The sequence below is a fragment of the Camellia sinensis genome, chromosome 15, assembly GCF_055761805.1.
Source record: "Camellia sinensis isolate YWXY chromosome 15, ASM5576180v1, whole genome shotgun sequence".
Classification (NCBI taxonomy): Eukaryota; Viridiplantae; Streptophyta; class Magnoliopsida; order Ericales; family Theaceae; genus Camellia; species Camellia sinensis.
In genome coordinates, this window is record NC_138975.1 from 30510125 (window position 1) to 30582213 (window position 72089).

Sequence of the window (72089 nt, forward strand, 5' to 3'; positions counted from 1 at the left end):
CAAGCCACCAGTAAAAGTCCTCTTCATTGAGGCTGAAAGAACTAAAATACAATCATCTGATAATTGGTTGACAATTAATTTTCTGTAAGGACTGATTGATCTTTGCTGACACGCTCGCAATTACAATAATAACCTTCGAAAGCCAAAAAAGCCAACAGAGTAATAATCAAAATAGTTTTTTGAAAAAACTCATCAAAAAGGAGGTAAGTATTCATATAAAAGAGTTTCACAATGTTTGTAAAGTACCATCAATTATTTTCTATATCATTTTTTTAACAAAAATTAAAGGGCCCAGTAGTTAGATTAACAATAAGATATTATTGGAGTTGTTCTTATTTTGTCATTTAAATAATACATTATTTGATAATTACTCTTTCTTGTTAATGCCTAATGCTTATATGCTTATAAGTTTGATTTTTACTTTTCTACGAGCATTTTTGTGTATAATTTATAATGTAATTTTTTTTTTCTGTATTGAAAAGTTTTATAATGCTTATGTAAAAGTTTGATTTTTTTTTTTGTATTTATAATACTTTTGTGCTTATAAATTTGGTTTTTTTTTTTTTTTTTTTTTTTTTGTATTTGAGAATTATTTTATGTATTGAAATTTTTTTTGAAATAATTTAGTTTTTTTAATTTGTTTATTATTTATTATTTGATTTTACCTTGAGTGTAATTTGGAAAAAATAATAGGGATGTAATGACAGTAAAATAAATTTTTTAATAATTAAATAGAGTATACTTAAAAATTAAGAGTACTTAATGATTTTTTGAGTGTAAATAGAATCCCCTAAATCATAATCTCGACCTCTATAAATCATGTGCGGGCTTAATGGGCTATGGGTCCATATTCATCCCTAATTCGATATACATATGGATGTATAGTCACAACTAGTAAGTATTTGATAATTTTGTTTGTAGTTTATTTGGAATTTGTAGGTGGGACTTACTAAAAATATTATGAAAACCCATATCATCCGATATGAAAATTCAATACAAAAAATATGTTTTGTATTACATTATTCTCTAGTAAAAATATCTCCATGACCATAATTTCGTAAAATGAATATGAAGTGAGGACTTCAAATTAGGAGTGAATATGAGTTCAATAATTTCTTAACCCGCTTGTACTTGCTTATTATTTACAAGATTTGGGATTGTATTTTAGACCCTCAGAGTTGAGATGGATAATTTTTTTAGGCTCATTTATAATTGTGGGTTGATTTTTTTTATTAAAAAAAAATGCTTCAAGCTCAGCCCACAAATTTCATCTATATTACATATATTTATATTTTATACTATTTAGCTTTATTGTTAAAAATAAAAAATAAATAAGTTTGTTGGTTCATTGACAATTTGATGCAAGGAATTCCAAGTCATGCACGAGCTTGGTAATGTTCTCATTAATAAATTCAGTTTTATTATAGTTGGTCTTAACGATTAAGACCTAGTATTAAAGAAATCAAATAAAATTGTTTGGTTTCGTTTTGAGAGTTTATCTTTTAAAAACTTGGAAAAATCATTAAAAAAATTCTGAAGTTTGATTCTTATAACAAAATTAATGTTAAGTTTTTTTTTTTAATTTTATCAATTTAAACCTTAATATTTCGATTTGTTATTAATTCAAACCATGAGCTTATTTCCATTAAGTAAAATAAATGAAAAAAAAATGATATTTTAGTATTTAATGTAAATGTACATAAAAAATGTCTAAAATATTATTTTTCCATTAAATTTAATGATTAAAATATTTTTTTTCATTAGTTTTACTTACCAAAAATAAACATATTGCCGTTTAAGCATATTTATTGAGTCCAATAACCTCTTAACCCGCTTGTACTTGCTTATTATTTACAAGATTTGGGATTGTATTTTAGGGATCGTTTGTCAATAATTTTTTGATTTTTTGACTTTTTTAACTTAAGACTTTTTTGATTGTTTGGTTTTCTTGTTTGACTTGTTGGCTTTGGAATGACAAACTTTTTTGTTGGTTTTTCTACTTTTTTAACTTTTTTTTTTTTCTCCTTTTGTGATTATTTAGCCCAATGAAAAAACCAAACCGGGGCTTCGACCCTCAGAGTTGAGATGGATAATTTTTTTAGGCTCATTTATAATTGTGGTTTGATTTTTTTTTTTTATTAAAAAAAATGCTTCAAGCTCAGCCCACAAATTTCATATATATTACACATATTTATATTTTATACTATTTAGCTTTATTGTTAAAAAAAAATAATAAATAAGTTTTTTGGTTCATTGGCAATTTGATGCAAGGAATTCCAAGTCATGCACGAGCTTGGTAATGTTCTTATTAATAAATTCAGTTTTATTATAGATGGTCTTAACGATTAAGACCTTGTATTAAAGAAATCAAATAAAATTGTTTGGTTTCGTTTTGAGAGTTTATCTTTTAAAAACTTGGAAAAATCATTAAAAAAATTCTGAAGTTTGATTCTTATAACAAAATTAATCTTAAGTTTTTTTTTTTAATTTTATCAATTTAAACTCTAATATTTCGATTTGTTATTGATCCAAATCATGAGCTTATTTCCATTAAGTAAAATAAATGAAAAAAAAATGATATTTTAGTATTTAATGTAAATGTACATAAAATGTTGTAAATATTATTTTTCCATTAAATTTAATGATTAAAATATTTTTTTTCATTAGTTTTACTTAACAAAAATAAACATATTACGATTTAAATTGATAAAATTAAATATTTAGGGTTTATTTTGTTAAAAGGGTTAAATCCTAAGTTTTTTTTTTATATATATATTTATTTTAGCTATCCCTAAAAAAATTTAAAACAAATTAAAAATTAATCTAGTAAAAATAGGATAAATCAAAAACACTTATCATTTTTATATAATTTTATATTTTTTAGGACAAAAATAATTCTTAAAAATTTTAAAATATTTTTTTAGATTATTATAAAATTTATCGAATATATCATTTATAAAAAAAATTTAAATTAATCGAACATGCGTAACCTAATGATCAAGACTTAACTATTTTAAAATAAATTATCAAAATTATTATAATTATTTATTTAAAAAAAATAAATATAACTTTATTTTAAAGTTATAAATATTTAATTAATTTAATTTTTTTATAAATAATCTACCCAATGAATTCTATGAATGATTTCGATTCGCGTAAGCTCGGGATAAAGGCCCACAAGCCCCATGGGCTCTCATGGCAACGTGCTATTCCTACAACGCATAGCACGCTCCTCAATCCCATGTGGCATGAACTTATATGAGGGTTGGTTTGGGAAGTGGATTGATTTTTTGAATTTTTGATTTTTTTAATTATTTTAACTTGGGCTAAAAAGTTTGGTTTGAGAAAGATTTTTTGGCTTTTTTATTTTTTTTTGTGAGAGAAGAGTGTAGTGATTATGGGTTGGATGTGATGTTTTGTTTTTTATTGCTAAAATAGTCTATTTTATCTTTTGTGGTTAAAACAGCCAAATTAACCCTTCCCAAACGGTGTTGTGAAAGTGAGAAGCAGTTGTTGGATATACTTTATTATTTATTTTTCTTTAGAGTATGGGACCGAATTAATTTATTAAAATATCTAATTTGATTTGATATTAATTATAATATATTTTTAATATATTATAGATAATTTTTAGAGGCCCAATAAATATTTTAATATTCAATTTAGCAGCAACTTGGGCTTCGATAAAAGTTTAAGAATCACACTATGTTGTTAAATATATATTTCCGAGCGTGCAGTACAGTAGAAGACTTGCAAATTCAATTCGATGAAATCAAGAATTTGGTTGAGTGATAGTGCTGTTGTTTGGTTTTGTATGGCAGTGCTTACAAGAATTTAACTCGGTGGATTTGTTTCGGCAATCACGGTGTTTGATTTAGGCCTATTATTTTGAGTCTTCTATAATTTTGTTTCGAAAATTTTTATTCATCTATTTGGTGAGGTTTTACCTCTTATTTATTTGTGATTATTTAGAATTCACTTAAAGGTGATTTTGTGAGACCATTCGTGTCTCGTTTGTAATCGTTTAAAAACTATTTAGTTGATAGTGGAATTGAATTTTGATCCTGTAAACGTATCTCACATTGAGGGAACCACGTAAAATTCTTGTGTCGCTATTGATTTAATTTTTTCGCATTAATTTTTATTCCTGTAAGAGGGGCTAATTTGAGCCCATTAAATTAATTAGGCCCAATAGTCCAAGATTAATGGGCCCGAATTTATCACCATCAAACGGGCTAAATGGCTCTAAGCCTCGAAAGGGTTCGGATCCATGAACCTAGAGACTTACTTGGGCCCGGACTCGAAAGGGTATTAAGCAAGCCTAGAGATCCGAGGCACTCGGACTCGAAAGGGTTCGGATCCACGAACCTAGAGGTCCGAAATACTTGGCTTCGAACGGATTCAAACGCAATCTAGAAGTCGCTCCGTTAATGAGTCCCAGAACACTTGCAGGCTCGGAGCTTTCTGGGATCTACGCACCAGAACCATGGGCGTAATGGAGTTCGAATAAAGGACCCGATCCCGAGGACGGTGAGTGGAGATAAATTCACTCTTCGGTTAAACTAGCCTATACCCGGGTCGAGGTGGCACGACCTCGGGGGGTCCATGAGACTCGGCAATATCTTTTTGCGGCAGGACGTCCTCTGGGACTACCCCTAACCCTTTGGGATGATTGGGGATCATTGGTTAGGTGTGGCTAAGAAGAAGGGTTCGCCGAGGGAGTAATCTCCTCTTCGGGGTTTTCTCATCCTCGGAGAAGTCACCTCTTCGGAGAGGTCACCTCCTCGGACAAGGTGGTTAGAGAGAATATTCCCCATGTGCCTTGCACATGGGCTCCATCCTACATCATGAGGTGCCTATAAATAGCACCCACCCATAGCTTTACAAGGGATGGATTTTGGAGATTTTTGAACTCTTGGGAAAGAACTAATTTCCCTTCTCCACTATCAACCTTGAGAGTGAAAGTGGGAGATCCATGGGAGAGCCTTGCCATTATTCTATTCTCTAGCCATTTTGCCTTCTTCTTCACCCAATCTCTTATCTCCATCATCTCCTTTGTTGTTGTGTTCCTAAGTTGAGATTATTGAAGAATCTAAGCCTCTCATCATATTCTAGAGAATTCGATCTTCGAATTTTCCAACTCCTTTCTTAAACCCTCTCCTACAATTCCCATTGATTAATTTACTTGTGGAAAATCATCTATTTTCCCTAACAACTGGTATCAGAGCTTACAGTTTATTTGGGTTTATTTATTTGTGTAAATCAATGGAGGGGAATGTAAGTCGTATGTTTAATTTCAATAGAAGCAATAGCATAACTTAGAAAACTAAAATGGAGGACTTATTATTTTGTAAAGATTTGTATGGACTCATTGAAGGTGATAGTGGCAAACATGAGGGTATGAAAGGTGATGAATGGAAGAGGCTTAATCGAAAAGTCGTTGGTGTTATCCGTCAATGGATTAATGACAGTGTGTTTCATCATGTTGCTATTGAAACTTCGGCACATGATTTATGAAAAAAAATAGAAGATCTTTATGATATAAAATCAGCCACAAATAAAGCATTTTTGTTTCGAAAGTTGGTTAATTTAAAATATAAAGATGGCAGTCCTATTCCGGAATATTTAAATGAAATAAAGAGTATTGTTAACCAACTTGTTTTTATGAAAATTGTTTTTGATAATGAATTACAGGTTTTGATGTTACTTAGTTCTTTGCCCGAAAGTTGGGAGACTTTGGTTATGACAGTTAGTAATTTGGCGCTCAATGGAATTGTCACAATAAGCCAAGTCACTAGTAGCATGTTGAATGAAGAAATTAGAAGAAAATCAGCGGATTCCTCTCATTTGAAAGCATTTGTTGTGAGAGGCCGAAGAAAACAAGGGGAATGAGTAAGACTTCTCATGGTTGTGATCAAAGCCATGACAAATCAAAATATGTTTTTTTTTTCAAAAAAAGACATTGAATGCTATTATTGCCATGAGAAAGGGAACATGAAGCGAGAATGCCGAAAGCTCAAAAACAAGAAGAAAATGCGTGACAAAAGTGTGGATAAAAAGTAAGAAGACACAACGGCAGTTACTAGCAATAGTGATCTCGTGGTCGTTTGTGAAAATGATTGTATCAATTTTGTAGGTCAAGAGAGCAATTGGGTGATTGATTATAGCACTTCTTTTCATGTGACTTCTCGAATTGATTTTTTCACTACCTACACTAAAGGAGATTATGGGTGTATTCGAATGGATAATGAAGGTTTGTCCAAGATTGTTGGCATGGGTGATGTTTGCTTGGAAACAAATTTGGCCTGCAAATTGTTGCTTAAAGATGTGAGGCATGTTCCCGACATTCGCCTCAATTTAATATCTACCGAGAAACTAGATGATGATGGTTACAACATCAAATTTGGTAATGGAATGTGGAAGCTCACAAAGGGTTCTTTAGTGGCGGCTAAGTGCAAGAAAACTCACACACTTTATTCGATGTAAGAAAAAATTTGTAAAGGTGTTGTCAATGTACTTGAAGACGATACATCTATCGAATTGTGGCACAAACGGCTTCGGTACATGAATGAAAAGGGGCTGTAAGTTTTGTTAAAAAAAAGAGTTTTTACCCAATTTGAAAAGTACACATCTTAAAACTTGTATTCATTGTTTAGCGGGTAAACAATATAGAGTTTCTTTTAATAAAAATGTTATTTCTAGAAAAGAAAATAGTTTGGAGTTAATTCATTCGGATCTTTGTGGTCCTTTAAAAGTTAGGACACATAGTGGTACACTTTATTTTGTTACTTTCATTGATGATTATTCAAGGAAAGTTTGGACTTTTATACTGAAAACTAAAGATTAAGTGCTTGATGTATTTAAGCATTTTCAGGCCATGGCTGAAAGAGAAACAGGGCATAAATTAAAAAGTGTCCGGACAAACAATGGTGGTGAATACATTAGGCCATTTGATGAGTGTTGTTGCAGCCAAGGTATTCGGCATCAAAAGACAGTTAAGAAGACTCCTCAACAAAATGGCGTTGCTGAGAGGATAAACCGCACCATTGTGGAAAGAACAAAGTATCTGCTTTCACATGCTAAATTGCCAGGATCCTTTTGGGGTGAGGTAATGAGGATAGCGGTTGACGTGATCAATTTGTCTCCTTCCTATCCTTTGAATGGTGATGTTTCCGAAAGAGTTTGAACCGGCAAAGATGTGTCATATGAGCACTTGAGAGTGTTTGGTTGCCGAGCCTTTGTTCACATTTCAAAAGATGAGAGGTCCAAGCTTGATAGTAAGTCAAGACAATGCATTTTTCTTGGCTATGTGCGTAATGAATTTGTTTATAGATTATGGGATTCGATCGACAAGAAAGTCATTTGAAGTCGCGATGTTGTGTTTCTTGAAGACCAAACAATTGAAGACTTTGGCAAAAGTGATCAACCAAAGCCAAAAATTAGTGATCTCATTGACAATGATCCATCTCCTTCGTCTTCGGTGGATAATGAAAATGGGAGAGATATGCAGCCACCTCTTGAAAATATAGATGATGATGCTACTCAAAATGAAGTTAAGCCTAAAATTGAGGAAGGACATCCAACTCAAGACCCGCCACCACAACTTGAGTTGAGGAAATCTACAAGGGACCGAAAACCTTCAAGAAAGTATCATCCCAATGAATTTGTGTTGATTTTTAATCAAGGGGAGCCTGAGAGCTACCAAGAGGCAATTGAGCATGCAAAGAAAGATGATTAGAAAAAGGCCATGGAAGAGAAGAAGAATTCCTTACTTGAAAATCACACTTACGATTTGGTGAAATTGCCTAAGGAAAAGAAAATTTTGAAAAAATATGTGGGTCTTCAAATTGAAGAATGATGGCAAGAATCTGAGGTACAAGGCACGTCTTGTTGTGAAAGGCTTTGGGCAAAAAAAAAGGTATTGACTTTGATGAGATTTTCTCGCGTTGTAAAGATGTCTTTTATTCAGATTGTACTTGACATGGTTGCAAGTATGAACTTTGAAGTTGAGCAACTTGATGTGAAGATTGCATTTCTTCATGGTGACCTTGAAAAATAAATTTACATGGAGCAACCAGAAGGTTTTGTAGAGAAAGGGAAAGAGAAATTTGTTTGCAAATTGAACAAAGTTTGTATGGCCTCAAGCAAGTCCTGCGGCAATGGTACAAAAAATTTGACTCTTTCATGATGAATAATGATTTTTCTAAAACTAATTCAGACCATTATGTGTTTGTGAAAAAAAATTCGGATGGTAAATTTATTATTCTTTTGCTTTATGTTGATGACATGTTAATTGTGGGTCAAGACTCTACCATGATTAACAAGTTGAAGTTAGAGTTGAGTAAGTCTTTTACTATGAAAAATTTGGAATCGGGAAAACAAATACTTGGTATGAAAATTGTTCGTGATTACAAAAAGGAGTTGATATAGTTGTCTCAAGAAAGTTATATTGAAAAAGTTCTTGAGAGGTTCAACGTGGATAAACCAAAGTCGGTTGGTTGTCCACTTGCGGGTTACTTCAAGTTTAGTTCGAATCAATATCCTACAAGTGAAAAAGATAAGGAAGAGATGTTGAAAATTCCTTATGCTTCAGTGGTTGATTCTTTGATGTACGCCATGGTTTGTACAAGGCCGGATGTTGCTTACGCCGTTGGTGTGGTGAGTCATTTTCTCTCTAATCCGGGTAAAGAACATTGGGCGGCGGTGAAGTGGATTCTAAGATATCTTTGAGGGACTTCGAAGGTGTGTTTGTGTTTTGGGGATGGTAAACCGATGCTTGATGTCGAGGGACAAACATTTGAAGTGTCAAACTTTGACGGGTATGGTTGATGTCTCCATCTAAGTCGGTAGGAGGAGAATTGTTAAGTATACTTCCTTATTGGAGTATGAGACCCAATTGATTTATTAAAATATTTAATTTAATTTGGTGTTAGTTATAATATATTTTTAGTATATTATACCTAACTTTTAGAAGTTCAATGAATATTTTAATATTCAATTTAGTAACAACTAGGGTTTTGATAAAAGTTCAAGAATCTCACTATATTTTTAGATACTCCCTCCGTCCCAAAATATTAGTCCCTTATTCCATTTTTCATTGTCCCAAAATATTAGTCCCTCTTTATAAATCAAGTACAAAAATAATGTAAATTTCTTATTTTGCCCTTCTTTTAAACTAATAAACAATTTAAAAAGTACAATTATGACATTGATATTCCCAAAAAATGTACTATCAAAAGGGTAATTTTGGAAAACTAATTTTTTTCAAATGCAATAAGTGTACTACCAAAAAAAGTTGAATTCCCTAAAAGGGACCAATATTTTGGGACGGAGGGAGTATATATTTCCGAGCGTGCAGCGGCGGTGGAAGACTTGTAAATTCAATTTGGTGGAATCAAGAATTTGGTTGAGTGATAATGCTGCTGTTTGGTTTTGTGTGGTAGTGCTTGGAAGAATTTACCTCCGTGGATTTGTTTCGGCAGTCACTTCGTGTTTGATTTAGGTCTATTATTTTGAATCGAAAATTTTTATTTATCTATTTGGTGATGTTTTGTCTCTTATTTATTTGTAATTATTTGAAATTTACTTAAGGATAATTTTGTGAGATCATTCGTGTCTCGTTTGTAATCATTTAAAAACTTTTCTGTTGATAGTAGAATTAGATTTCGATCCCGTAAACATACCTTATATTGAAGAAACCAAGTAAAATTCTTGTGTCGCTATTGATTTAATTTTTCTACATTAACTTTTATTCCTATTAATTGATTTATTTGTGAAAAATCATCTATTTTGTCAACTAGCAGTCAATTAAGGACTTTTACATAACCATATATGAAGCCAAGTGTAAATATTAAAATTTTGGACATCAAATGATTTGAGTTATATACGAAGTTAGAGAATTAAGGTCAATTATTTTTTAATACGATTGTGAATAAAACACAATTAGATATATAATATGGATATTAAATAAATTAAGTTAGTGCTGAATTTACATAACACAAAGTTAATAAAAAAAATTTGTATAATAAAAAATTAATTACACATTTTAATATTATTTTTATTAAAGGATGCGAAGACATTTTTCAAATCCTTTACATAACTCCATCCAGCTAATTAAAAAAAAATGTAAAATAAGATTTTAAAATTAATATAATTTTTTTGTTTTGCTTTGATTGAAGATATTGTATTTCTTCTACTGTTTTAAAGTTAATCTAGGAAAAAAAATATATTAAAATTAGAGAAATGAAATTGAGTTGAAATTAAATATATTTATAAATAATTAGTTTTATTAAATTTAACTTATAGGAATAAAATTGGGATAACTTATGCTAACCTCCCTTCCTTAAGATTTAACAAAATTATAGAAATCTCCCTCAAGGTCTCTAAAATGATAAAAAAAACCTCCCAACTAGTTCATCTTTAAATTTCAGATATCCCCTTCCATTTAATTGATCGTTAACATGTCTAACGGATTTTGTTGAGGTCATCAAATAATTTTAGTTTATTTTTTGGTTTTCTCTTATATGTGTAGAGATAAATATTTTCAATATCTATGATTAAAAGACAATATAGTTTGAAACTATTGTTTATCATTTTTTATGTGTTACCATTGTATTACTTTAATAAATCCCATCACACACATGTTATCAATATAATGATAACATAACATGTAATGAAAACAATATCGATCGTAACAGTGTTATTATACATATTGCCGGTAGAAAAAGGGTTTTTTTCTTTTTTTAATTTTTTTTATTATATATAAACATAGCTATCTGCTAGGTTAAGTTCAATATTTTTTTATTGAATTAATGAGGTGACGATAATTTATTGGTATTGTGTAATTTGTGTTTAATTATAAATTACTAATATAGAGGGATGAAATAGTAATTTTCAATTTCTTTAACACCTACCTACCTGATAAACTTGACAAGGGAGGTTCTTGTCATTTTAAAAACATGAAGGAAGGTCTTTGTAATTTCATCAAATGGGAAGGAAATTGTTGGTTTAATTTAATCAAAAGTTCAATTTCTCATAATATTTTTAACTAAAAGTGAATTTTTTTTTACGGGACACATAAGTCATAAATAAGACAGATTGAAAATAACATGACATGATAAAAAAATATAAATAAATAAATTAAATTAATATTAAAATAATTTTAATATATACTCTTAAAAATGGATAATCACCAATAAATCCTATTGAGTTGATTTATTTACTCACAGGTCCTAGGCGAATTTTTTTCTTTTTTTTTTTTTACTTTTTTGCTCATTGTTTTGATAATAAGAGTGGTTTATGTTTGTAGAATGATTATTTGACATTGGTAACCATTATAAATTTATCAAAATAATAAATGATTGTGATATTTTGATTTATGAGTTTTGATTTATTTTAATTTATTTGTGCTAGTTTATATAGAAATATGATATGAAAAGTATAAGCGGTTGATTTTTTTTTATTTTTTTTTCAAAAAATTACAAATTAAGAGTAGAATTTTTTAATAAATAAGTCTAATTCACAAAACTTACTAATACCTACCCATTTAAAAATAATACCGCATAAATACAACCCAACACACGACAAGATCAATCTACCTTAATCAACGCTCCAAAGACTCATGAGCCCAAGTTTCAATTGATTTTTGTTTTTCCTTTTGATTTGAAGTTCCATTGAGTTGAATGATGTGTTCTAATGTGAATTGATTGATTTCGCAGGACACAAAGAAAGAAAAAGGGAACTAAAATAGAGTTGATTTTTTAGTGTGTGTTTGGGTTCAACTTTTCACCGTGGGAACCTTGGACTTCCCAGCTGACGTCGTCTCCTAACTTTAATTTATCCCATTCAAACTGGACCGGCGTCCCTCAAACTTACCCTTGTACACATTTGATCACACTTTCATCTGCCACTTTCAGGGACAGAATTAGGCGAATATTAGTCTCTATTTCTGTAAAAAAATATTATTTGGTGCAAAATTTTAAAAATATATATTACTTAAAATAATTTTTAATATAAAAAATATATATATCTCATTTTTCTTCTATCCTATATTCTCTTTTTATTTTGCAAAAATTCATCCTATTAAAAATTACTTTAATGATATTTAATTTTTTTTTTCTATATATATAGTTTATGGCTTCGTTTAGAAAATAGGTTAACTTTTTGGTTTTTTTTAACTATTGTCTGGGGTTAAAAAGTTTAGTTTGGGAAGGATTTTTAATTTTTTGGACTTTTTTATGACAAAAAGAATATAATGATTATGAGTTAGATGTGATATTTTATCTTATTAGATTAATTTTTTTTTTTTTTTTTTGTAGCTATTTTAGTCAAAAAAATTCTCAAACCCAACTTCCTAAATATAGGCTATATATCATATTATATATATATATATATATATATATATGTATTTGTATATCTGATGAAATTATTTTCCTGTGAACTTTTTCTGATAATATAATCTTAATTCCATCTCTGACCACATTTTATAAATATGAGCCGACATACTAGTGTAAGAAATATGACCACGATTTATAAATATGAGCCGACTAGTGTAACAATAATGGAAAATGTTTGGTAGCTTAAAATTTTGTGGTTTAAATGGTTTAAATCTGTCAAAACGACGTCGTTTTACACTCATTTACACTCAAAACGACATCGTTTTGAGTGATTTGAGCCATTTGAGCCACGAAATTTTGAGCTACTTAGCATTGTTGAACAATAATTTTTTTTTAGATGGTGACGGATTAGAAAGAATAACACAAAATCAGAACTCTTCCGAAAGGCGGCTCTGAACTCTGATCTGAAACCTCTTCCATCCACACAAGCCGAGAGCCGCAACTCCTAGCCATTCGAGCCACTTCGGATAGACATGGGAAACTCTAAACTAGTCTAAGAATTTTAAACCTTGACTAATCAATAATGTTAGGTATTATGAAAGAAATATTATGGAAAGTTTTTATGAAGATTTTTCATCTTTAAATTAATTTATAATGTTTATAGTGTTTTATTATAAATTATGCAATCACCTTTGGATTAGTTTCATGAAATTTTTCATGATGTTTATTTATGATGTGTAGCACTATTGGTAATTAATATATGAGTAATACTAGTGATTATGAAATGTATCATGAAATTTTTTTATCTTTTGATTAGTCTGTGATATTTTATTGCATGTATAATCCAAAGGTGAAGAATCTTTCATGATCATCTTCATGATATTTTTTTCACGATCCCTAACATTTATACGGTCGAATAAGTTCATATATATTTTAATAGAGAAAATTTAGGGATCATGAAATTTTTTTCATGAAAATGATCATGAAAGATTTATGATCATTGGATTACCTTGATTAGTGTGTGGTGTTTCATTCTAAGTGTAATCTAAGGGTCAAAAACTTTCATGATTATTTTTATGAAATAATTTTCATAATACCTAACATTACTGATTTTAATAATACTGTTATAAAAAAAATTGAATTATATTTTACACAACCGTTTTAAATAGGTGTAGAGTTCATAAAAAATAAGGTTCCTTTCATGTAAAAAGATTGTGTCTAGTTTTGTGTTCTTAAATTTTTTCTTATTATATATTATAGTTTTTTTCTAATTCCATAATTAAATTATGTTCGATTATAATTTTTTTATGAAAAGTTCTATACCATATACACTATATCATAAAAATATGTAATTTTATCATAAAATTTCATAATATCAATTACAAAATGCATAACTTCTTCATAAATTGACAAAACAAAATGTCCAAATTTTTTTGATTGATATTGTAAAGTTTATGGCTTGATTATGACAATTTTTGTTACACTAATTTATGACGAGATTACGCATTTTGTAATTAATGTTATAAAATTTTATGATAAAATTATACATTTTGTGATATGGTACATATGGTACAACATTTCCCTTTTTCTATATATAGGGAGCTTGTAACTTTCAACCTTGGCATCCACCATTACCAATACTTGACAACATATATATACATATCTAGAGAGAGAGAGAGAGATATGGATAGGTTGATGAGCATGGTGGTGGTTGGTGTTGTTGCAGCAGTTATGGTGCAAAGTGGTGCAGCACAAACAGTATATGTGGTTGGAGACAGCTTAAATTGGACTGTGCCTTTAAATGATACACAGGCATACAGTTCATGGGCTTCTAACAAGAACTTCACGGTCGGTGACATTTTGAGTAAGTCTCTTTTAACCTTATCTCTCTTTTTTCTCTTTCTTTTCATTTGCATCTCTTCTTCTTCAGTAATATTCTACAAAACACAAAACACTTCAAGATAGGTGTCGTATCATGTTCAACACGTGTCGGACACTTCATGACACAAAAACTTGCGTTTTCCTGTCTAACACATCAATTTTTTAATAATAATAGTTATTATTTCTTACACAGCACTTCATGGACAATTTGTGTCCTGTTTCTAGACATTCCTCATTACACCTTTGTTAAAGGAAACAAATTATAATTTTATAGCATAGATTTGAGATTAGAGTAAAACATGAATAAAAATACCCACATACAAGATAGCTCTCATATTTCTGTCCTCTAAAGGCATGCTCATGTACATAAAAATAATTTTTTTTTTATTATTTTTATAATCATTATATCTATATTCAATTTTTTTTTTTTTAATATTATGTTGCGTGTCTGTACTTGTATCCATATTGGTTTTTCTTAGGCAATACTCTATTTACTCAAAAAACGTATCTAAGAATGAAATGTGTAGACTAAATTTATTTTGTTGTAGCATACACTAGAGGTGCATGGAGGCCTGGCCGGGTTTAGTTCGTGCTATATACTTAAACGCAAGCCTAATCCATTTATTAAATGAACTCACAATACTAGCTCACCTTTGCTCTATAAGCCAAAATAATTTTTCAGAGTCTAGAAAAAATAAGATTGTGTGGCCTAGTAGGCCGATGCCGACCCACCTCTAGCCTACCCTGCACTACATTTGAATGAATGCTATACACTTATTTCATCACTTTTTGAGGTGCTCTTTTGCTTTTGCAAACAGAGGGAAAACAATTTTCTCTGAATTCTCAGTTAATTGTGTTGTTTGATTTTTGCAGCTTTCAACTTCCCAACTAACCAACATAATGTGTTACAAGTATCCAATGACTCATACAACTCCTGCAATTCAGCTAACCCTATTGGCAACACAATCACCGCCGGTCCAGCGAACATCACTCTCTCCTTCTCCGGCGAAAACTACTATATCTGCACGGTCGGCACCCACTGTCAGTTGGGGCAGAAATTAGCCGTCACCGTCTCCGCCACTGCAGGCACCACCACAGCTACCCCACCGCCACCACCACCGCCTCCTACTTCTTCTTCGTCTGTGCCGGTGTTTGATAGTTTCTTTCTCACCGTGTTGTGTGTTGTTGCCATGGCTTTCTTTCTTTAGATAGATAATCATTAAGTCTATGATCCCAGAAAAATTAATGAAAGTAGTGCCCAGAATATTAGATTAAGGGTGTATATTTAAAGTTATTGTTGTAGGACCATAGTATAAATAAATTTTGACCTTTGATTATTACTTATGAGCGATTTTATGTATTTTTTTCTAGGTTTGTAGAACTTCTGATAAATAATATCTGAGTGAAGATTGTAATTCAGTTTTGTATTGGATGTCTTTATACTGGTTAATAAAAATATAGATTTCGGCCTTTACATAAAACTTGTGATTTTATGGGGTGGGTCAGAAGTTAAGAAGAAGGTTCATTTAGTTAAGGGTTGTTTGTGGTGTCTTAAAAAAGTGTATTTTTTGTCTTTTTGAACTAAAAAATTGAGAAAGAAAATATAAATGTTTGAGTTAACTTTTTGACTTTTTATAGAAAAATGTGTAATAAAAAATTATAAAAATTGGTTTGTAAGAGAAAATTAGAATTGAGAGTTGTGCAGCCGTAATTGTTGACTTTTGGTGAATAGTGTTAACTTTTTAACTTTTTGAGTAACTTTTTGACTTTTTCTAGACTTGCCAAACTTGGCCTTAATTGGAAGGAGGTGTGTAAGAGTAAAAATCAAAGAGGATTGGGGGTGGAGATTTAGCTGAAGTGAATGCTTGTTTACTACTCAAATGGTGGTGAAGATATGGGAGAGAAAACAAGGCTATTGTTAGGGAAAATATATAATTCTCCACAAATAAATTAATCAATGGGAATAAAAATTAAAGCGGAAAAATTAAATAAAAAACAACACAAGAATTTTAACGTAGTTTCCTCAATGTGAGGTACGTCCACGAGATCGAAATCTAATTCCACTACCAACCAAAAGGTTTTCAAAAGTTAGATATAATACATAAAATATATTATACCTAAACCAAACCAAATTAAAATTTTTTTAACAAACCAATTGGGTCTCAAACTCCAATAAGGAAATATACCCCAACAATTCTCCCCCTATCGACTTAGGCGGAGACATCAACCATACTCGCCAAAATTCGACACTTCAAATGTTTGTCCCTCAACAAAGCCTTTGTCAACATATCTGAAATATTATCATCTGTGTGAACATTTTCGAGTTGCAACAATTTCGAATCTAATACATCACGAATCCAATGGTATCTCACATCAATGTGTTTCAATCTCGAATGAAAAGTAGAATTTTTACTTAAGTAAATGGCATTTTGACTATCACAATAAAGCACATACCTTTCTTGCTTCAAATCCAACTCTTGCAAAAATTTCTTCAACCATAACTTTTCTTTGCAAGGTTTCGTAATAGCAATAAATTCAGCTTCGGTAGTTGAGAGAGTAACACATTTTTGTAATTTAGATTGCCATGCCATAGCTCCCCCTACAAAAGTCATCAAATATCCTGAAGTAGATTTCCTAGAATCAACATCACCGGCCATGTCAGAATCTGTGAATCCATCAAGTATCGGCTTACTATCTCCAAAACACAAACACACCTTCGAAGTCCCTCGAAGATATCTTAGAATCCATTTTACCGCTGCCCAATGTTCTTTACTCGGATTAGAGAGAAACCAACTCACCACGCTAACGGCGTGATTATACAAACCATGGCGTACATCAAAGAACCAACTGCTGAAGCATAAAGAATTTTCATCTTTTCTTTGTCTTTTTCACTTGTAGGACATTGATTCGAACTAAACTTAAAGTGACCCACAAGTGGACAACCAACCGGTTTTGCTTTATCCATGTTGAACCTTTCAAAAACTTTCTCAATATAGCTTTCTTAAGACAACCAAATCAGCCCCTCTTTGCGATCACGAACAATTTTCATACCAAGTATTTGTTTTGCCAGTCCCAAATCTTTCATAGCAAAAGACTTGCTAAACTCCAATTTCAAACTGTTAATCATAGTAGAATCTTGACTCACAATTAACATATCATCAACATAAAGCAAAAGAATAATAAATTTGTAATCCGAAAATTTTTTCACAAACACATAATAGTCCGAAGTGGTTTTAGAAAAACCATTATTCATCATGAAAGAGCCAAATTTTTTGTATCATTGCGGCGGAGTTTGCTTGAGACCATACAAACTTTTCTTCAATTTGCAAACAAATTTCTCTTTCCATTTCTCTACAAAACCTTCCGGTTGCTCCATGTAAATTTCTTCTTCAAGATCACAATGAAGAAATGCGATCTTCACATCAAGTTGCTCAACTTCAAGGTTCGTACTTGCAGCCATGCCAAGTACAACCCGAATAGAAAACATCTTCACAACCGGCGAGAAAATCCCATCGAAGTCAATACCTTTCTTTTGCCCAAAGCCTTTCACAACAAGACGTGCTTTGTACCTCAGATTCTTACTATCATTCTTCAATTTGAAAACCCACTTATTTTTCAGAATTTTCCTCCCCTTAGGAAACTTCACTAAATCATAAGTGCGATTTTCAAGTAAAGAATTCATCTCCTCTTCTATGGCATTTTTCCAATTATCTTTCTTTGTATGCTTAATTGCTTCTTGGTAGCTCTTGAGCTCCCCTTGATCAGAAATCAACACAAATTCATTGGGAGGATACTTTTTCAAATGTTGTCGGTCCCTTGTAGATTTCCTCAACTTAAGTTATGGTGGTGGTTATTGAGTTGGATGCTCTTTCTCAATTTCTGGCTCAAGTTCATTAGGATTAGTATCATCTTCTGCATCTTCAATAGGTGGCTGCACATCTCCCCCATTTCCATCATCAATTGAAGATGAATGAGATGGATTCATGTCAATGAGATCACTATTTTTTGGCTCCGGTTGATCACCTTTGTCAAAATCTTCAATTGATTGGTCTTTAAGAAATACGATATCACGGCTTCGAATAACTTTCTTGTCGACCGGATCCCATAATCTATACCTAAATTCATCATGCCCATAGCCAAGAAAAATACATTGTCCTGACTTACTATCAAGCTTGGACCTCTCATCCTTTGGAATGTGAACAAAAGCTCGACAACCAAACACTCTCAAGTGCTCATAAGACACATCTTTGCCGCTCCAAACTCTTTCTGGAACATCACCATTCAAAGGATAGAAGGAGACAAATTAATCACGTCAACCGCTGTCCTCGTTGCATCACCCCAAAAGGATCTTGGCAATTTAGCTTGTGAAAGCAAACACCTTGTTCTTTCCACAATGGTGCGGTTCATCCTCTCGGTAACGCCATTTTGTTGAGGAGTCTTCTTAACTGTCTTTTGGTGCCAAATACCTTAGCTGCGACAATACTCATCAAATGACCCAATGTATTCACCACCATTGTCTGATCGGATGCACTTCAATTTCTGCCATGTTTCTCTTTTAACCATGGCCTGAAAATGCTTAAATACTTCTAGAACTTGATATTTAGTTTTTAGTATAAAAGCCCAAACTTTCCTTGAATAATCATCAATGAAAGTAACAAACTAAAGTGTACCACTATATATTCTAACTTTCAAAGGACCACAAACATCCGAATGAATCAACTCAAAAACATTTTCTTTTCTAGAGGCAACATTTTTATGAAAAGAAACTCTATGTTGTTTACCCGCCAAACATTGAACACAAGTTTTGAGATGTGTACCTTTCAAACTGGGTAGAAGCTCTTTCTTGAACAAAACTTGTAGCCCCTTTTCACTCATATGCCCAAGCCGCTTGTGCCACAATTCGGTAGAAGTATCATCTTCAAGTACATTGACAACACCTTTATAAATTTTTCCTTACATTGAATAAAGTGTATGAGTCTTATTGCATTTAGCTACCACTAAAGAACCCTTTGTGAGTTTCCATATTCCATCACCAAATTTGTTGTTGAAGCCTTCATCATCTTACTTATCGGTAGAGATCAAATTGAGGCAAATGTCAGGAACATGCCTCACATCTTTAAGCAACAACTTATAGCACAAATATGTTTCCAATCAAACATCACCCATGCCAATAATCTTGGACAAACCTTCATTACCCATTCGAACAGAACCATAATCTCCTTTGATGTAGGTAGTTAAGAAATCAACTCGATAAGTTACATGAAAAGAAGCACCGGAATCAATCACCCAATTGCTCTCTTGGCCCACAAAATTGATACAATCATCTTCACAAACGACCATGAGATCACCATTGGTAGTAACCGCCGTTGTGTCTTCTTGCTTCTTATCCACACTTTTGTCACGTCTTTTCTCCTTGTTCTTAAGTTTACGGCATTCTCACTTCATATGCCCTTTCTAATGGCAATAATAGCACTCAATGTCTTTCTTTAAAAAAGAATCATCTCTTGATTTGTCACGGCTTTGATCATGATCATGAGGAGTCTTACTCCTCTCCCTTGTTTTGCTTCAACCTCTCACAACAAATGTTTCCGAATGAGAGGAACCCACTGATTTTTTTCTAATTTCTTTATTCAACAAGCTACTAAGTGACTTAGTTCATTGTGACAACTCCATCAGGTACCGAATTACTAACCGCCACAACCAAAGTCTCCCAACTTTTGAGCAAAGAACTACGTAGCATCAAAACCTATAACTCATCATCGAAAATAATTTTCATAGAAGCAAGTTGGTTAACAATACTCTTTATTTCATTCACATGTTTCAGATTAGGGCTGCCCTCTTTATATTTTAAATTAACCAACTTACGAAACAAAAAATCTTTATTTGTGGCTGATTTCTTATCATAAAGGCCTTCTAATTTTTTCCATAAATCATGCGCTGAAGTTTCAGTAGCAACATGATAAAACACACTGTCATCAATCCATTGACAGATACACCAGCAACTTTTTGATTAAGCCTCTTTCACTCATCATCTTGCATACCCTTGGGTTTGCCACAATCACCCTCACTGGGTCCATACAAACCTTTACAACATAATAGGTCCTCCATTTTAGTTTTTCAAGTTACCTAATTGCTTCCATTGAAGTAAGACATACGACCCACATTTCCTTCCATTAATTTACACAAATAAATAGACCTAAATAAACCGTAAGCTCTGATACCTGTTGTGAGGGAAAATATATGATTCACCACAAGTAAATCAATTTATGGGAATAAAAACTAATGCGAAAAAATTAAATCAAAAGCAACACAAGAATTTTAACGTGGTTCCCTCAATGTGAGGTGCGTCCATAGGATCGAAATTCGATTCCACTAGCAATCAAAAGGTTTCCAAAAGTTAGATATAATATATAAATTATATTATACCTAAACCAAACCAAATTAAAATTATTTTAACAATTGAAGATATACCCAAACAGCTATGTGGAAAAAAGTGGTGAGCAACAAGCATGGATTAAAAGGTGGCAGTTGGATACCATCACAACAGTTTGGATCTTTAATCTGGAAGGACATTCTTAATATTCACTACTAGAAAACAAGGCTTTTGAGTCAGCAGAGTGTCGTCGCAAATAGCACATTTGCCGACGCAAAAACTTTTTGCGACGGCGTTTCGACGGCAACTCAAGGGTCGAAAATGGTGTGGTCGCAAAAGGTTTTTGAGTCGGCAATCTGCCGACGCAAAAAGTTTTAATTTTTTGAGACGGTAGATCGCCGACTCAAAAAGTGGTTCAATGTTTTAAAAAATTTGACCCATAATTTTCTTATTGAGGCTCCCAAGTTTCGAACCCACTTCATTTGGAAGATTTGACCGGCAGATTTGACCCAAAGTCACCGCACTAAGTCCACTTCACCACTCTACCTCTTTCAGATATTAATTGAGATATTTATTATTTATAGTATATACACTCAATATTAATATAAAAGTATATGTATAAATAAATATATTTATTAAATATAATCAAGTAAATATATATATCTTGGCTATAAATTTTTATTTTTTTTGCTACGGCATCAGTTACCGACACAAAAACGTCTATTTTTTTTGCGTCGGCACAAATTTGCCGACGCAAAAGGTCTATCTTTTGAGTCGGTAAATTCAACCGACTCAAGTAATGCTATCAAATATTAATTTTTTGTGTCGACCAACGGTGCCGACGCTAAAGGTTTGGTATTTGCGTCGGTAACTCTATGCCGTCTCAAAAAGACTACCTTTTGCGACGGTAAAATTTGCCGACTCAAAAAACCGACTCAAAAGGTCCTTTCTTTAGTAGTGATTGTTGCTCATAATCAAAATTTGTTGGAGTTTTATAAAGGAAATTTTAAAATCTTAGTAAGAGATAAAAAAAGAAATAATTTCTGGTCAGATAATTGGTTGAACAACTCAAGCTTAAGGCTGGCTTTTCCCAGATTAGACAATTTGTCAAGCAAAAAAGGTGATACACTATATCAGATGTACTTGAAAAAAGACAACTCAGGTGTATGGCAAATGGCTTATAAGGGAAATTTGTTTGCTTGGGAAAAAGAGGAAGAGCATAGGCTGCTAGACATGCTAGTGATAGCCCTATCACTTCGTCTGGACAAAGAAGACTCTTGCAGTTGGTCTGCACATTCTGCTGGGAAATTCACAACAGATTCAATATAGTCTTGGTGGGAAGCAACTCATGGGCCACCACTTAAAGTTTCTAATGATCTATGGAAAAATAAAACCCCTCCAAAAGTGCGGTTCTTTGGTTAGCATGGAAATGTAGGGTTAAAATATTAATTTTCTTGCAAAGGATTGTAGTGCCAAGTGCAAGTACAAGTACTTTGTGTTTATTTTGCAAAAATAATGTGGAGACTACAGAGCATGTCCTATTATTCTGTCTGTTGGTTTGGAAGCTTTGGTCTGAGATTGTAAGCTGGTGGGATCTGGAGTAGGCAATACCAAATTCAATAGAGGGATTATTTCAATGGTGGGCAGGTGGAAAGTATAAAAGTTGGGTTCATGAACTGTGGAAGATTATCCTAGAGGCTGTGTTATGGTCTGTTTGGAAGTTAAGGAAGCCTATTCAAAGGGGCATCACCAAATTTTGCCAATTTAAGTGAGAGGGTAAAGGTCCCGATTGCTATATGGGTAAAGTTACATATGGAAGGGATTGATTACTCAATGCATGATTTAGTATCCAATCTGAAACTGATCAAGTGTGTATTGTAATTCAGTGGTGCTTTGGCTTTTTGGGATGTTGTTGCTGTCTTGTTGGTAGCTCACCAACTTCTGAGGTTTAGTGCTTGCAAATGATAAGTTTTGCTTCCCGATGTCAACCTAGTTGAGATGAGGTTGCTTTACTGTGATGCTTATGCACTTTGCTCCCCCCTCCCCCTTTATTGATGTATCTCATTACTTTGTAATTGTATTTTCATCAATAAAGTCTCTCTTTTAGCTATAATAAAAAAATAAAAAAAAAATAAAAAAACCTTGTGATTTTAGTAATTTTGAGAAGGATTCTCACTTGTTCAAATCTAGATTGTGTTGTCTGGATTCATTGGAGTTATTATGGGTCATATTTTAATGATTTGATTTATTTATTTTGTAAGTCTTTGTGTGTGTATCATTTATTAAAAAAAATAAATTCATCTGATAATTATAGCTAAATAATTCGATTATATTTAAGTTTTTTTTTTAAAAAAAATAAATGACTAGTATAATTTTGAAATTAGATCATTTATGTTTTAAAGAAAACATGATAAAATCATATTTGAGAAGTGCTAAAAAAAATTAATTTTTTTACTTATTACGAAAAGACATGCAAAAAGTATAGAAGTAATGTAATCCAAATAAGCCAATAAACTGACTTCTTTGACACTTTCAAAAGAGACCGAAATCAATTTATTTTTTAAATGGATAATCAACACATGAAACAACGAAATAAATAAATAAATTATCAAAATGAACTTGTGATACACCCCATAAATCCTGATAACACTATCTAGTCCAGAATATGGACGAAAGACAAGCCACATTAGACAAGGTTTGGGATTCTCTCTGATCATCAAAAGCAGTTATTTTGTAATATTTTTTGATTAAATTATTCATGCAAAATATTATATCATCGAATCACATTTGTCCCAAGCAAAAACAAATATATATTTTTTAAATCATAATAACCATTCTTTTTAAAAATATATACATATAATTCAATCATGTCACTAAAATTATCTGATCAATAAGATTTTTTAGATAGATATAATTCATTTGACAGATCTTATAAAATGAATGGTTTAAATCATCAAAATGAATCATGTGATTTGCGAACCAAAATCCAACAAGACCCTTCAGTCAAAATTTCCAACTAAAGAAAATCTCAATTTATTATTGTTATTATTATTATTATTTTTTGGTGCGGTTTGTGCCTAGGTCAATATTAGTATGCTTAAACACGACTTCACAAGTGCTCTTACATAATTTTTATACACATTCTTTCACATTTTTACTAATACTAATAAAATAAGGCCTTTTTTTGCCACCAGTATTTTGACTATACTGACATATTTTTTGTACTAAAAATTTAAAAACTTCAATACAAAAGTCCATGGAGAGAATAATATGATACTGATATTATGAAAATTATGTGGTGATGGCTAATGTTGGGCTAATCCCACGTCAATTGGGGAGGGACCCTCACTTCTACCTTATAAGCGCACTGATTCCCTCCATCTATCAATAAGCTTTTTCCCTCGAGGAGGAACAAAACCGTGAGGTTTCGACCAAAGCAGAAAATATATTGACGGGCGTTGGCCTGTAGGGCGTCCTTTCTGACTTGCTTTGAACCTTACTTTTTAATTCCTGGCCTTTAAGAAGAAAGTAAGAAGCATTGCATCTTCTCATATCAATTCCTCTTTCACATTTCGCACTAAATGCACTAAATCAAGTAAAAAGAGCAGGTCAAACCCCAAGAGCGGTTCCTTACTAAGCAAGGAAACTTATTTGTCACGGCATCACTCGACTAAGAATCCGAGTCCAACCCCAATCCATACTTAGTAGAGTGTTTACAAAGGTACCCCTAATGTGCTTGAAGAGCAGCCTCCTTCCAAAGAAGGAACGGGGCCCCGTCAATATATTGTCCGCTTTGGTTGGAACCTCACGGTTTTGTTCCTTCTTGAGAGAAAAGACCTATTGACAGGTAGAGGAGACTAGTGTGCTTATAAGGTGGAAGTGGGAGTCCTTCCCTGGTCTATGTGGAATTAACCCAACATAACCACCCAGCAGACTAGGCCACAACAGTGGAAGAGTTTACCGGACGACCCTCCTTCTAGCATCAAATTTCGCAACGCCTGTCCTCTCGTACCTCGTCAATATATTGTTTGCTTTGTCAGAACCTCATGGTTTTGTTCCTCCTCGAGGAAAAAGGCCTATTGACAAGTAGAGGGGCTATTACGCTTATAAGGTGGAAGTAGGAGTCCCTCCCTAATCGATGTAGAATTGACCCAATAGCTAACAACCTCAATGTCTATTTTGTAATACCCTTTTATAATTAGGGTTATGTTATGTGACCAAAAGAATATATAAGAATAGAAATTTATAGCGTAGATATAACTTGAAGGGACATGTGATGAATTTAAACTACACATTTTTAAAATAATAAACACTTTTTAAAACTTTTTTTTGGGTGGGGAGGGGGGCCGTAAATATCTATATAATAGTAAATTAAGAGCAAATTACATCAATAATTTCAGTAATTTATCTCTTGTATCATTTTGGTTATTGAAATTTTAATTAGCACAATTTTGATTCTTAATTTTACAATTTTTATTAATTTGGTTCAATTAATAAAGCCGATTAAAGTTTTTGAAAAAAAAATGATCACTGAGTTTGTTGGAATTAACTTACTGAGTTGAACAATTTTATAATTTTGCCTATAAAACATAATACATATTATTTATGTGCACATTTTTCACCAAAAAATACTAATAATTGTAATTAATTAGATTAAGGGGTGTTTTGAAAAGATGGTTAAAAGTTACTTTTTGACTTTTTTTAAACTTTTTTTGTGAAAGAGGGAAGTGGCTTTTAACCCACTTCCCAAAATAGCTCTCAGGCCTCGTTTGGGAATATACTATTTTAGTAACTTTTTGATTTTTTACAAAAAGATATGCAGAAAAGTAAAGAAAGTAATCTAACAACTTATAATAACTTTTTAACTTTTTAACTATATGTATAGTTGACAAACGAGGCCTAAATTGAGGCAAAATCATAAATTTATAGCCAAAATTTAATCAATTAAAATTATATAGATCAAAATGATGAAAAAATTAAAATACAAAGACCACTGATATAATTTACTCAATAATTAGTAGACATTTTGGTGAATTCTTTATTAGTAGGCTTGGGACTTAGGAGTTTGCTCCTCTCTAGGTCACAAGTTCAAAATCTCTTAGGTGCTATCAATCTTTGTGTTGGGTCAGTCTATACAGACCTTTGCTCTGACTTTAAATGGGTCCTCCACTAGTGGACGGTGGAATTGTTCTCCAAAAATTAGTCGAAGTGCGCACAAGCTGATCTGGACACCCTAAGTTATCAAAAAAAAAAAAAAAAAGAGGATCACATTGGATCACATTGAGGGCGGTGATCTTTGCAAGGCGATCCGGCTATTCATGTTATTCGTTATGGAACATACTTATCATAAACTTTTGACCACATTTTGCAAGATGCTTCTGTGAAGGGGCGTCAATTTTTTCAATTTCAAATATCTCAAACGGCCTGTCTTGACAACAGAGTCACACATGGTCTGGCTCTCATGGCATGCCACACTGCTGGGTTATCTGTTTGGATCGAAGAAGTTCCTTCTTCTCTTTTGTCAATTGGCACTGTAATTTGTTCTGGTTTGGCAATACATTCTTAAAAAAAAAAAACAAATCACTAAAAAAATTTATTAATATATATTTTCTTTATTGGTAGAAAATTAAGCCTAAGTTTGTTTGATGACAATAGGGAGGCTTGACTAAAATTTTTCAGTCCCATTTTTTCTTGCTTCTCGTGTGGTGTCGTGTGAACCGTCCGACAGTTTAACAAATTTTCAACCCACCACCATCACAAATTTCATAACAATCATCATCACGCAACACTTTGTTTCAAACAAAGAAAATGATGAACTCAACAAACAAAGAAAATGATGACGATAAAATGATGTTGTTGGGTCGTCAGCAGGACTAAATACAAATAAAATATACAGTTTGTCGGTTTGAGTTTAAAATTAAAAGTATTGTGCAATTTTTTAAACTCCACACTTTAAATGATGTTTTTTTTTTTATTATTATTATTTTTTAACTTCAAAGGTTGATAGTGGAAGACTCAAAAATTGTTGAAAGGCGGAGCATTCAAGAATTTATTTTAAATTTTTAGGAACCAAAATAAAATTATATTGATTTTCTAGAATGCTAATTTTTATTATATATCATCAAAATAGCATAGGCCAAGTGACATTTTTGTGAAGTTTGGGAGGTTAAGGTAAAATTAGATAAGTTTTGAAGAGGTTAAAGTGAAACTATATAGATTTTAAAGAGGTCAAAATGTTATTTTTTAAAAATATTTAAAATAGGATAGATCAAATGTTAGTATACCTTAGTGGGTACAGCTTAAGACTTAGAGATATACTACTTTCAAATCTCAACTCTTTCTAGGTGCTATCAATTTCTTAGGGTCACGCTCGCGAACTTTGCTAGAGATTTGCTCGATCTATGTGAAGCAGACGCTTTGTATGAGTTTCGAGACTAGCCGAGATGTGCGTAAACTAATCTAAATATTCATCATCCAAAAAAAAAAAAAAAAAATTTTGGAAGATTGGGAGCTGTGGTTGCAGCCTCATTGTGTCCGCTAAATTGTTAGATTATCACAACAAAATTATTAGAGAATTCGAATCCATTTCTACAAAAGCCTTTTTTGGAAGTGAAATTCATCAATTGGCCATTATGGTATTTGGAGAAGTTGATAAAAAGTTGACTTTTTGACTTTTCTGTGACTTTTTAATTTTTTTGTGTAAAAAAACTAAAAAGCTAGACTTTTTACCAAAGTTTCCAAAAGACTCCATTGTGTGCATCCAAAGTTCACTAAACCATGAATGGGCTTGTTGATTATTACAAAAAAATAAAAATAAAAATAAAAATAAAATAAATAAATAATAATAATAATTATTAATGAATCATTTATGTGGTTAGAATACATGCCAAGGTCAATTTTCCTATGAAATGTTATTTTCATTTAGAGATAATGATGGCCATTTATAGATCTTTTGTAAAATGAATGCATTAACACTACTTGATTAACCCACCACGAAATATTGCGATATAAGATACAAATATTGCAGACAGGGATGGCAATGCGTTAGGTTTTTTTTCAGATTTCGCGGGTTTGACAAATTATCTTTTAGTAATTTCTTTTGTTAAATCTTTTTTAATGAAATTTTCACTTTTTAAGTTTTACTATATGGAAGTAAAAAGTGAAAATTATTTTTTTTCAAATATCCACTAAAGCCAAAAAGAATTAGAATAAAATTATTATTATTATTATTATTTTTAAATCTTTAGTGAGACATTTTTGGATTTTTTTTCACCAAAAAAAAAATTAAAATTTTTTTACATCCTTCTAGACTAGATAAATATAAAAAATGAAATTTTGAAACAATTTAAAAGGACTTTTTACCACGTCAAACAAATAACACTGATTTCTTATTATCCCTCATGTTTTACAATATTGAATCTCAATGAGGCCAGCCAAACACATATTTCAACCTTTTAGATTTTTGTATAACAAAACAAAATATAGATTAACCAAAAAATCTAATATAAGATTCTAAAAAAGACAAGCAGTTTCTATCAAGACCAAGGAAACTTTAGGTGCCATAGGCGGCGTCGTAATCATGTTGTGTCATTTTATTAGTTTAAAATTATTTTAATAGTAATTCAATTCTAATTCATTTAGATTGATTATTTGATGACCTTGAAATATTGTTCTACACCATTTATTACTTACACTTGTAAAGTTATTTTTTACAAAGTTAACAAAAAGTATTGTGTCCCACTATTTTAACTAATAAATATCAAGTGGGCACACAACATGGACTTGCCCAAGACCACCAAATAATCTTTCAGTCATTTCTAATTTCGTATAATCATATTATGTCATTTTCGGTCCCTATACTCTTTGTGTCATTTTAATGTGTTATGTCAAAAAACTTCACCTAAATTAAAAAATATCAAGTATTAATTTCTCCCAAGTTAAATTTAATGTAACTACACATGATGGAATTATTCATAAAAATATTTAATTTCAACTTAATTCTATTTTCCTAATTTACAAAAATTATATATCAGTATTATATTTTTCACTAGATTAACTCTAAAATAGTAGAGGGAAATTTCATTATTTTCAATTAAAAACAAAAATAAAACTATATTATATTAACCTTAAAAAGCCTATTTTACATACCTTTTAATCAATTAAATGGAATTACACTGGTGTGGGCTTAGCAAGACTTGAGGTGTGCTACATTTGATGTGGGCTTGTCTGTTTAAGATAGATCTGGGCCGGCCCATCCAAAGATTCTTAGAAAAATTACTTATTATCTTATTAGTGTTACTAATGCTGAATTTTTTTGCTGATGGTTGTAGGGGGGTGATTCAATTTGAAGAGTAAAATTGTCTTTTTATAGCCGTATTAGCCTGCCAAATATCAAAGAGTCTCAGTGATATATTACAAATGTCATTAGATGTTTGTATATGTTGTTTATCAACTCACTTCTTCAATTACATTGGACAAAACTAACACAATAAAATCTCGAAGTTCAATAGTTGTTATAGAGAATAGAGTTTTAGCCTCATCTACGAATACAAAAATCGATCACAGAATTAGACACACAATACACAAAGATAAATAAGATTTTTCAAGAATCAAGAGTAAACCACACTACCAAGCCTAGTAAAATCTTATTTATTCCAATGTATTTTGTGTCAGATTGTATGATCAGTTTTTGTATTTATAACAGAACTAAGTTGAAAAGCACGAGCTCAAATGGAAAGCCGACTTCAAGTGGCAATGCTTCTTCCATTGTTGTTGAAAGCCATCCTCTGCTTCTGAGCCTCAGTGGGTATTTTCACATCCGTAGCCAACCCAACTGCCTGGAGAAACCTCACTGCATACCAAGTCATATCAATCTGCCACCATTCTAGTCCGTGGCGAGCAGAGAACTCGAAAGCATGGTGGTTGTTGTGCCATCCCTCTCCAAATGCAAGCAATGCCACCCACCTGACTCATTCAAAATAAAAGCTAATAGAAAACCCGATCCAAATTACAACGAAAATTTTATACAATTAAAGGAAGCAGTGCAGGAAATGCACCAGTTGTTCCTGGAAAGATCGCCAGTGTCCCATGCTTGCTTTCCCCACACATGACAAGCTGAGTTCACTAGCCAAGTGATGTGGTACACCCATACAACCCTCACACCCTGCATTGCCAATATGATATAATGACTAAGTTCCCACAAAGAAATGTTTACACTACTATGCCAATCTTCACTGCTAAATTCAAATTCAACAGTTGCTTCCTTTATTTTGAAGTATGGAACCAACTTGCCATAATATGTTGTTCGGCTCGTGGGGCCCACATCGATGATTTGATTTGTTGGTTTATGTGTGTACAATGTACATCATCCAAAAAAAAAATAAAAAATAAAAATTTAGATTGATCCGATAATTATAATCATATGATTTTCTCATGTTTTTCTTTTAAAAAATAGAAATTTAGTTTCAAAATTATATATACGCAAAGGGACTTAAATGATCAAATTGAATCGTCAAAGTGGACCCGTGGTGGGCCTCATACACCCACACAACACCATCGAGTCCAAATTTGAACCAAAGATAATCCTTCAAAAAGGTTCAGATAACGCTTGAGGGTTGAGGCTTTTTTTTGAAGCAAAGAGAGAGGTTGGCTGGTGCTTTTTTTGTGTATTAGCCAGTGAAAGACTTGCTTGACTACAAATAGATTAGTAATAAGGTATATGAAATTACTAAAAATGTCATTCTGGTTTTTGTAGTTTTATACGGATACTGCCAAGAGGTATAGAATCAAAATTGGAGTGAGTCGCTGTGATTCAACCGCTTTTTGTTTTTTTAGTTTATTGCTGGGGTTTATAACCTCAGGATAAGAGTTCAAAATATCATTCATCAAGAAATTCCAAACACATGGTCCCAGCTCCGAGCCTCAAATTAAGAAAACCACTACTTTCATTTGGGTGTGGGACCATCCTTTGTTGGGTGGTGATATCCACTAGTTCTAGTTGAATAGCCAGAAAGAAAATCAAAATGTGATACAATTAGTCCACGAACACAGAAATCAGACACAAAATATAAATGAACATACAAGATTTTTTAAAAGTAGACCACGTTAACAAACTTTGTAAAAATTTGTTCATTCATGTGTATTTTGTATCTGATTCTATGATTGGTTTTTGTGTTTATAGCAAGTACTGAATGTGACAACACAACGACCAACCAATTAAAATTAGTGGCGTCAAATGAATATACTGATACAATGGATAAAGGCATGGTGAACAGGGCAATTTTTTTGGTACATGGAGGCTGCAGCCTAAGGAGAGGGAGTCTTGCCTATCATATGTAATAATCCTGTTTTATTGTGGAACAATAATTCAAAAAAAATCTTTGAAAGGGGTAGGTCTTCTATGAAGACAGAAACCGATCGCAGAACTTAACACAACCATCTCACATTGGTTCTATGATCGATTTCTGATGTGAATAAGTTTTGTCCGGTTCTTTGATCGGTTTCTGTGTTGTTAGATTTTTTGTTAAGAGGACAGATAGATAATCCTCCTTACCATTCCCCAAACAATGAAGGGAAGTCCTCCCATTGCATAGAGCAGAACTGCAAGTGCAATTGGATGTACAACATAAGTCCTCTGTAGAAACCTATAGAATGGCTGCTTCTCTAAATCCCCAACATTGTTGGGCATTCCACACTGCAAATACCCCATTACATTGATCAGCAAAAACATGCACACCGCGTGTTTGTCTGAAATGAAAGAGAAAGAGAGAAACAGAGAGTCAAATTCATACCCTTTCAATGACAGTATCAGTAGCAAAGAGCCAACTAATGTGACTAAACCAAAACCCTTCAACAGGGCTATGTGGGTCTCTCTCAGAATCACAAAACTGGTGATGATATCTATGCGTACTCACCCAATCAATCGGATTCCCCTGCAAAAAAATAAAACCCAAATTCACCAATTAACAAACAATGGAATCGAATCGAAGCCAACAATATCAAAATTTTATTTATCTTACCTGAAGTGCTTGAGCACCGCAATAAGCACAGAAGTATTCGAGCCATTTGGGAAGCTTGAAGCTCCGGTGAGAGAGATTCCTATGGAAGGAAAGAGTAATACCCAGAAGCCCAGTCACAACATAGAGTCCCAGGGCGACCCAGAAAGCACCCCAATTGAATGTAAAAGGTGCTAAAAAACAGAGCAAATGCATGAAAACTACAACACTGGCGGTGCCGATGTCCCTGGAATTCCAATTCCGACCCCAGTACACGCTCCTCCGCCGCTTCACGACCACGTCGGAGAGCGTAATTGTCCCAAAATTGGACTCTGGAAAACTCTCCGACGCAGATATGGGCGTTGCAGTGAGAATTGGCAATGGTCTCTTACCATGATTGGTTCTTGAAGATGTGAAGGTGTGGACTAAATTACTTTCAATTACAGAGTGTGCGAGGTTTGTACGGCGGCGGAGGGTGGTCCGTCGAAGTCGGTGAGGTTGCGGGGAAACAGAGTATGGTTTGGCATTGGGTGGCAGCGAAATTAGAGCCATAGAAGGGTTGGTTTGCTTGGATCGGACCCTTTTTAGTGTGTTCGTTGAATTGGATTGTGGGATTGTAGTTGAAGAGATTTCATAGTCAGAAATGGAAGGCGAGGAGGTGAGAAGGAGGTGGGGGGTTTTGGGTTAGGAAACGAAACTTTAGATAGCGAGTTGGGGTTGCTGAAATGAGATCCAGACAATTTTTTAGTTGGGCTTCACACAGATTATGCACATTACGGCTTTGTCGCATCCTATCATACGTGCTCTACACACAGATTTCTTTTGTATGTTTGTGGTTGCGTTTGTTTCTGTCTCTGCAATTTCTTAATATATCAACTACGGCACAGGTCGGTTGCAGTCATGAAATTTTTAATTTGTTATTTGTTTGTTAGATTGATGGATTGGAGAAAATTAATTTGTATTTGTTCGTCAATTCGACAGATGTAGATGGAGCGAATTGACGGTTTGGCGGATGGATGCGAATCGGTTTGGTGGTTTAAAATTTTATAAATTTTCAATATAATTTCACTTGTGCACTTCCTCAAAAAAAAAAAAAAAAAAGAGTATTACAGTCAATGACTTAAAAAATTATTACAATCACTGCATGCCTCTTTCAAAGCAAGAAAGTTTGAAACTTTTGAATATCACAATCACACCATGCCTCATCCACATACTACAATCACACCATGCCTCATCCACATAAAGTATTACAATTTGTGGTTCTTAAAATATAAAAAAAAATTCAAACCACCAAAATCATGAACAGAGCAGTAGTAAAGAGTGTATGTCTCTGTATTGTTACATCTATATCTGTTTTTGAAAACAAAAACCAACCAGCATATATCATATTTTCTATTTATTATTTTTAGAGGTAGATTTGCAAACAAAAAAATATAAATAAATAATACGTTTATTTTTTTTCAATTCAAAAAAGATATTTAAGTTGAAAACTTTTTTCAACAGAATATTTAAACTCTTTTTTTATTGAAAACACAAACAGAATATTTAAAGAAACTGAAAACACAAAGTCTTATAAATTACTAGGGTGCTCACGGTTTGGCGGTTCGGTTGCGGCTAAAGAAATCTCAAATCCGCCATCCGTCCGCCAGATTGGCAGATTAGAGAAAATCAATCCGCAACCGTTCGCTCGTCATCACGCATCCGTCCAAAATGTGACGGATCAGTTCGGTTCGGTTGGTTTTGACGGATCGGTATATCCGCTGCTCACCTCTAATATCAACTTCTATATATTTTAATATAGAGTATTCTGACCCAATTTATGTGTAAATTAAGGTATTTTTCTTTTTGGTGAGTTGATTAACTTTTTTGATTTTTTTTATTATTTTAATTTAGAATTAAAAATCTCATTTGGGTTAAATTTTTTGATTTTTTTAATTTTTGTGAAAAAAAAGTAAAATAATTATGATTTAAATGTGATATTTTATCTTATTAATTTTTTAACATATTTTATCTTTTTATTATTATTTTAGCCCTCAATCTCATTTTAGTCTCATACCAAATAAAGGCTAGTTTTTCCAGTCTAAACGAAACTTCTAAATAAATTTCAATGTAAGGAAAATTAGACGTGAGACTTTAAAAGAACAAACCCTCAAACTCCAATCCTCATCAATCAGGCCAAACCCTTAGAATTAACAATTTCCTAATATTGCTGTTGCTATATAATAAGAGTCATTTGGGAAATTCTATGACTTATTGTGGAGTATCATAAAATAAGTCATTTGAGAAATTCTTTTCAAGTGTGTACCATATATATTTTAATTATGATTTTTATAATATTTAATTATAATTTATTGTAATATTAGTTTTGACTCATTGTAATAATAATTATGATATTATTTTAGTTATGATTCAAGAATTCTTTAATTATATTTATACGGTGTTTAGTTATATATATATATTTATTATTTTTGACTCCAATAAGATTAAGCTATGGCATATAAAATAATCAAATTCACAAATATTATAACTTGCCTATACCCACAACCATTTATCTTATATGTCAATTTAATTAATTCGCAACACTGTATCTACCACAGTTTCAAATTGGTGTGCGATAAAAATTTAATACAAAACTACTAAATTTCATTATTTTGATCAATAAAAATCAATTTGAGGTACCAGTTGTCGTTGTCTGGAAACCGTATAATATTGGGAAAATTTTCACTTTATGGTGATTTTGAAAAATAATTATAAATAAGTGATAAAGTTTATGAGTATTAATAATTAAAAATATAATTTTTTTCATAAACGTATAATATAAACTTTCTAAAATTTCATTATGTTAGGCCTACTAGACAAACTCTGTTTGCTGCTCGTTCGGCTTCTAGCAACAATGTTGTGTTGGTCACATTTGGTTTGCCCATTTTAATCTAAGGCTACATTTGTTTAACAGATTATGTTGGATGGAATTGTTAGTGAGATAATAGTTAGTGAAAAATTATTAATGTAAGGATTGTTAGTGTACGAGGAGCAAATATTCGGGCAAGCCCGTACTCTTTTCTTCCAAGCTCCGCTACTATCCGATCACCTGCGTACACAAAGGCGGTGAGTTACCCGGCGGTGTGTGGCCGGAAAACCCTTCCGACGATCAAGTTAGAACACACACCAGGGGATAGATAGAGAGAATGGAGAGTGTTGAGTATAAGTGTTTCTCTTACCAATATGTTCCTCTGTCGGCATGGGGGGCGCAGATTCGCTTATATACCTTCTGCGCCCCAAATCTACTCCCATTCGTCTCTCGACACATGGCGCTGCTATCCCATCTGTCAGCACAACTCTTGCTGGGCACCACCTAACCCAACTGCCATCCCATTCTCCTGGGAGCTCTGCAACCGGTCAGTACCATCTCGGCCATCGTCTGCCATGCTGCGCTTCTTGCCCAAGTATTCCAACAGCTATGCTCAGATGGGGACCGGACTCAGCGGCATCTCGGCATAGCCAAGCTTGGGACAACTCACGCTTGTCCGCTGTCAACCAACCTGCCGAGCAAACAGGTACCCAGGCGTCATTACCACGGATCCTCGCAGCTTTGTTCAATCCACGCGTTGCCTTAACCGAGCAGCTTTCTTCACGGCCGGGCCATACAGCTTGGCCCAGCGCCTGTCCGGCATAACTCTGTCCGGCCCAAATCTGTCCGGCATAACTCTGTCCGGTCCAAATCTATCCGGTTCAACTCTATATCATTAATCTCCCTCTCAGTTAGTGAGAAGATTAAGTAAAAGTGTATTTGTTTTTTATAATAGTGTGAAAAATGATTAGTGATATGATTGTTAAATTATTTTCATATAAAATAAATTAAAAAATTATTTCTATATTAAAAAAAACTAAAATAAATATTAAAATAAACAGGTGCACTTGGTAAAAAAATAATATTAAAAAAATAAAAATTTTATATAAAATAGACTCAACACTCACTATTTCCGTAATCCAACTCAAAATTCAACCAAATTAATCCCCCTACTGAGGGGGGTTACTAAGCCCCTCGCATTATCAATCTTCCCTCCTACATCATCACCAAACACGATGTGGGTGGGACCCACAACTATAGCAATTCAATCCGGCCACCCATATCAGTAAACAAACATGACATAATATCATAAACATATCAGGAATGTTATAAATTTAAAAAATTTATTCTAAATTTTACTTGCAAATATCAATTTATAGTTTGAATTAATTTCCCAACACGCTATTCATAAAAGGAAAATGAGTGAGAGCACTAATAAGTGCTATCACTAATGATGTGCCAGTGGGTTCCACCTACTACCACAGTGATGTTGTGCCTGTTTTTTTTTTTAAATAGATGCCAACTCATTAATGCTAATTTAGAGCACCACTTTTAGTGATTTCTATCATTGTTGTTCATAAAAATTCGGGACAATAATTTTTCTCAAAACCTACTCGAATATTCACCGGGCACAAGTTTTGGATCCGATTTTCTATGAAACAAGAAATGTTATTGTCTAGATATATTTACTTGTATTTTTCTTGATAACATATTTGTGTGATAGAGATTGAATTGGTAAAATATGAAATTCACATATGAATCTACACCATAGATTAATGTTACTGAGTAAAATTTATGTTAAAATTTCTGAATTTATAATACCAATATTTATGGAATATGAACTTTTTGAAGTGTTTATCACCACTCAACCACTATGCTGATCTTGTTGAGGTTAGTTCTGTAAGACTTTGCTTTTGCTCATTGCAACTGTGACCTCTCTCTCTCTCTCTCTCTCTCTCTCTCTCTCTCTCCTCTCTCTCTCTCTGGTGGGTAGAAAGCTTTCCGTCTTTAATAGAGTAGGATAGGTCAGCCATTCCAGTGGAAAATGGTTTCATAATCAATTTTACAATCAGCTAATGGGAGGTACAATAGTCTCTCTAGCATTGGTTCACAATAAAGTGAAAATTCAGTATAAGGGTAATATTATGTGATCACTAAAATATGTTACAGATCAATAATAATTATGCAAATGGATAATAAATCCCATTAAAACAATAATAATTTTGTAACATAATATATTATCGGTTAATTAATAATGATGTTGTATTGTCGTTTTTCCTTTCCTGATGGCTCACAATCCACTACAGATTTCTGGTGGGAAGATGCATGTGATCAACATGAATATTGTGGAGTGGCATGGCATGGCATGTGATCAACATTGAATTATTGTGATCTAATTGTGAATACGTGATTTTTATAATTAAAACCAGTGGGCGTTGACTGTAAAAACACATGTTCTCTTACATTTTCAATTAAAGTTTGGGAAGATAAGAAAAAGTCAAAAAATTACTTAAAAAGTTAAGAAGTTAACACTATTCACCAAAAGTCAACAATTACAACTGCACAACTCCTAATCCTAATTTTTCCCTACAAATCAATTTTTATAATTTTTTAATACACATTTTTCCATAAAAAGTCAAAAAATTAACCCAAACATCCATATTTTTTTTTCTCAATTTTTTAATTCAAAAAGACAAAAAATACATTTATTTAGGACACCCCAAACAACCCAAACAACAAAATCACTCTCTCACCATGATCAGATTTTGAGAAACACGTTTTTTGTATGATTTACTGTATATCCTCTCACATGTTTGGTGTGCAATTAGGTTTTGAACTATTACACTATTTATCCATGTGGTTTAAAATTAGTCATTTTGTTGTCACATAGTTTTGGATTAAAATACAATGTTTATAATTTCTACTTAATCTACTAAAACAGAACATTGGTCAATGGAGCAAAAATAGAGAGAATGAATTAACTTTTATATTAATATTTTAACTAATTTAATATATTCTCAAATAAGTTCTTAAAATGAATCTGAAACACACATTAACTTTTTAAAATAAAATTCTTAATAATAACATTGTTGTTATATGCAGAGCGGTGGTAATAATAACAAACAACATTCTAGCATATAAAAAATTACTCAATGCCACCTGCAACCACTTCAGAATAATAACTTCACCCAACTTGCACATTCCCAAATTTACAACCACTGAAGAAACTATTAAATGTCACAACAAAGCTTGGGAATGTCATACATAATAATATAGATGACACAACTCAAACCAGCTTAAAGCTCATGCACATTAGGAGGAATTTAGGAGGATTCTGAAAGCAGAGAGGCCCTTGTCACACTAATCATGTCGGTGAGCAAAACAAGCCCATCGAGCAAGCCCTGCTGGTCCACAACCCAGACTCGGTGCACCTGCTTGGTCACAGCCTTGTCGATTACTTCTGCTAGATTTGATTCACCACGGCATGCCACGAGCTCCCTCGGTGAAGTCACCTGGGTAGAAGCTGTGTGTGAAGGGCTTGCTGAAAGTGTCTCAGTGAAGTCGAGGACACTTTCTTGCAACCAGGACTGCATTTCAGAAATTGGACATCCCCTCAAATCTGTAGATGAAAATGTCCCTATTAGCTTCCTCCCTTTGCCCTGCATTTGCATCAGTGAAATGTCAATTTTAGAATTAATGGATTTCAAACCATTGAATTTGACATCAATCATTAAAAGAGTATAGTTTATATTTATTTTTTTATTTTGATGTTTACTTTTTGCTATTTGATATGAGATTATTTATAAATATGAAGAGAATTACATCTGGACAATCATAGTCTAATAACTATAGAACTCCAACAACTAGTCACCCCTATAATGGATAAGAAATGACGAGCCCAACAACCAACCAACCTAACAAAAAGCCCCATAATGGGGAAGAAATTATCAATCTTTGTATAATTTCTAATTCAATATAGTATTTTTTATCTAGATTTCACGAATGGATTTAAGTGTGACAAATTTGTAATAACTTTGAGCATATTATTTGAAATCCTTCCATGAATGATTTTAACAAAATGCATTTCTTTCATCTTCCATTCAATCCTTCACTTTAAAATTATCAGTTTATCACCAATAGTTAAGCTTCCTACAATTTTATAAAATTTAATCTTAAATTGCTTCACTTCAAATCCACTGATCCAAACAGAACCTAATGTTTGTACCTTTAGTCTCAAACAAAAAGGTAGTTGTGGAAAGGAACTGAAAAATTCAAAACAAAACATTCTCAGTTAAGTTACTGTAACGCAAGGAATATGGATTTCTGAAATTTGGTATTCCAAAATCAGCGTTAAATTTTGAAAAAACCACACCAATTACCCAAATTCAGATAATTTAGATTGTGTCAACTTGAAAAAAAAATTAATAATTACCCACCCTCGCTCCCATTATTTTTTCTCTTGAGAAAATAAACTTCGCACAAAAAAGGAGGATTCTATTTAAATAGTACTTGAAACTAAATATATCAAGAATTAAGTGAGAAGACTATGAGAACTCACATTTATAAGCTGACTGTGATCTTCTCTAAGGCCACTTGAAGCTTCAACAATTGGAACAGCATTTAGTGCAGCAGTCCTCATACACTTGATGGCTTGGATGACTTTTGCACGGTGTGTTACCCCGAAAATGATATCGGTGACCCCTCCCAATTGTGAGACACTGTGCGACATGACACCTCTCAGCTCAGGCTCGGAGGCGTGTGCTTTCAAGAACCTCAAGAGGTCCATTTGTGTGAGCATCCGATAGCTTGAGGCAGACTCCGCGAGCTCCACTATTGCAATGTTTTCCATGTGGCTGTCTATTGGTACCAATGCACGGTGTATTCCTTTGCTAAACACTTCCATACAGTCCGGGATGCTGCATTTCAGTTTATTTATTTATTTATTTTTATTTAATTGGCTAAAACAAAAGAATTTTTTTAACAGTCACAAATTTACTCCCAAAACAAAGGAAAGTCGCGGAAAACAAAATGTTCTAAACTAGAAATATGAACATTTTAAGATACATCTGTGTCATTGTGTGAAATTCTTTCTGTGCACACAGCACAGCTCAAACAAACTGCTAGCAATTTGCCAACATTAAAACAGACTACCAAAACAGAGAAAAAACCAAACAGGGAAGACTATCCCTTAATGTCCCTAAATGATAGCATGAAGTTCAACAACAGCAACAAACTAATTGTATTATACTTTTAATTTAATCTTCAAACCCCATCCGAGCAGTAATGAGCATTATTAACTGTACCCTTAAGCTGTGTTTGATTCATGAATTTGGAGAGCAATTTTATTCATATTTTACCTATTTTTTTCCCTTTCTCTTTCTAATTCTCTCTCCAAATCCTTGAATTAACCACAGCCTTAGGCTTCCTTTGGATCTACATATTTGAAATTAATGGATTTGACATCAATAATACGAGGAGAATAGCATGTGAGTAAATGTAACATTTTAGATATAGGTATCTGTAACAATAGTTTGAGAAAGAGAGAAGAGAGAGCAAATGAATAACTCTATATCTCTGTGTATATTTACAAAGAGCTAAAGAGAGGAGAAGCCAACATAGGATGCCAATTGAGGCACCGAAAGCATAAAGCAAGGGGACACTAATTATTAAAGCTAAACACTAACACATAATAATATACTAACAGCCCCCCCTCAAACTCAAGGAGGATAGGTACTAACCAACTTGAGTTTGGAGAGAGTAACAAAACAGGAAAGTAAACTGATAAATAAAATAAAATAGGATAGGAGACACTGTATGGTTGTGTCAAATCGTTTTTGAAGACACGGTATGGTCGTGTCACACCGTTGGAGAAAACACTGTATGGTCGTGTCGGACCGTTGTAGCAGATAATGTCTGGACAGTTTACGAGGTCATGCCGGACCGATATAGAAGCTAACCGGAATCAATGTCGGGACAGTTTACGGGGTCATGCCGGACCGATGTAGAAGCTGACCGGAATCAATGTCGGGACAGTTTACGGGGTCATGCCGGACCGATGGTTAAGATTGTGGTGGTGCACCAAGGGGGCGACTTAGGGAGTGCGCCATGGGGTGGCTTGGGTGGTTCCCATGGTATATAACCATGCTCATTAGCTTGGGTGGGTCGCATGGTGTGTAACCATGCTCACCATGATATATGTATAACCCCCCCTCAAACTCAAATAGGTGTGAAGATAGAAACCTATTTGAGGTTGAAATAAAGGGATTGAGAAAGTGGAGCAAAACAGCTCAACACAAAGTGAAGATGGTAAAAAAAAAATGATAGAAAGGGTTTTTTTTTTTTTTTGGTTGTGGTGTAAAAATGTTATCGGGGTTGATCTCGGCATGAAGAAATGACAAGTTTGTGGAATGAAAAACGAGTTGGTTGTGAATGGATTTTTTTTTTTTTTTTTTTGGTGGAATAAAATCAGCCATCATTCAGTAATGCAGTTGCTAAAGAGAAATATTAAAAGATTGTGGTGGAAAGAAAAGTTTAAAAGAAATTATGGGAAAGAAAAATAAATGTGTTTTTGTTTGGTTTTTTTTTTTTTTTTTTCAAAAAAAACTCTTGCTGATTCACATTACCCCCACTTTCCTTTTATTTATTTTCTTTTATCTTCCTTTTTTCGTAATAAAAAAAAAACAAAAAAAACAAACAAACAAACAAAACAACAAAACAACAAAAACCAAAACCAAAAAAAAAAAAAAAACCTTTCTCTCATTTTTTTTTTAACATCTTCACTTTGTGTTGAGCTGTTTTGCTTCACTTTATCAATCCTTTTTATTTCAACCTCAAATAGGTTTCTACCTTCACACCTATTTGAGTTTGAGGGGGGGTTATACATATATCATAATGAGCATGGTTATATACCATGGGAACCACCCAAGCCACCCCATGGCGCACTCCCTAAGTCGCCCCCTTGGTGCACCACCACAATCTTTTACAACGGTCCGGCATGACCCCGTAAACTGACCCGACATTGATTTCGGTCAGCTTCTACAATGGTTCGGCATGACCCCGTAAACTGTCCCGACATTGATTCCGGTCAGCTTCTACAACGGTCCGGCATGACCCCGTAAACTGTCCCGACATTGATTCCGGTCAGCTTCTACATCGGTCCGGCATGACCCCGTAAACTGTCCCGACATTGATTCCGGTCAGCTTTTACAACGGTCCGACATGACCCCGTAAATTGTCCCAACATTGATTCCGGTTAGCTTCTATATCGGTCCGGCATGACCTCGTAAACTGTCCAGACATTATCTGCTACAATGGTCCGACACGACCATACAGTGTCTTCTCCAACGGTGTGACACGACCATACCGTGTCTTCAACAACGATTTGACACAACCATACAGTGTCTCCTATCCTATTTTATTTTCCTATTTTGTTACTCTTTTCAAACTCAAGTTGGCTAGTACCTATCCTCCTTGAGTTTGAGGGGGGCTGTTAGTATATTATTATATGTTAGTGTTTAGCTTTAATAATTACTCTTTTTCTTTTTTTGAAATAATAATAATAATAATAATAATAATAATAATAATAATAATAATAATAATAATATATAAAATAAAGTGTTGGAATCCACTGGAATCAATGAAGGCTAGTATAATATATTGTAGTGGGAAAAAGAATGATGGGTATGTTGATTATAAAATAGTAAGAGAGAGAGAGAGATAGTCCCCCTAAAACCAGAGAGACCCAGAGTTGATATGTTGTGTAATGCTTGGAGAGCAGATCTGCAAATCCGACATTATCGACGGCGCAGACGGTGATAGTCCTCCGTCTGTCATCGGATCTGGTGCTGCGGTAGTGAAGTGTTGTTGAAGAATCCTCCACGAGCTTGAGCTGAATGTTGTCTTTCCCAAACAAATACTTGCTTTTGGATGAAAACCCAGCACCAGAATAGTTATCTAGTTTTATCTTGAGAAGCTCTCCTTCATAGGTGAAATGGTCCATTGCCCAGCTGGGCTGAAACAACTCATCATACCTTGATGACTCAACCGAACCCACCATTACAACTGCAACAAAGAGAGCCATCACATAGGTCAGCCGTTGATGGCGGCATTGGAGAGGCCGCCGAGCATGGAAGGTGGATCAATTTATGATATTATGCTGAAGACCAAGAAACTCCAGACTAAGGGAATTATAAGGATTACTGCGGATGTGGCAGAAGGGATGAAGTTCATGAACGACCATGGTGTTGCATACAAAGATCTGAACACAGAGGATCTTGTTGGAAGTTGCAGCGGAGTGAAGGTATGCATAGAAATCTCCAGCGGGCAGCGAAGGCAAAGTTGTCGGCCGGCTGCCCGCCAGTGAAAAAGAAATATGAGCCTAAACCTTATAGCTCTGATACCATGTAAGTTTTATGTATAAAGAAAGAGAAAGAATTGTGTATTGAATATGTATTGAATGTTATATTGCAAATGGTGAGGGGCTCCTTATATAGGAGAAATACAATCTTTACAGACAATGGACAATGATGGCTCATGATGAAAAGAGCCGAAAACAATCCAAAAGCAATGCACTGTATTACATATTATATTAGAGAGAAAGCAAGTGAATAAAATGAGATGTGTATATACTTTGTTAATTTACAAAGGGAGCCTAGCTCTCTTCTTATAGCCTGTGATGTACATTGGATGCGAGGCACCGAAAGCATAAAGCTGGGGACACTAATTATTAAAGCTAAACACTAACATATAATAATATACTAACAGCCCCCCTCAAACTCAAGGAGGATAGGTACTAGCCAACTTGAGTTTGGAGAGAGTAACAAAACAGGAAAATAAAATAGGATAGGAAACATTGTATGGTCGTGTCGAACTGTTGGTGAAGACACTGTATGGTTGTGTCAGACCGTTGTAGGAGCTAACCGGAATCAATGTCGGGACAGTTTATGGGGTCATGTCGGACCGTTGTAGAAGCTGACCGGAATCAATGTCGAGACAGTTTACGGGGTCATGCAGGACCGTTGTAGAAGCTAATCGGAATCAATGTCGGGACAGTTTATGGGGTCATGCCGGACCGTTGTAAAAGCTGACCGGAATCAATGTCGGGACAGTTTACGAGGTCATGCCGGACCGATGTAGAAGATTTTGGTGGTGCACCAAGGGGGCGACTTAGGGAGTGCGCCATGGGGTGGCTTGGGTGGTTCCCATGGTATGTAACCATGCTCAACATGATATATGTATAACCCCCCCTCAAACTCAAATAGGTGTGAAGATAGAAACCTATTTGAGGTTGAAACAAAGGGATTAATAAAATGGAGTAAAACAGCTCAACACAGAGTGAAGATGTTAAAAAAAAAAAAAATTATAGAAAGGGTTTTTTTTTTTCGATTGTGGTGTAAAAATGTGATCGGGGTTGATCCCGGCATGAAGAAATGACAAGTTTGTGGAATGAAAAACGAGTTGGTTGTGAATGGATTTTTTTTTTTTTTTGTGGAATAAAATCAGCCATCATTCAGTAATGCAGTTGCTAAAGAGAAATATTAAAAGAGAGTGGTGCAAAGAAAAGTTTAAAAGAAATGATGGGAAAGAAAAATAAATGTGTTTTTGTTTGGTTTTTTTTTTTTTTTTTTTTGAAATAATAATAATAATAATAATATATAAAATAAAGTGTTGGAATCCATTGGAATCAATGAAGGCTAGTATAATATATTGTAGTGGGGAAAAGAATGATGGGTATGTTGATTATAAAATAAAATAAAAATGGGTAGTGGAGAAGATGAGTGTAAAGAAACGTTTAATGGAAATAGTGTGTTTGGTATTTGTTTGTGGCCACGTCTTTGGCAGATCAAACACTTTGGGAAAAGGTTAAAGAAAAGTTTAAAATATGAGGGGAGAATGGGGACAAGCCCATGTGAGTGAAAGATGGGCTTAAAGAAAGTGAGGGATGTGGGCGGTGGATGTTTTGGTATGTGTGGATCTACTGTGTGGCTCTCGGCAGAGAGCATGTTTAGAGAGAGAAAATGTGACCAAACAAGTTGGTAGGGAGGGAGATGGGAACATCAGTTCAGGTGAAGCCACTGTGTGGAGTATATAGAGAGAAGCCACTGTGTGGAGTATACCGACACACCACCACCAATAGACCATCGTACGTCCTTCTGCCGCTGGCGGCGACAGATGCAGCAACGGTTGTGTGGTTCCGGTACCGGTGGAGGTTGTTGACTAGTCGTCGGCTCCTCCGGCTTACTTCCGATGACTGGCCTTAAGATCTACAACATCTTCTCTCCTCAGATCTACAACCTCTTCACTCTAGTCCGAGTTCTCCTCATTCTCATCAACAGTCGATCAATCCAAGTTACCTTTGCCAAAAGACATATCAGCTGAGGGAACACCAATATGTTGTACAAAGGCTGCATAATCTGATCCCCCACCTCCTAGCCTTCCAATCTTCATACATGGAGTTCAGGATGCTGGTGGATGAACTAGAGGCCAAAACGGTGAGGGTCCAGCCTATACGTTGGGAGAGGTTAGCCCATCCTTTTCAGGGTTACTTCTATCTATGTAGTTCCTTGAGAGCTATGTTAGTATATTTTAAGGAATCAGAGAGAGAGAGAGAGATGATCAACTTCATGGAAAAGCTGGTCCTCGGCGCCACTCCAACCAGCGAGCTCATCGGCGGCGGCTGCGTCGGTGGTGAGCTAGCAGGAACCTATGTCACGGCGTCGGTGGCTATCGTGTGGGCCGACGGAGTGCTCGACGATGTGGGTAAGATCTATGTTGTAACAAAGCTGCAGCAAGAAATAGTGATGGTCCATGGCAGCAAGAAATGTGGTAGCGGAGTGAAGGTATGTGTAGAGGTCCGGCGGGCGGCCAAGGCGAGGCTGCCGCCCGCCGGTGAAGCAGAATGACTAGGTTGTTAACCTAGCTCTGATACCATGTAAGATTTATGTATAAAGAAAGAGAAAGAATTGTGTATTGAATATGTATTGAATGTTATATTACAAATAGTGAGGGGCTCCTTATATAGGAGAAATACAATCTTTACAGACAATGGACAATGATGGCTCATGATGAAAAGAGCCGAAAACAATCCAAAAGCAATGCACTGTATTACATATTATATTAGCCGAAAGTTGCACTATATTTAGGTATTACATTATATTATATTACTAACAGCCCCCCTCAAACTCAAGGAGGATAGGAACCAACTTGAGTTTGGAGAGAGTAACAAAATAGGAAAGTAAACTGATAAGTAAAATAAAATAGGATAGGAGACACTGTATGGTTGTGTCAAATTGTTGCTGAAGACACGGTATGGTCGTGTCAGACCGTTGTAGGAGCTAACCGGAATCAATGTCGGGACAGTTTACGGGGTCATGCCGGACCGTTGTAGAAGCTAACCGGAATCAATGTCGGGACAGTTTATGGGGTCATGCCGGACCGTTGTAAAAGCTGACCGGAATCAATGTCGGGACAGTTTACGGGGTCATGCCGGACCATTGTAGAAGATTGTGGTGGTAAATGTCGGGACAGTTTACGGGGTCATGCCGGACCGTTGTAGAAGATTGTGGTGGTGAATGTCAGGACAGTTTACGGAGTCATGCCGGACCGTTGTAAAAGCTGACCGGAATCAATGTCGGGACAGTTTACGGGGTCATGCCGGACCGTTGTAGAATATTGTGGTGGTGCACCAAGGGGGCGACTTAGGGAGTGCGCCATGGGATGGCTTGGGTGGTTCCCATGGTATATAACCATACTCATTAACTTGGGTGGTTCGCATGGTGTGTAACCATGCTCACCATGATATATGTATAACCCCCCCTCAAACTCAAATAGGTGTGAAGATAGAAACCTATTTGAGGTTGAAATAAAGGGATTGATAAAGTGGAGCAAAACAGCTCAACACAAAGTGAAGATGGTAAAAAAAAAAATGATAGAAAGTGTTTTTTTTTTTTTTTTTTTTGGTTGTGGTGTAAAAATGTGATCGGGGTTGATCCCAACAGAAATAAAAAAAAAAAAAAGATTGTGATATGTGGAATGTTTTTGGTGTTGTTTTTGTTTTGTTTTGTTTAATAATAATAATAAGAATAAAAAAAAATAGATAAAGAAAAGAGAGAATATTTTTGAGTGGAGGATGTTGGGGGCGGTGGTGTAATGTTCAAAAAGAAAAGATAAAAAATAAAATAACGGTTTGAAAAACCAGTGATGGTGTGTGAATCTGTGAGTTGATATTGCGTATTATAATATATTATAATGGTGTGGTGGGAACAAGCCCACGAGGTGACAGCTGGGACACCACATATTCAAAAGGTCGTGGAGTAGATGATTATCAGTGAAAATTCAAAAGTGGTGGAGACAGCATAATGCAATAAAGAATGTGATGATGAAGGATGAGAGAGAGAGAGAGCTTCTGAGTCCCATGCCATGCCCCTGTATGTGTAGTTGTTTATTCACTTCTTGTCCTCCAAAGCCATGTCTTGTTGTCCATGATCTCACTCTATTTGGCAGAAATACGTCCGCCGGTTCAATATAGCAATTGCATGAAGCTGATGATACTAAAATGTTCATGGGTCACCCGCCATTGAGAGAGAGATAGAGAGAGATGTATGCATGTGTATCATTTTGTTATCTCCTCCACCAGCCAGAGAAACACAGTCCCACTGCCATAGTTGCATGCACCGAGAGAGAGGGAGAGTTTAATCTGTTTTTGATATGTATCCCCGGCGAGACTCGAATCACCGTCCACGCGAGTGTTGCTGAAGCTGCTACCATGGTGAGGAAGGTGGTGGCGCCGGCACGGAGCTCCGTTGTGAAGGTGGTTTTGCGGTCGGCGAGCTTGAAATTCTTTCCAACTTTACTCTCTGCCCCCCACAAGAGAGAGATAGAACCTGTACGTTTCCATGTGTTGTATATGTTTTTTTTTTTTTTTCGGTTGTGAAGATCGGTGGGAGAGCATGGTATCAGAGCTATAAGGTTTAGGCTCATATTTCTTTTTCACTGGCGGGCAACCGGCCGACAACTTTGCCTTCGCTGCCCGCTGGAGATTTCTACGCATACCTTCACTCCGCTACAACTTCCAACAAGATCCTCTGTGTTCAGATCTTTGTATGCAACACCATGGTCGTTCATGAACTTCATCCCTTCTGCCACATCCGCAGCAATCCTTATAATTCCCTTAGTCTGGAGGTGACCAAGATGGAATTTGTTAGAAACTACTGCAGCAGCAGCAGCAACAAGAAGATCAAGATCAAGAAGAATAATTTGTGGCAGCGGAGTGAAGATATGTGTAGAGGTCCGGCGAGCGGCCAAGGCGAGGCTACCGCCCGCCGGTGAAGCAGAATGACTAGGTTGTTAACCTAGCTCTGATACCATGTTAGATAAATTGATAGAGAGAGAATAAATTGTATGTATTATGATTGATGTTAAGTGTTACACAAGGAGAAGCTCACTCTCTTTTATAGAAAGAAGAGTGTTGTACATAGGATGCCAAATGCACCGAAAGCAGAAACAATAAACATTACAATAAACATTTCACTTTACATGTATATAATATATGCTAATGTATTATATACATTAGCATATATTATAATAAACATTTTACTTTACGGGTCACACCATTGTCCCCATTCTCCCACCATAATAATATAAGAGAGTTGAGAGAGTGATATTGAAAGTGAACACTCTGTTATTGAAACTGTATTTAGAAACCAAATAGAGGCTCCATAATATAGGAGCTGGATACAAAACATCATTATGATCTAATTTAATATAATAAAGAAAAGGATGCCGAAAGAGGACGGGCGACCGAAAGCAGCGACAAGGAATCTTAATATATACATACTATAATATATTAAAGGAAAGGAATCATATTATAATATATAACATATTATATTATATACATACTATAACATATAATTATATTAATATATGTTAACAGCCCCCCTCAAACTCAAGGAGGACAAACATCAACCAACTGGAGTTTGGAGACAAGTTCAACGAAGCGGCCAGGAGAATGAGTTTTGGTGAAGATATCAGTAGGTTGATCAGCAGAGGAGATTGGATGGAGATGGACAGTACCACGAGTGACGTGTTGACGAATAAAATGACAGTCAATCTCAATGTGCTTGGTGCGATCATGAAAAACATCATTGTGAGCAATTTGAAGAGCACTTTGATTGTCACAAAAGAGGGCAGTAGCGCCAGAGGGGGAAACACCCATGTCAGCAAGAAGCCAACGAAGCCAGAGAAGCTCCTGAGTAGTATCAGCAAGAGCACAATATTCGGCCTCGGTACTAGAGCGAGCAGTAAGAGATTGTTTCTTGCTGCGCCAAGAAATAAGAGAATCACCCAAGAAAAAGCAGAACCCGGTAGTAGAGCGCCGGTCAGTAGGATCCCCAGCCCAATCAGCATCGGAAAAAGCACGAAGCTGGAGAGAGGAGCGGGCAGAATAATGAAGGCCATGAAACAAGGTACCTTTGAGATAACGAAGGATACGAACTAATGCAGCATAATGAGGGGTACGAGGAGCTGACATAAACTGGCTGACAATATGAACGGCATAGGCAATATCAGGACGAGTAACAGTGAGATAGACAAGGCTGCCAACCAGCTGACGATATAGGGTAGCATCAGAGAGAAGAGTGCCATCAAGAGGTGTAAGACGACTCTGAGGCTCCAGCGGAGTGAAGGCAGTCTTGCAATCCGTAAGACCAGCACGGGTGAGAAGATCAGAGGTATACTTAGCCTGAGAGAGAAAAGACCCCGTGGAATCATGGAAGATTTCAAGACCCAAGAAATAGCTGAGAGGACCAAGGTCTTTCATCTCGAAATGATGGCTAAGAAACTGTTTAAGGCATAGAATACCATCAAGATCGTCACCGGTGATAATCATGTCATCCACATAAAGAAGAAGCAAGGTGGTCCCTTAAGTAGTGGTCCGGATAAAAAGAGCAGTATCATAAGAACTGGAGGTGAAACCACAGTCATGAATAGTAGAGCTGAACTTGGCAAACCAAGCGCGCGGAGCTTGTTTGAGACCATATAAAGCACGCTGAAGTTTGCAGACTTTATGAGGTGGATAAGTAGACCCAGGAAGAGGTTGCATGTAGACCTCCTCAAGAAGAACACCATTAAGGAAAGCATTTTTCACGTCCATTTGATAAAGATCCCAGTGTCGAGTGGTAGCAACCGCAATCAGGCTGCGAACAGAGGTGAGACGAGCAACAGGAGCAAAGGTCTCCTCATAGTTAATATCATATTCTTGGTTGAAGCCTTTGGCAACAAGGCGGGCTTTGTAGCGCTCAATAGATCCATCAGAACAAGTTTTGATTTTGTAAACCCATTAGCAACCAATGACAGTCTTGCTAGGAGGAAGATCAACAATGTCCCAAGTGTGAGTTTTGTTTAAAGCTTGCAATTCATCAGTCATAGCTTGCTAACAAAGAGGATTAGAGCGAGCCTCACGATAGGAGGTCGGTTCATAAGTAGAAAAAGCAGTAGAACCAACAATAAAGTCACGAAGACGAGTAGAAGGTTGGGTTACCCGGCGTGGTCGAGTAGAGGCAGGAAGAGCCAAAGGGAGAGACTCACCAGGAGGGGAGGATCCCGAGGGAACAAGAGCAGGACCATCAGAGGTAGCAGGTGCATGGGACAGACCAGTAGGCAAGGCAGGCTCGAGAGAAGCTGGTAGGGGCAGTGGAGTAAGCTCATCAGAGAACTCGAGAGAGGCGGGCAAGGGCGGTGGGGTAAACTCATCAGAGAACAGATCCGTGGAAGGGTTAGTAAAAAACAAAGTGGATGAGGGAACGGACAAACGGAAGAGAGAGAGAGAGAGAGGAAAACATTTTGTGTTCCCAAAAGACTACATGACGAGAGATACGGAGTCGCTGGGAGAGAGGATCCCAACAACGATACCCCTTGTGTTCAATACCATACCCTAAGAAGCAACAGAGGCGAGAGCGTGGTTCAAGTTTGGTACGTTCATGAGGTTGGAGAAGAACAAAACAGGCAGATCCAAAGACCCTAAGGGTGGTGTAAGGGGGATGGGTGCCATGCAGACGCTCATAAGGAGTGTGATTATGAATGACGGGTGTAGGGATACAATTGATAGTGTAAGGAGCAGTGAGAGCTGCCTCTCCCCAAAAATGTTCCGGACAAGAGGAAGACAGAAGGAGGGCGCGAGTAGTGTCAAGGATATGCCGATGTTTCCGTTCAGCACGTCCATTTTGTTGAGACGTACCGGGACAGGAACGATGAGGTTGAGTACCATGACGCTGAAGAAAAGAAAGAAAGTCAAAATCTTTATATTCCATGGCATTATCGGAGCGAAAAAGCTTAATATTTTTAGAAAATTGTGTTTTAACCATGGCAACAAAATTGTAATAAAGTTGTTTGAGCTCAGAGCGATTTTTCATAAGAAACAACCATGTAAAACGGGAAAAATCATCTATAAAAACAACAAAATAGCGTGCGTCTCCCATAGTAGGAGTAGGAGAGGGTCTCCAAATATCAGAGTGAATGAGATCAAATGGGGCAAGAGAAACAGAGTCACTTTTATTAAACGACAAGGCAGGTTGTTTGGCAAGTTGACAGGACACATAATCTAAAACATCAGAACTTACATGACCTAAATGACCACTGGAAATTAAAGATTTTAAACGACCAACAGAAAGATGGCCTAAACGACAATGCCAAAGCTGAAAAGGAGATAAAGGAGGAGCAGTGGTAGCAGTGGTAGGAGCTGTGATCTGAGAGGAATCTGGAACATGAAGATGGATGAGTTCGTAGAGACGTCCATGCTTACGGCCTATCCCAAGAGTTTGCCCCGTCCGAGGGTCCTGCACCAAACAACCAGAACGGGAAAAGGTAACAGTTAGACCATGCTCACATAATTGACTAATGGAGATAAGATTTAAAGTAAGAGCAGGCATAAGATAGACATGAGATAAAGATAAGTGAGAGGTTGAAACAGAACCAACATGACTTACAGACAGAAGAGACCCATCAGCAGTATGGATAAAAGGAACATGAGGAGTAGAAGAGAGAGGAGTAAAAATAGTAGGGTCAAAGGTCATGTGATTACAACAAGCGGAGTCAAAGTACCAAGAAGAGTTACCTGCGGTGGCAGATAAAGCAGTAGATGGAGGAGTACCGGAATTCTGCCAAAAATGTTGAAACATGGCTTTGACATCGGTTTGAGAAAAGACTGGAGTGGAAGGGTCTATAGGAACAGAGGAAGGTAAATCCTCTGAGGCAGCAGCAGCAGTGCGTTGAGTAGGCATTGGTTTAAACGGAGTCCCAGAACGGTGAGAATGGCTGCGAGAAAAATTCCCGGTGGAAGGACCATTGCGAGAGGCACGGGCGGGATTGCGGAAGCAATCTTGCTGGAGATGACCAGGGCCAGTCTTGTTGTAAAACCGACAAAGACGAACTGGACAATTAACCAGAAGATGAGTGGACGGAAGATTGCGGTTGTGACAGTAATTGCAGGCATTGGACTTCTGTGGTGAAGGTGGGAAAGGAGAACTGCGAAGCTGGGGAGTGGCAAGAACAGAGTCCGCAGGGTGCGGATGGAGAGTACCAAATCTGGTTTCCTCTGACAGGAGTTCAGAAATTGCTTGCTCAAGAGTTGGTAAAGGAGTGCGATGAAGGAGAGAGGCGCGTACTGGCTCAAATCGGGGAGTGAGAGCCATGAGAAACTGAACCAAGCGGTGTTGGTCACGGTAAGTAGTAAACAAGGCAGCATCCTTAGTACAATCCCATGGAGGTTCAGAAAGAGCGAGCTGATCCCAAACAGAATACATTTGGGAGAGGAAATCATTAATGGTCTGAGTTGTTTCTTGGCGCATACGGTGAAGATGACTCAGAAGCTGATATTGGTGAGCAAGGCCAATAGTCTGATAGCGTTCTTGTAAAAAATCCCAGATGTCTTTGGCAGGAGAGGAAGCAGAGTCAAGTTGGAACCGACCAAACTGAAGGCTGATAGAGGTAATAGAAGTATTGCGAAACCAAGTGATGATCTGATAGTTTTTACTATCCCAATCTTCCAGTCGGTCGACATATTTGGTAGCGGAGTCCGTGGCAGCAGAATCCATGGTCCCTTGAATGGGTTTGCACACATCCCCAGTGATGATGCGCCAAAGTTTCTTTCCTTTGAAGAAGCCAGACATAGCTTGTGCCCATAGGACATAATTAGTCCCGTCAAGAATAACGGAAATAGGGTGGTTAGAGAAGTCCAGGCGATCCATGAGAGAAAAATAGCACAATCAAGGGAGAATCTAAAAATTCCAAGGGCACCAGTGAGTGCAGAAGGTCCAAAATAGTCAGAAACCGGGCTGAACCGACCAAAAAGGTCCAAAAATGGGGGTGAACTGGCTTGGGAAAGTGGCTGAACCAGGTGGAGCCGGACCGGCTGGAGCCGAGTTGGGGAGCCGAGGACAAAAGCGGGGGCAGGGGGTGCGAGCCGGCGCGAGGGACGCGGGGTGGATGGCTCACGCGGACGGCTGGCGTGGCTGGCGGACGCGGAGCGCGTGGGACGCGGAAAAAGGTGGCTTAGGCAGCTGGGGACGCGTGGAGTGCGTGGGATGCATAAGGCGGAAGCAGGTGACGGGCCGGCGACAAAAAGAGCGCGTGACGGCGCGTGTGACGTCGAAAGAGGATGATTTCGGTGGCCGTGGATCCGTAGTGAAGAGAGGAAGGCGTCAATGGTGTCCAAACTGTAATTGAGAGAAGGACGAGAGGGGCAACAATCTGCAGAGGAGAGAAAAAAAAAATAGAGGCTAGGAAAGACACCTGTGCTCTGATACCATGTAAAACAAGTTGAGAGAGAGTTGAGAGAGTGATATTGAAAGTGAACACCTTGCTTCTTCTTTATGTGGATGACATGATTATCACCGGTGACGATCTTGATGGTATCAGAGCACAGGTGTCTTTCTTAGCCTCTATTTTTTTTTCCCTCCTCTGCAGATTGTTGCCCCTCTCGTCCTTCTCTCAATTATAGTTTGGACACCACCGACGCCTTCCTCTCTTCACTACGGATCCACGGACACCGGAATCATCCTCTTTCGACGTCACACGCGCCGTCACGCGCTCTTTTTGTCGCCGGCCCGTCGCCAGCTTCCGCCTTCAGCATCCCACGCACTCCACGCGTCCCTAGTCGCCTAAGCCACCTCTTTCCTCGTCCCACGCGCTCTGCGTTTACCAGCCACGCCAGCCGTCCGCGTGAGCCATCCACCCCGCGTCCCTCGCGCCGGCTCGCACCCCCTGCCCCCGCTTTTGTCCTCGGCGCCCCAACTCGGCTCCAGCCGGTTCGGCTCCACCTGGTTCAGCCACTTTCCCAAGCCGGTTCACCCCCATTTTTGGACCTTTTTGGTCGGTTCAGCCCGGTTTCTGACTATTTTGGACCTTCTGCACTCACTGGTGCCCTTGGAATTTTCAGATTCTCCCTTGATTGTGCTATTTTTCTCTCATGGATCGCCTGGACTTCTCTAACCACCCTATTTCCGTTATTCTTGACGGGACTAATTATGTCCTATGGGCACAAGCTATGTCTAGCTTCCTCAAAGGAAAGAAACTTTGGCGCATCATCACTGGGGATGTGTGCAAACCCATTCAAGGGACCACGGATTCTGCTGCCACGGACTCCGCTACCAAATATGTCGACCGACTGGAAGATTGGGATAGTAAAAACTATTAGATCATCACTTGGTTTTGCAATACTTCTATTACCTCTGTCAGCCTTCAGTTTGGTCGGGTTCCAACTTGACTCTGCTTCCTCTCCTGCCAAAGACATCTGGGATTTTTTACAAGAACGCTATCAGACTACTGGCCTTGCTCACCAATATCAGCTTCTGAGTCATCTTCACCGTATGCGCCAAGAAACAACTCAGACCATTAATGATTTCCTCTCCCAAATGTATTCTGTTTGGGATCAGCTCGCTCTTTCTGAACCTCCATGGGATTGTACTAAGGATGCTGCCTTGTTTACTACTTACCGTGACCAACACCGCTTGGTTCAGTTTCTCATGGCTCTCACTCCTCGATTTGAGCCAGTACGCGCCTCTCTTCTTCATCGTACTCCTTTACCCACTCTTGAGCAAGCAATTTCTGAACTCCTGTCAGAGGAAACCAGATTTGGTACTCTCCATCCGCACCCTGTGGACTCTGTTCTTGCCACTCCCCAGCTTCGCAGTTCTCCTTCCCCACCTTCACCACAGAAGTCCAATGCCTGCAATTACTGTCACAACCGCAATCTTCCATCCACTCATCTTCTGGTTAATTGTCCAGTTCGTCTTTGTCGGTTTTGCAACAAGACTGGCCCTGGTCACCTCCAGCAAGATTGCTTCCGCAATCCCGCCCGTGCCTCTTGCAATGGTCCTTCCACCGGGAATTTTTCTTGCAGCCACTCTCACCGTTCTGGGACTCCGTTTAAACCAATGCCTGCTTAACGCACTGCTGTTGCTGCCTCAGAGGATTTACCTTCCTCTATTCCTATAGACCTTTCCACTCCAGTCTTTTCTCAAACCGATGTCGAAGCCATGTTTCAACATTTTTGGCAGAATTCCGGTACTCCTCCATCTACTGCTTTATCTGCCACCGCAGGTAACTCTACTTGGTACTTTGACTCCGCTTGTTGTAATCACATGACCTTTGACCCTACTATTTTTACTCCTCTCTCTTCTACTCCTCATGTTCCTTCTATCCATACTGATGATGGGTCTCTTCTGTCTGTAAGTCATGTTGGTTCTGTTTCAACCTCTCACTTATCTTTATCTCATGTCTATCTTATGCCTGCTCTTACTTTAAATCTTATCTCCATTAGTCAATTATGTGAGCATGGCCTAACTATTACCTTTTCCCGTTCTGGTTGTTTGGTGTAGGACCCTCGGACGGGGCAAACTCTTGGGATAGGCCGTAAGCATGGACGTCTCTACGAACTCATCCATCTTCATGTTCCAGATTCCTCTCAGATCACAGCTCCTACCACTGCTACCACTGCTCCTCCTTTATCTCCTTTTCAGCTTTGGCATTGTCGTTTAGGCCATCTTTCTGTTGGTTGTTTAAAATCTTTAATTTCCAGTGGTCATTTAGGTCATGTAAGTTCTGATGTTTTAGATTGTGTGTCCTGTCAACTTGCCAAACAACCTGCCTTGTCGTTTAATAAAAGTGACTCTGTTTCTCTTGCCCCATTTGATCTCATTCACTCTGATATTTGGGGACCCTCTACTACTCCTACTATGGGAGGCGCATGCTATTTTGTTGTTTTTATAGATGATTTTTCCCGTTTTACATGGTTGTTTCTTATGAAAAATCGCTCTGAGCTCAAACAACTTTATTACAATTTTGCTGCCATGGTTAAAACACAATTTTCTAAAAATATTAAGCTTTTTCGCTCCGATAATGCCATGGAATATAAAGATTTTGACTTTCTTTCTTTTCTTCAGCGTCATGGTACTCAACCTCATCATTCCTGTCCCGGTACGTCTCAACAAAATGGACGTGCTGAACGGAAACATCGACATATCCTTGACACTACTCGCGCCCTCCTTCTGTCTTCCTCTTGTCCGGAACATTTTTGGGGAGAGGCAGCTCTCACTGCTGCTTACACTATCAATTGTATCCCTACACCTGTCATTCATAATCACACTCCTTATGAGCGTCTGCATGGCACCCGTCCCCCTTACACCACCCTTAGGGTCTTTGGATCTGCCTGTTTTGTTCTTCTCCAACCTCATGAACGTACCAAACTTGAACCACGCTCTCACCTCTGTTGCTTCTTAGGGTATGGTATTGAACACAAGGGGTATCGTTGTTGGGATCCTCTCTCCCAGCGACTCCATATCTCTCGTCATGTAGTCTTTTGGGAACACAAAATGTTTTCCTCTCTCTCTCTCTTCCGTTTGTTCGTTCCCTCATCCACTTTGTTTTTTACTGACCCTTCCACGGATCTGTTCTCTGATGAGCTTACCCCACCGCCCTTGCCCGCCTCTCTCGAGTTCTCTGATGAGCTTACTCCATCGCCCCTACCAGCTTCTCTCGAGCCTGCCTTGCCTACTGGTCTGTCCCATGCACCTGCTACCTCTGATGGTCCTGCTCTTGTTCCCTCGGGATCCTCCCCTCCTGGTGAGTCTCTCCCTTTGGCTCCTCCTGCCTCTACTCGACCACACCGGGTAACCCAACCTTCTACTCGTCTTCGTGACTTTATTGTTGGTTCTACTGCTTTTTCTACTTATGAACCGACCTCCTATCGTGAGGCTCAATCTAATCCTTTTTGGCAGCAAGCTATGACTGATGAATTGCAGGCTTTAGACAAAACTCACACTTGGGACATTGTTGATCTTCCTCCTGGCAAGACTGCCATTGGTTGCAAATGGGTTTACAAAATCAAAACTTGTTCTGATGGATCTATTGAGCGCTACAAAGCCCGCCTTGTTGCCAAAGGCTTCAACCAAGAATATGGTATTGACTATGAGGAGACCTTTGCTCCTGTTGCTCGTCTCACCTCTGTTCACAGCCTGATTGCAGTTGCTACCACTCGACACTGGGATCTTTATCAAATGGATGTGAAAAATGCTTTCCTTAATGGTGTTCTTCTTGAGGAGGTCTACATGCAACCTCCTCCTGGGTCTACTTATCCACCTCATAAAGTCTGCAAACTTCAGCATGCTTTATATGGTCTCAAACAAGTTCCGCGCGCTTGGTTTGCCAAGTTCAGCTCTACTATTCATGACTGTGATTTTACCTCCAGTTCTTATGATACTGCTCTTTTTATCTGGACCACTACTTAAGGGACCACCTTGCTTCTTCTTTATGTGGATGACATGATTATCATCGGTGACGATCTTGATAGTATTCTTTGCCTTAAACAGTTTCTTAGCCATCATTTTGAGATGAAAGACCTTGGTCCTCTCAGCTATTTCTTGGGTCTTGAAATCTTCCATGATTCCACGGGGTCTTTTCTCTCTCAGGCTAAGTATACCTCTGATCTTCTCACCCATGCTAGTCTTACGGATTGCAAGACTGCCTCCACTCCGCTGGAGCCTCAGAGTCGTCTTACACCTCTTGATGGCACTCTTCTCTCTGATGCTACCCTATATCGTCTGCTGGTTGGCAGCCTTGTCTATCTCACTGTTACTCATCCTGATATTGCCTATGCCGTTCATATTGTCAGCCAGTTTATGTCAGCTCCTCGTATCCCTCATTATGCTGCATTAGTTCGTATCCTTCGTTATCTCAAAGGTACCTTGTTTCATGGCCTTCATTATTCCGCCCGCTCCTCTCTCCAGCTTCGTGTTTTTTCCGATGCTGATTGGGCTGGGGATCCTACTGACCGGCGCTCTACTACCGGGTTCTGCTTTTTCTTGGGTGATTCTCTTATTTCTTGGCGCAGCAAGAAACAATCTCTTACTGCTCGCTCCAGTACCGAGGCCGAATATTGTGCTCTTGCTGATACTACTCAGGAGCTTCTCTGGCTTCGTTGGCTTCTTGCTGACATGGGTGTTTCCCCCTCTGGCACTACTGCCCTCTTTTGTGACAATCAAAGTGCTCTTCAAATTGCTCACAATGATGTTTTTCATGATCGCACCAAGCACATTGAGATTGACTGTCATTTTATTCGTCAACACGTCACTCGTGGTACTGTCCATCTCCATCCAATCTCCTCTGCTGATCAACCTACTGATATCTTCACCAAAACTCATTCTCCTGGCCGCTTCGTTGAACTTGTCTCCAAACTCTAGTTGGTTGATGTTTGTCCTCCTTGAGTTTGAGGGAGGCTGTTAACATATATTAATATAATTATATGTTATAGTATGCATATAATATAATATGTTATATATTATAATATGATTCCTTTCCTTTAATATATTATAGTATGTATATATTAAGATTCCTTGTCGCTGCTTTCGGTCGCCCGTCCTCTTTCGGCCTCCTTTTCTTTATTATATTAAATTAGATCATAATGATATTTTGTATCCAGCTCCTATATTATGGAGCCCCTATTTGGTTTCTAAATACAGTTTCAATAACAGAGCGTTCACTTTCAATATCACTCTCTCAACTCTCTTATATTATTATGGTGGGAGAATGGGGACAATGGTGTGACACGTAAAGTAAAATGTTTATTATAATATATGCTAATGTATATAATACGTTAGCATATATTATATACATGTAAAGTAAAATGTTTATTGTTTCTGCTTTCGGTGCATTTGGCATCCTATGTACAACACTCTCCTTTCTATAAAAGAGAGTGAGGTTCTCCTTGTGTAACACTTAACATCAATCATAATACATACAATTTATTCTCTCTCTATCAATTTATCTAACATGGTATCAGAGCTAGGTTAACAACCTAGTCATTCTGCTTCACCGGCGGGCGGCAGCCTCGCCTTGGCCGCCTGCCGGACCTCTACACATATCTTCACTCCGCTGCCACAAATTATTCTTCTTGATCTTGATCTTCTTGTTGCTGCTGCTGCTGCAGTAGTTTCTAACAAATTCCATCTTGGTCACCTCCACTCCACTCTTCTTCACCACCTCGCCGGAGCAAACCCAAAATCCCTCTGGGACATTTCGTCGAACACCATGTCTGCAACTCAACTCTCTTACTCTCTCTCTCCGAAAGGAAGCTGTCATGGGTGAAAATACTGCTCCTAGTCTGTCATAATTGTTTCAGGAAGCACATGGGCTCCTTTAGCTACTACTGCAAGCACTTGGGATAGTTGCTATTTTAAAATCAAGTAAGTGGGTTTATTTATCATGATGGGGCCATCAGAAGTTTTTTAGTGGAGATTATATATATGTTATATATATGGTTCATATCTGAACATCGTTGGTCTTCAAGTGGGAATTGGAGGGATTTTAAACTTGGTAATGGAAAAGTGGGTTTGCCCCACGTCTTTGGTTGATAAGTGTGATATAATGATGCTGTCCATGCCTTGGATAGTGGGCTACATGGGTATTCTTCTCCCACGTGAGAGAAAAAGCTTTGCTATGGTGTTGTTTTTTGCACCCCCAATCACTTTTCTTTTTCTTTTTTTTTCGGTTTCACATTCTATAAAAAAAAAAAAAACCAAACAAAACAAAACAAAAAACAAAATCCTTACAAGTTTTAAAGACATGGATGCTTTCTGCATTCTATTCTCTTTCTTTCTTTTTGCTTTTCTTATCATGACACCCACATGGGCATGTCCCTTTGCTTTTGACAAACTATTTTTCTTTTCCTTCCTCTTATTCCCGTATTTATCCTTTTCCTTTATATATATATATATATATATATATTTTTATTCCAACAACCAACAACACTTTTTTTTTTCATTACTTAATTTATTCTATACTTTAATACCATGAGCTGTCTCACTTTTCACCATCCTTTTTTTTTTCAAAAACTCTTGCTGATTCACATTCCCCCCCCTTTCCTTTTATTTATTTTATTTTATCTTCCTTTTTTTTCGTAATCAAAAAAAAAAAAAAAACAACAACAACAACAACAAAAACAAAAACAAAAACAAAAACAAAAAACACAACCTTTCTCTCATTTTTTTTTTTTTTTTTTTTACATCTTCACTTTGTGTTGAGCTGTTTTGCTCCCCTTTATCAATCCCTTTCTTTCAACCTCAAATAGGTTTCTATCTTCACACCTATTTGAGTTTGAGGGGGGGTTATACATATATCATGGTGAGCATGGTTACACACTATGTGAACCACCCAAGCTGATGAGCATGGTTATATACCATGGGAACCACTCAAGCCACCCCATGGCGCACTTCCTAAGTCGCCCCCTTGGTGCACCACCAAAGTCTTCTACAACGGTCCGGTCCGGCATGACCCCGTAAGCTGTCCCGACATTGATTCCAGTCAGCTTCTACATCTCAGTATATACACATCTTAGTATATACACATCTCAATTATATAACATCCTATGTTGGCTTCTCCTCTCTATAAAGAAAGTGTACATCTCTTTGTAAATATACACAGAGATATAGAGTTATTCATTTTCTCTCTCTTCTCTCTTTCTCAAACTATTGTTACATGGTATCAGAGCTAGGTTAACAACCTAGTCATTCTGCTTCACCGGCGGGCGGCAGCCTCGCCTTGGCCGCCCGACGGACCTCTACACATACCTTCACTCCGCTGCCACATTTCTTGCTGCCATGGACCATCACTATTTCTTGCTGCAGCTTTGTTACAACATAGATCTTACCCACATCGTCGAGCACTCCGTCGGCCCACACGACAGCCACCGACGCCATGATCTGGTCAACGCCGACCACGCCACCTATCACCACTGCTGCAGACGCCGTGACACAGGTTCCTGCTAGCTCACCACTGACGCAGCCGCCGCCGATGAGCTCGCTGGCTGGAGTGGCGCCAAGGACCAGCTTTTCCATGAAGTTGATCATCTCTCTCTCTCTCTCTCTGATTCCTTAAAATATACTAACATAGCTCTTAAGGAACTACATAGATAGAAGTAACCCTGAAAAGGATGGGCTAACCTCTCCCAACGTGTAGGCTGGACCCTCACCGTTTTGGCCTCTAGTTCATCCACCAGCATCCTGAACTCCATGTATGAAGATTGGAAGGTTAGGAGGTGGGGGATCAGATTATGCAGCCTTTGTACAACATATCGGTGTTCCCTCAGCTGATATGTCTTTTGGCAAAGGTAACTTGGATTGATCGACTGTTGATGAGAATGAGGAGAACTCGGACTAGAGTGAAGAGGTTGTAGATCTGAGGAGAGAAGATGTTGTAGATCTTAAGGCCAGTCATCGGAAATAAGCCGGAGGAGCCGACGACTAGTCAACAACCTCCACCGGTACCGGAACCACACAACCGTTGCTGCATCTGTCGCCGCCAGTGGCGGAAGGACGTACGATAGTCTATTGGTGGTGGTGTGTCGGTATACTCCACACAGTGGCTTCTCTCTATATACTCCACACAGTGGCTTCACCTGAACTGATGTTCCCATCTCCCTCCCTACCAACTTGTTTGGTCACATTTTCTCTCTCTAAACATGCTCTCTGCCGAGAGCCACACAGTAGATCCACACATACCAAAACATCCACCGCCCACATCCCTCACTTTCTTTAAGCCCATCTTTCACTCACATGGGCTTGTCCCCATTCTCCCCTCATATTTTAAACTTTTCTTTAACCTTTTCCCAAAGTGTTTGATCTGCCAAAGACGTGGCCACAAACAAATACCAAACACACTATTTCCACTAAACTTTTCTTTACACTCATCTTCTCCACTACCCATTTTTATTTTATTTTATAATCAACATACCCATCATTATTTTCCCCACTACAATATATTATACTAGCCTTCTTTGATTCCAGTGGATTCCAACACTTTATTTCATATATTATTATTATTATTATTATTATTATTATTATTATTATTATTATTATTATTATTATTATTATTATTATTTCAAAAAAAAAAAAACCAAACGAAAACACATTTATTTTTCTTTCCCATCATTTCTTTTAAACTTTTCTTTGCACCACTCTCTTTTAATATTTCTCTTTAGCAACTGCATTACTGAATGATGGCTGATTTTATTCCACACACAAAAAAAAAAAAAAAAAATCCATTCACAACCAACTCGTTTTTCATTCCACAAACTTGTCATTTCTTCATGCCGGGATCAACCCCGATCACATTTTTACACCACAACCGAAAAAAAAAAAACCCTTTCTATCTTTTTTTTTTTTAACATCTTCACTCTATGTTGAGCTGTTTTACTCCACTTTATCAATCCTTTTTATTTCAACCTCAAATAGGTTTCTATCTTCAAACCTATTTGAGTTTGAGGGGGGGGTTATACATATATCATAATGAGCATGGTTATTTACCATGGGAACCACCCAAGCCACCCCATGGCGCACTCCCTAAGTCGCCCCCTTGGTGCACCACCACAATCTTTTACAACGGTCCGGCATGACCCCGTAAACTGACCCGACATTGATTCCGGTCAGTTTCTACAACGGTTCGGCATGACCTCGTAAACTGTCCCGACATTGATTCCGGTCAGCTTCTACAACGGTCCGGCATGACCCCGTAAACTGTCCCGACATTGATTCCGGTCAGCTTCTACATCGGTCCGGCATGACCCCGTAAACTGTCCCGACATTGATTCCGGTCAGCTTCTACAACGGTTCGGCATGACCCCGTAAACTGTCCCGACATTGATTCTGGTTAGCTTCTATATCGGTCCGGCATGACCTCGTAAACTGTCCAGACATTATCTGCTACAACGGTCTGACACGACCATACAGTGTCTTCTCCAACGGTGTGACACGACCATACCGTGTCTTCAACAACGATTTGACACAACCATACAGTGTCTCCTATCCTATTTTATTTTATTTATCAGTTTACTTTCCTGTTTTGTTACTCTCTCCAAACTCAAGTTGGCTAGTACCTATCCTCCTTGAGTTTGAGGGGGGCTGTTAGTATATTATTATATGTTAGTGTTTAGCTTTAATAATTAGTGTCCCCAGCTTTATGCTTTCGGTGCCTCGCATCCAATGTACATCACAGGCTATAAGAAGAGAGCTAGGCTCCCTTTGTAAATTAACAAAGTATATACACATCTCAGTATATACACATCTTATATGTTAGTGTTTAGCTTTAAAAAACAATAGATACACACACTCCTTCATATATAGGAGATGGGAAGATGCTAATGCTATACAGACACCATCATAGGAAAGGGACAGAAAAGAAAAGCAGTCGAAAGCACAATGCCACTACTGCCACTAACTATACATTAATCTAATCTATGTATATAGATTATATATATTATCTATGTAGATATATTATATATATTAACAGTCCCCCTCAAACTCAAGGAGGATAGGAACTAACTAACTTGAGTTTGGAGAGAGTAACAAAACAGGAAAGTAAACTGATAAATAAAATAAAATAGGATAGGAGACACTGTATGGTTGTGTCAAATCGTTGTTGAAGACACGGTATGGTCGTGTCACACCGTTGGAGAAGACACTGTATGGTTGTGTCGGACCGTTGTAGCAGATAATGTCTAGACAGTTTACGAGGTCATGCCGGACCGATGTAGAAGCTAACCAGAATCAATGTCGGGACAGTTTATGGGGTCATGCCGGACCGTTGTAGAAGATTGTGGTGGTGCACCAAGGAGGCGACTTAGGGAGTGCACCATGGGGTGGCTTGGGTGGTTCCCATGGTATATAACCATGCTCATCAGCTTGGGTGGTTCGCATGGTGTGTAACCATGCTCACCTTGATATATGTATAACCCCCCTCAAACTCAAATAGGTATGAAGATAGAAACCTATTTGAGGTTGAAACAAAGGGATTGATAAAGTGGAGTAAAACAGCTCAACACAGAGTAAAGATGTTAAAAAAAAAAAATTGGTAAAAAGTTTTTTTTTTTTTTTTTTTTGAAATGAAAAGTGGAGCCAACGTGGGTGGACAGGTGGCCCAATAAGTTCACCAAGGATCCTCTAGAGAGTTTTTTTTTTTTTTTTTTTTTTGGTTGTGGTGTAAAAATGTGATCGGGGTTGATCTCGGCATGAAGAAATGATAAGTTTGTGGAATGAAAAACGAGTTGGTTGTGAATGGATTTTTTTTTTTTTTTGTGGAATAAAATCAGCCATCATTCAGTAATGCAGTTGCTAAAGAGAAATATTAAAAGATTGTGGTGGAAAGAAAAGTTTAAAAGAAATGATGGGAAAGAAAAATAAATGTGTTTTTGTTTGGTTTTTTTTTTTTTTTTTTGAAATAATAATAATAATAATATATAAAATAAAGTGTTGGAATCCACTGGAATCAATGAAGGCTAGTATAATATATTGTAGTGGGGAAAAGAATGATGGGTATGTTGATTATAAAATAAAATAAAAATAGGTAATGAAGAAGATGAGTGTAAAGAAAAGTTTAGTGGAAATAGTAGTGTGTTTGGTATTTGTTTGTGGCCACGTCTTTGGCAGATCAAACACTTTGGGAAAAGGTTAAAGAAAAGTTTAAAATATGAGGGGAGAATGGGGACAAGCCCATGTGAGTGAAAGATGGGCTTAAAGAAAGTGAGGGATGTGGGCGGTGGATGTTTTGGTATGTGTGGATCTACTGTGTGGCTCTCGGCAGAGAGCATGTCTAGAGAGAGAAAATGTGACCAAACAAGTTGGTAGGGAGGGAGATGGGAACATCAGTTCAGGTGAAGCCACTGTGTGGAGTATACAGAGAGAACCCACTATGTGGCGTCGCGGTTGGTATCACGCCAACATCGGCTGTGGCCGCCGACGGTGTGCAAGGTGACGTGGGTCTTCGATAACAGAGACTGCGGCATTGCTTGAAGCTGTGATGAAGATGAGTGTGCAAACGGCAGAGCCTTCTTGAAGAAGAAGAGAGGTGGGTTGGTCTGCAAGTGTATATCTCCTAAATCTTATAGGATAAGAGACACTGCTTGGAGCTCCGATTGAAGACGAAGAGTGCTGGGTCGATCTTCAAGAATAAGAGAGCTAGGTTGGTCTTTGTGAGTCCGGCATACCGGAGAAGAAGACGGTGTTTAGTAGTGGTTCTAATGGTAGAACCAGCATTGTGTCCTCCATCAACTAGAGAGAGAGAGAGAGAGATTGACAATGGCCCTCTCTCTATCACCCGTGGCAGTGCAGGTGGATCGGTGTGATCAGTGAGAAGGGAAATAAAGCTGTCTGCAGAGAGAGAAATTAGAAAATTTGGGTTTGTCCGGCGGACGGCCAAGGCGAGGCTGCCGCCCGCCAGTGAAGCGGAATTACTAAGTTCTTAACCTCGCTCTGATACCATATTAGAATTAATGTATAGGGAAAGAGAGGGAGAAACAATTATGTATGTGTATTTATGTATTGAATGTTAGTAATATAATATAATAGAATATGTATTGAATGTTAGGTATTATAAAAACTTACATGAGCCATCATTGTCCCACCATAATAATATAAGAGAGTTGAGAGAGTGATATAATGGCTCATCTTCCCTTACAACTTGCTGAGCTCTCTTCTCTGCCAATGTTGATTATAAAAGAACGATGGGGACAATGGTGCTGGGTTTTCATCCAAAAGCAAGTATTTGTTTGGGAAAGACAACATTCAGCTCAAGCTCGTGGAGGATTCTTCAACAACACTTCACCACCGCAGCACCAGATCCGATGACAGACGGAGGACTATCACCGTCTGCACCGTCGATAACGCCGGATTTGCAGATCTGCTCTCCAAGCATTACACAACATATCAACTCTGGGTCTCTCTGGTTTTAGGGGGACTATCTCTCTCTCTCTCTCCTAAGAGACACATACACAAACTCCCTTGATCAGTATTTTCTTTTGGGCATCACAACCTGGAGCTCGGGCTGATACCATACTCTCCCACCGATCTTCACAACCGAAAAAAAAAAAAAAAACATATACAACACATGGAAACATACAGGTTCTGTCTCTCTCTTGTGGGGGACAGAGAGCAAAGTTGGAAAGCACTTCAAGCTCGCCGACCGCAAAACCACCTTCACAACGGAGCTCCGTGCCGGCACCACCACCTTCCTCACCATGGCAGCAGCTTCAGCAACACTCGCGTAGACGGTGATTCGAGTCTCGCCGGGGATACACATCAAAAACAGATTAAACTCTCCCTCTCTCTCAGTGCATGCAACTATGGCAGTGGGACTGTGTTTCTCTGGCTGGTGGAGGAGATAACAAAATGATACACTTGCATACATCTCTCTCTATCTCTCTCTCAATGGCGGGTGACCCATGAACATTTTAGTATCATCAGCTTCATGCAATTGCTATATTGAACCGGCGGACGTATTTCTGCCAAATAGAGTGAAATCATGGACAACAAGACATGGCTTTGGAGGACAAGAAGTGAATAACAACTACACATACAGGGGCATGGCATGGGACTCAGAAGCTCTCTCTCTCTCTCACCCTTCATCATCACATTCTTTATTGCATTATGCTGTCTCCACCACTTTTGAATTTTCACTGATAATCATCTACTCCACGACCTTTTGAATATGTGGTGTCCCAGCTGTCACCTCGTGGGCTTGTTCCCACCACACCATTATAATATATTATAATACGCAATATCAACTCACAGATTCACACACCATCACTGGTTTTTCAAACCGTTATTTTATTTTTTATCTTTTCTTTTTGAACATTACACCACTGCCCCCAACATCCTCCACTCAAAAATATTCTCCCTTTTCTTTATCTATTTTTTTTATTCTTATTATTATTATTAAACAAAACAAAACAAAAACAACACCAAAAACATTCCACATATCACAATCTTTTTTTTTTTTTATTTCTGTTGGGATCAACCCCGATCACATTTTTACACCACAACCAAAAAAAAAAAAACACTTTCTATCAATTTTTTTTTTTTTTACCATCTTCACTTTGTGTTGAGCTGTTTTGCTCCACTTTATCAATCCCTTTATTTCAACCTCAAATAAGTTTCTATCTTCACACCTATTTGAGTTTGAGGGGGGGTTATACATATATCATGGTGAGCATGGTTACACACCATACGAACCACCCAAGCTAATGAGCATGGTTATATACCATGGGAACCACCCAAGCCATCCCATGGCGTACTCCCTAAGTCGCCCCCTTGGTGCACCACCACAATCTTCTACAACGGTCCGGCATGACCCCGTAAACTGTCCCGACATTGATTCCGGTCATCTTCTACAACGGTCCGGCATGACCCCGTAAACTGTCCCGACATTCACCACCACAATCTTCTACAACGGTCCGGCATGACCCCGTAAACTGTCCCGATATTGATTCCGGTCAGCTTTTACAACGGTCCGGCATGACCCCATAAACTGTCCCGACATTGATTCTGGTTAGCTTCTACAACGGTCCGGCATGACCCCGTAAACTGTCCTGACATTGATTCCGGTTAGCTCCTACAACGGTCTGACACGACCATACCGTGTCTTCAACAACAATTTGACACAACCATACAGTGTCTCCTATCCTATTTTATTTTACTTATCAGTTTACTTTCCTATTTTGTTACTCTCTCCAAACTCAAGTTGGTTCCTATCCTCCTTGAGTTTGAGGGGGGCTGTTAGTAATATAATATAATACCTAAATATAGTGCAACTTTCGGCTAATATAATATGTTATACAGTGCATTGCTTTTGGATTGTTTTCGGCTCTTTTCATCATGAGCCATCATTGTCCATTGTCTGTAAAGATTGTATTTCTCCTATATAAGGAGCCCCTCACCATTTGTAATATAACATTCAATACATATTCAATACACAATTCTTTATAACAATAGTTTGAGAAAGAGAGAAGAGAGAGCAAATGAATAACTCTATATCTCTGTGTATATTTACAAAGTGATGTACACTCTCTTTATAGAGAGGAGAAGCCAACATAGGATGCCAATTGGGGCACCGAAAGCATAAAGCAAGGGGACACTAATTATTAAAGCTAAACACTAACACATAATAATATACTAACAGCCTCCCTCAAATTCAAGGAGGATATGTACTAACCAACTTGAGTTTGGAGAGAGTAACAAAACAGGAAAGTAAACTGATAAATAAAATAAAATAGGATAGGAGACACTGTATGGTTGTGTCAAATCGTTGTTGAAGACACAGTATGGTCGTGTCACACCGTTGGAGAAGACACTGTATGGTTGTGTTAGACTCTTGTAGCAGATAATGTCTGGACAGTTTACGAGGTCATGCCGGACCGATATAGAAGCTAACCGAAATCAATGTCGGGACAGTTTACGAGGTCATGCCGGACCGTTGTAGAAGCTGACCGAAATCAATGTCGGGACAGTTTACGGGGTCATGCCGGACCATTGTAGAAGCTGACCGGAATCAACGTCGGGACAGTTTACGGGGTCATGCCGAACCGTTGTAGAAGCTGACCGGAATCAATGTCGGGTCAGTTTACGGGGTCATGCCGGACCGTTGTAAAAGATTGTGGTGGTGCACCAAGGGGGCGACTTAGGGAGTGCGCCATGGGGTGGCTCGGGTGGTTCCCATGGTATATAACCATGCTCATTATGATATATGTATAACCCCCCCTCAAACTCAAATAAGTGTGAAGATAGAAACCTATTTGAGGTTGAAGTAAAAAGGATTGATAAAGTGCAGCAAAACAGCTCAACACAAAGTGAAGATATTAAAAAAAAAATGAGAGAAAGGTTTTTTTTTTTTTTTTTTTTGGTTTTGGTTTTGGTTTTTGTTGTTTTGTTTGTTTGTTTGTTTGTTTGTTTTTTTTTTTTTTTTTTTGATTACGAAAAAAGGAAGATAAAAGAAAATAAATAAAAGGAAAGTAGGGGTAATGTGAATCAGCAAGAGTTTTTTTTTGAAAAAAAAAAAAGAGGATGGTGAAAAGTGAGACAGCTCATGGTATTAAAGTATAGAATAAATTAAGTAATGAAAAAAAAATGTTGTTGGTTGTTGGAATAAATATATATATATATATATATATATATATATATGAAAAAGGAAAAGGATAAATACGGGAATAAGAGGAAGGAAAAGAAAAATAGTTTGTCAAAAGCAAAGGGACATGCCCATGTGGGTGTCATGATAAGAAAAGCAAAAAGAAAGAAAGAGAAGAGAATGCAGAAAGTATCCATGTCTTTAAAACTTGTAACGATTTTGTTTTTTTTTTTTTTTTTTGTTGTTAATGGAAAAAGAAAGATAAAATAAAATAAAGAAAGGGGAGCAACGTGGGTGGGGTGCAAAAGGTGAAGATTGACTCAGTTGCTTCAGAAGAAAAAAAAAAAAAGAGGTATGGGTTTGTGCAAAAGTTGACATAGTGGGAGCTTTGGGTAATATATTATAATAAACATATACATATATATATATATATATATATATATATATTAAAATAAAAGAAAGTTGAGTGGGGTTGGTGGGTGAAAAAAAAAAAAGGAAAAGCCGGGTGTGGTTGTGTGGCTGTGTTGTTGACCACTGTATAAACGGATCTATAATCACCCATTGATACTTATCAGTTGGAAAAGAATTCCAGACAACATGGCAGTGTGAGAAGCACATGTGCAACCAGGTTAGAAGCACAGCTAAACCATGCATTATAGACTGAGCCACCATGCCAAAACAACCTTGATAGCTTGCTCTTTGCAAACTTGGATTCTCCTTCTTCTCTCTCCATCTCGAGGTAGTTTCCGGCGACGACGATCTCAACCTTCTCTGAAGCCATTGTTGATGGTGATGATGAAGTTGAGGAGGCAATGGATTAGTGGAGCAGCGTTCGATAGCTTGCTCAGATCTAGCACATTGGCGGCCGTAAACGCCTCATCCGACGGCGTAAACACCGTCACCTTGCCGCTTTTCAAGTCGGTGATGTTGACGGAGCGAAGGAGTTCGCGGTGATGACGCTGTTGCAATTGTGTGGCGAGAGTGTGAGGAATAGAGGTTTGCTTGTCAGGGAAGGTGGGATTCCTTCATTGGCAGAGAAGAGAGCTCAGCAAGTTGATTGAGCCATTGTAAGGCAGAGAAGAGTTCAGCTATGGACTTTGTGGCAGCGGAGTGAAGGTATGTGTAGAGGTCCGGCGAGCGGGCGGCCAAGGCGAGGCTGCCGCCCGCCGGTGAAGCAGAATTACTAGGTTCTTAACCTAGCTCTGATACCATGTAAGTTTTATATATAAAGAGTTGATATGTTGGCAAACATTACAATATTCATTTGCTCTCTCTTCTCTCTTTCTCAAACTATTGTTACATGGTATCAGAGCTAGGTTAAGAACCTAGTAATTCTGCTTCACCGGCGAGCGGCAGCCTCGCCTTGGCCACCCGCTGGACCTCTACACATACCTTCACTCCGCTGCCACAAAGTCCATAATTGAACTCTTCTCTGCCTTACAATGGCTCAATCAACTTGCTGAGCTCTCTTCTCTACCAATGAAGGAATCTCACATTCCCTGACAAGCAAACCCCTATTCCTCACACTCTCGCCACACAGCTGCAACAGCGTCATCACCGCGAACTCCTTCGCTCCGTCAACATCACCGACTTGAAAGCCGGCAAGGTGACGGTGTTTGCGCCGTCGGATGAGGCGTTTACGGCCGCCAATGTGCTAGATCTGAGCAAGCTATCGAACGTTGCTCCACTAATCCATTGCCTCCTCAACTTCATCATCACCATCAACAATGGCTTCAGAGAAGGTTGAGACCGTCGTCGCCAGAAACTACCTCGAGATGGAGAGAGAAGAAGGAGAATCCAAGTCTGCAAAGAGCAAGCTATCAAGGTTGTTTTGGCATGGTGGCTCAGTCTATAATGCATGGTTTAGCTTTGCTTCTAACCTGGTTGCACATGTGCTTCTCACACTGCCATGTTGTCTGGAATTCTTTTCCAACTGATAAGTATCAATGGGTGATTATAGATCCGTTTATCCAGTGGTCAACAACACAGCCACACAACCACACCCGGCTTTTCCTTTTTCTTTTTTTTTCACCCACCAACCCCACTCAACTTTCTTTTATTTTAATATATATATATATATATATATATATATGTATATGTTTATTATAATATATTACCCAAAGCTCCCACTATGTCAACTTTTGCACAAACCCATACCTCTTTTTTTTTTCTTCTGAAGCAACTGAGTCAATCTTCACCTTTTGCACCCCACCCACGTTGCTCCCCTTTCTTTATTTTATTTTATCTTTCTTTTTCCATTAACAACAACAACAAAAAACAAAAAACAAAAAACAAAAAACAAAAAACAAAAAAAAAACAAAACAAAACAACAAAAAAAAAACAAAAAAAAAAAAAACAAAATCCTTACAAGTTTTAAAGACATGGATACTTTCTGCATTCTCTTCTCTTTCTTTCTTTTTGCTTTTCTTATCATGACACCCACACGGTCATGTCCCTTTGCTTTTGACAAACTATTTTTCTTTTCCTTCCTCTTATTCCCGTATTTATCCTTTTCCTTTTTCATATATATATATATATATATATATATATATATATTTTATTCCAACAACCAACAACATTTTTTTTTCATTACTTAATTTATTCTATACTTTAATACCATGAGCTGTCTCACTTTTCACCATCCTCTTTTTTTTTAAAAAAAAAAAAAACTCTTGCTGATTCACATTACCCCCACTTTCCTTTTATTTATTTTCTTTTATCTTCCTTTTTTCGTAATCAAAAAAAAAAAAAAACAAACAAAACAACAAAAACCAAAACCAAAAAAAAAAAAAAAAAAAAAACCTTTCTCTCATTTTCTTTTTAACATCTTCACTTTGTGTTGAGCTGTTTTGCTCCACTTTATCAATCCTTTTTATTTCAACCTCAAATAGGTTTCTATCTTCACACCTATTTGAGTTTGAGGGGGGGGTTATACATATATTATAATGAGCATGGTTATATACCATGGGAACCACCTAAGCCACCCCATGGCGCACTCCCTAAGTCGCCCCCTTGGTGCACCACCACAATCTTTTACAACGGTCCGGTATGACCCCGTAAACTGACCCGACATTGATTCCGGTCAGCTTCTACAACGGTCTGGCATGACCCCATAAACTGTCCCGACATTGATTCCGGTCAGCTTCTACAACGGTCCGGCATGACCCCGTAAACTGTCCCGACATTGATTCCGGTCAGCTTCTACATCGGTCCGGCATGACCCC

The 72089-nt window shown here is 37.0% G+C and overlaps 4 protein-coding genes across 4 annotated transcripts; 1 reads left to right on the forward strand and 3 right to left on the reverse strand.

The window, feature by feature from the left end:
- The first annotated feature begins 13948 nt into the window (after window positions 1-13948).
- LOC114255789 (stellacyanin) lies at window positions 13949-15697 on the forward strand. Its single transcript, XM_028195318.2, has 2 exons — window positions 13949-14199; window positions 15090-15697. Exons 1-2 carry the CDS (start codon window positions 14019-14021, stop codon window positions 15422-15424), a joined length of 516 nt encoding a protein of 171 aa, XP_028051119.2. The 5' UTR covers window positions 13949-14018; the 3' UTR covers window positions 15425-15697.
- A 13281-nt stretch (window positions 15698-28978) lies between these two features.
- Window positions 28979-32423, reverse strand: LOC114255780 (palmitoyl-monogalactosyldiacylglycerol delta-7 desaturase, chloroplastic). The gene is made up of 5 exons (XM_028195310.2): window positions 31608-32423; window positions 31380-31520; window positions 31142-31282; window positions 29646-29752; window positions 28979-29553 (listed from the first exon to the last, which is right to left on the reverse strand). The coding sequence occupies exons 1-5, from the start codon at window positions 32133-32135 to the stop codon at window positions 29334-29336; spliced, it is 1137 nt and encodes a 378-aa protein (XP_028051111.1). The 5' UTR covers window positions 32136-32423; the 3' UTR covers window positions 28979-29333.
- Window positions 32424-37466: 5043 nt separating this feature from the next.
- Window positions 37467-39341, reverse strand: LOC114255778 (SNF1-related protein kinase regulatory subunit gamma-like PV42a). Its single transcript, XM_028195307.2, has 2 exons — window positions 38990-39341; window positions 37467-38090 (listed from the first exon to the last, which is right to left on the reverse strand). Exons 1-2 carry the CDS (start codon window positions 39332-39334, stop codon window positions 37755-37757), a joined length of 681 nt encoding a protein of 226 aa, XP_028051108.2. The 5' UTR covers window positions 39335-39341; the 3' UTR covers window positions 37467-37754.
- Window positions 39342-42064: 2723 nt separating this feature from the next.
- Window positions 42065-42511, reverse strand: LOC145812894 (xyloglucan endotransglucosylase protein 34-like). Its single transcript, XM_082908125.1, has one exon. The coding sequence runs from the start codon at window positions 42509-42511 to the stop codon at window positions 42065-42067; it is 447 nt and encodes a 148-aa protein (XP_082764251.1).
- Between the last annotated feature and the right edge of the window lie 29578 nt (window positions 42512-72089).

Bases quoted from the DNA above. Each gene is read 5' to 3' on its own strand.
- LOC114255789 (XM_028195318.2), top strand. From the start codon at position 14,019: ATGGATAGGTTGATGAGCATGGTGGTGGTTGGTGTTGTTGCAGCAGTT. The intron at 14,200-15,089 runs GTAAGTCTCTTT...TGATTTTTGCAG, and splicing joins CACGGTCGGTGACATTTTGA to CTTTCAACTTCCCAACTAAC.
- LOC114255780 (XM_028195310.2), bottom strand. From the start codon at position 32,135: ATGGCTCTAATTTCGCTGCCACCCAATGCCAAACCATACTCTGTTTCC. The intron at 31,521-31,607 runs GTAAGATAAATA...ATTTTTTTGCAG, and splicing joins GCGGTGCTCAAGCACTTCAG to GGGAATCCGATTGATTGGGT. The intron at 29,554-29,645 runs GTGCATTTCCTG...TGAATGAGTCAG, and splicing joins GATCTTTCCAGGAACAACTG to GTGGGTGGCATTGCTTGCAT.
- LOC145812894 (XM_082908125.1), bottom strand. From the start codon at position 42,511: ATGGCTCTCTTTGTTGCAGTTGTAATGGTGGGTTCGGTTGAGTCATCA.
- LOC114255778 (XM_028195307.2), bottom strand. From the start codon at position 39,334: ATGGAAGTGTTTAGCAAAGGAATACACCGTGCATTGGTACCAATAGAC. The intron at 38,091-38,989 runs GTGAGTTCTCAT...ATGCAAATGCAG, and splicing joins ATCACAGTCAGCTTATAAAT to GGCAAAGGGAGGAAGCTAAT.